The sequence below is a fragment of the Haematobia irritans genome, chromosome 5 (assembly GCF_050003625.1).
Source record: "Haematobia irritans isolate KBUSLIRL chromosome 5, ASM5000362v1, whole genome shotgun sequence".
Taxonomy (NCBI): domain Eukaryota; kingdom Metazoa; phylum Arthropoda; class Insecta; order Diptera; family Muscidae; genus Haematobia; species Haematobia irritans.
In genome coordinates, this window is record NC_134401.1 from 87,784,776 (window position 1) to 87,856,864 (window position 72,089).

General features: G+C 35.9%; 2 protein-coding genes across 2 annotated transcripts; one reads left to right on the forward strand and one right to left on the reverse strand.

Annotated features, from left to right (window-relative positions):
• Positions 1-21,735: 21,735 nt before the first annotated feature.
• On the reverse strand, positions 21,736-31,805 carry LOC142239907 (alkaline phosphatase-like). Its single transcript, XM_075311650.1, has 2 exons — positions 31,422-31,805; positions 21,736-22,947 (listed from the first exon to the last, which is right to left on the reverse strand). The coding sequence occupies exons 1-2, from the start codon at positions 31,803-31,805 to the stop codon at positions 21,736-21,738; spliced, it is 1,596 nt and encodes a 531-aa protein (XP_075167765.1).
• An 860-nt stretch (positions 31,806-32,665) lies between these two features.
• LOC142239910 (alkaline phosphatase-like) lies at positions 32,666-45,968 on the forward strand. The gene is made up of 5 exons (XM_075311651.1): positions 32,666-32,747; positions 32,814-32,892; positions 43,986-44,639; positions 44,706-45,720; positions 45,781-45,968. Exons 3-5 carry the CDS (start codon positions 44,253-44,255, stop codon positions 45,966-45,968), a joined length of 1,590 nt encoding a protein of 529 aa, XP_075167766.1. The 5' UTR covers positions 32,666-32,747; positions 32,814-32,892; positions 43,986-44,252.
• Positions 45,969-72,089: the final 26,121 nt, after the last annotated feature.

Here is a 72,089-nt window from a genome sequence, read left to right on the forward strand (position 1 = left end):
ATTTTATGGGGAAAATAATGTCGGAATACAAATCAAAAACTATCCTAAATGAAGTAGTTTTGATCCCCAATTTTGGTTAACTAAATACGTACGGTATTTAATTCCAAATGCCGTAACTAGAAAGACAGTGCAGATCTCGTGGTCTATAAGAAAATTAAGGAGAAAATGGTGAAAAACGCTCCACAAAGCCCCCAAGAACTCATAACACTATTTGCCAAATCAGAACATATGAGTGAATACTAAATGTGCGAAAGTGTGCCGGAAAAGATATTTTAGCAAACCACTATTATGGAAGCCGATTTGGCATACAGTCTCTTTGTGTTCCACCCCAGAGATGTTATTGTTTTATTGATGTCCCTTTTTCGGTCGTTCGATTTTATCTTATGGGTACAAGAAATTACTAATATTTAAGAAGGTTACAAACTGTGTATAAATGTGTTAATTTTTTAAATCAAGTTAATAAAACGAAAGATGCAAGAACTTGAGGACAAACTGAATGTGATGAATTTAACAAAGGATTCGCGTGCGCGAATTCTCGTCGTCTTCAAATACTAGCAACTTTCAGTTTATTATCTTGTTCTAAACATTAAAATTGGAAAGAGATGAAATGATCGACGTGCTGCTGATGGGTACTTGAAAAAAATCGCGCGCGCGATTTATTTCAAGTACCCATCAGCAGCACGTCGATCATCTCATCTGCCTCCAAATCGCGCGCGCGAATCCTTTTTTAAATTCATCACATTCAGTTCATCCTCACATTCTTGCAACTTTCGTTTTATTATCTTGTTCCAAACATTAAAATTGGAAAGAGATGAGATGATCGATGTGCTGCTGATGGGTACTTGAAATAAATCGCGCGCGCGATTTTTTTCACGTAACCATCAGCAGCAAATCGATCATCTCATCTTGTTCCAATTTTCAGTTTAAAATACATAATTTTCAATTCAGCATTTGTCTGGTTTGTTCAAAAGAAACAAATTATCAATTTCCGAATTTTCATGTTTCAATATATAAATTCAAATGTCTTGGAGCTTAAACCGACCTATTTCACGAGCGAAATAGGTCTTCGTAGTGCCACTTTAGCCTCTTTTCCATTTCAATCGCACTCTGAGAAGAAAAATAGTCAAAAATTATGTTCCTGTCAAAAACAATTAAAACAAACGATGAAGCCAAGATATGCTAGTTTTACATCTTCTTCCAGCATACACAATAAAAGCAGGATTCAATATTTGTCAATAAGAGGCATATCTATCTATTAAATATTTAAAAAAAAATTATGGATAGATGAAGTAATCATATATAGCTTTTGAATGATTTAAAAAAAATATATTTTGTTATTTTAAACTATTGTTTATATTCAATTATATTCAAACGGTCATAACACCCACATTTTTTTGTGGGGCTTATGACCGCGATGAGGGAGGACATAAAGCCCAAACTAAAATTGGGCGATGTGACCGCCCCAATGGAGGTCATAACGCCCAAACATCATTTTGGGCGAAATGTCCGTTGGGGGATATGTCCGGTCGCCTAAACCACATTTCCATATTTAACATAAGACCATTAAGGGATACATGTTCATGGGTGTTGTATCACAATTTGAACAGAAATGTCTGATATTAGAAGATATAGTTGGTTCTGAACCTACAGAGTTAGGTTAGGTTAGGTTAGGTTAAAGTGGCAGCCCGATTAAGATTCAGGCTCACTTAGACTATTCAGTCCATTGTGATACCACATTAACTAAAAGTACCTATTACATATGGGCACTTCTAGTTTTAACCGCTGAACCTTCTTGATTATTTTTCTTTGTTGAACCAACCAGATTGTTCCAAAAACATTAGCAGACTGCTTAAGTTAACGTTTTCCAGATCCGCCAGTAATCTGAAGCTATATGCTCCTAAAAGTTGCTTGCGCTTTACACAAAATGCAGGACACTCACACAAGAGGTGTTTAATTGATTCTTTTTCCTCCGCATCATGACAGCTCATACAATAGTCATTATACTTCGCGCCAATAATTTTTGCAAAATCGCCTATCAGGCAGCGACCCGTTATAGCAGATATCAGGAGTGATATCTGACGTCTCGAGAACATTAGCATATCTAGTGTGCGGTTTAAGTTGAAATGGGGCCATATTTGCTTGGTGTCGTTACAACCCTTGCAATTCTCCCATCGAACATTTGCCATCCTAACAGCCTTCTCACGCAGCATGAGCTTGCAGGTAGCTAGGGGCATACCAACAAATTCCAGTTCCCCTGGAATATGTAAGGTAGTCCCTAGCCTTGCCAACTCATCCGCTTCGCAGTTCCCCGGTATGTTCCTATGGCCAGGCACCCATATTAGGTGAATATTGTACTGCTCAGCCATCTCATTGAGAGATTTGCGGCAGTCGATGGCCGTTTTCGAGTTGAGGAACACAGAGTCCAAGGATTTTATTGCAGGTTGACTGTCTGAGTATATATTAATGCCAATATTTGTTGGAACATTACTTCTCAGCCAATTCGCCACCTCTCTTATTGCTAATATTTCAGCCTGAAAAACACTACAGTGATTAGGTAATCTTTTCGCTATTCGAATTTCCAGATCTTTAGAATATACTCCGAACCCCACTTGTCCATTCAATTTGGAGCCATCAGTATAGAAATCTATATATCTTTTATTCCCCGGGGTCTGTGTACACCACGCCTCACTGTTGGGAATTAGAGTTTCAAACTTTTTGTCGAAAAGTGGTTTTGCCAGGGTATAATCCACTACGTTAGGCACATCTGGCATTATTTTGAGGACCGAACTATGACCGTACATTTTTTCCGACCACAGCGATAGCTCGCGCAACCGCACAGCCGTTGTTGCAGCTGACTGTTTGGCCAAAATGTCTAAAGGCAATAGATGTAGCATGACATTAAGGGAGTCTGTTCCTGTCTTACTAAATGCGCCTGAGATACATAAGCTCGCCATACGCTGAACTTTATCTAAACAAGTCGGTTTCTGAAGTGCCGGCCACCAGACTACAACACCATATAGCATTATAGGTCTAACTACTGCAGTGTATAGCCAATGCACAATTTTTGGTTTTAGTCCCCACTTTTTCCCTATTGCCTTTTTGCACGAGTACAAAGCTACCGTGGCTTTTCTCGCCCTCTCTTCAATATTAAGCCTAAAATTCAGCTTCCTGTCCAAAATAACGCCAAGGTATTTTGCACACTCACCAAAGGGAATTTCAGTACCCCCTAAGGAAATGGGCCTAACCGTGGGAGTTTTACGATCTTTGCAGTACATGACTAGTTCTGTCTTTGCTGGATTTACACCAAGACCATTATCTTTCGCCCATTTCTCAGTCATCCGGAGAGCTCTCTGTATAATATCTCTGATTGTGGATGGGAATTTTCCCCTGACTGCTAGCGCCACATCATCTGCGTATGCCACCACTTTTATCCTTTCTTTTTCTAGGGAAACCAGAAGGTTGTTTATAGCAACATTCCAAAGAAGAGGTGATAGAACTCCTCCTTGGGGAGTGCCTCTGTTCACATACCTTTGTATGTTTGCTTGCCCTAGTGTGGCTGAAATACGTCTCTTTATTAGAAGTTCGTCTAACAGCCTAAGTATACCTGGATCAACATTCAGAGTTGTCAGTCCATTTAATATCGAGCTCGGATGGACATTATTGAACGCCCCTTCGATGTCTAGAAACGCCACGTTTGTGTATTCTTTGACAGATAGTGAGCTTTCAATAAAGCTGACTAGTTCATGCAATGCGGTCTCAGTAGACCTGCCCTTCGAGTATGCATGCTGTCGTTTCGAGAGCAAACTTGAATCCACGCTAGTTCTAAGATACATGTCTATCATCCTCTCCAGGGTCTTAAGTAGGAATGAGGATAAGCTGATTGGTCGGAAATCCTTCGCACTCGAGTGAGAGGCTTTTCCTGCTTTAGGTATGAAGACGACTTTTGTTTCCCTCCACTTTTCTGGAATATATGCTAAGTTTACACATCGTTTATATATCACCGTCAACCAGGGGATAACTCTTTCAGCCACTGCCTGTAACTCCGCCGGAGTAATTCCATCAGGTCCGGGGGATTTGAATGGTCCAAAGCTATTTAAAGCCCATTTTATTCTAGATTCCGACACAATTTCCTCGATAGGAAATGATCGCTGAGCCTCTGTTACACCGCCGGAACATGGTTCAACCGTCTGATTTCCAGGGAAGTGTGTGTCCAAAAGTACCACCAACGTCTCCTCACTGGACGTTGTCCAATTTCCCTCCGATGTTTTAATGAAACCTGGAGCGGTGTTAGTGGATGCTAGTACCTTCCGTAGTCTGGAAGCCTCTGACGTATTCTCAATACTGCTACAGTAATCATCTCAAGAGTTTTGTTGAGACCTTCTCAGTTCTCGTTTATATTCTCTCAGATTCATCTTGTAAGTGTCCCAATCCTCCGGAGCTCTTGTGGACTTTGCTTTGTTAAAGAGCTTCCTGCAGGATTTCCTCATATTACTTAACTCCGTAGTCCACCATGGCGGCCGATTTTTTCCCCTTGGCTTTCCTCTAGGGCAAGCAGCTTTCAGTGAAATGTTGAAGGCCTTAGTAATCCGCTCCACTGCGTGTTCGATATCTTGCACAGTGCTCATATTTGTCTCCGGCATTTCCGGTATCATCGAATTGAACGATTCCCTATACCTATTCCAATCAGCTTTCCTAACATTTGGCGGAAATATGGTCTTTGAAGTACGAACAGCCAATCTGAAACTGATGTAGCGATGATCTGAGAAGCTATGTTCCCTCAAAACTTGCCACTCAGATATCTTATCATTCAGTTCCGGAGAGGTCAACGTTACGTCCAAAACCTCTTGTCTGTTCCTGGTGACGAAGGTTGGTGCATCTCCCTTATTGCAAACTACCAGGTTAGTACGCAAAATAAACTCTATTAACGACTCTCCCCTTGCATTAGTATCACTACTTCCCCAAATACTATGATGTGCATTTGCATCGCATCCCATAATGAGTTTTGTCTTTGTTTTTAGTGACTCCTCAACTAAGGTCTTAACGGCACAGGGTGGCATCTCTCTATCATGTCCCATGTAGACCGAAGATACCCAATATTTGCTCGATTTACATCGGTACCGGTATTATGCAAAAGTTTGAAACCCGGAGTGCTTAATTCACAGATCTTGTTCTTATATATGTATGGTTCTTGAATAAGAACTATATCTATGTCTCCTTTCATCAGGAGAACTTTTAAGGCAGCACAAGCGGCCTTACAATGGTGAAGATTTATCTGGAGGAACCGTAGAACCATCCAAATTTTCAACCACCGTCACATCAGCCGCTTCAATTGAGTCATCAAGGGCTTCCTCTTCACAGATCTCGGTGACTCTCGCAACAATCCGCGGTTCAGCTTTGGTGAGGCTTGAGCCTGTAGAAACTTCCCGCATATGATTTTCGCCATAGTCTGCAGGTTTTATGTCTCCTTCGGCTTCGCTAGGAGATTTTTCCACTGCTGACTCTACCGGAGGCTTGTCCGTTTCGGAATCCTTTGGCTGATCGCTTTTGTATACCTTCATATGGATATCATGAAAGCCATAACTTACGCGTCCTTGGGTCTGGGCTAGATGTGGCAGCGACTCTATGTTTAATATAAACACCGCATGTGGTCTTGGTCCATCCACCTCATCCAAACGACCAACCTTCCAATCGGCGGTTGGAAGATCTGGGTTACATTCTTTTAGTCTCTCTAGTATTGACTCAGGATCAGGAGGGTTTGCCGGTATCCATGCATGTGCTCTAGGTTTAGCCGGTATGTCTTTTTTATCGACTAACTCCAAAGCGGCTCCTTCCCAAACTTCACCAATTAGCATCAATGCAGCTTTAAAGCAATCCATAGACCTCTGGTCTGCAAAAGCTATTAACTTATATCGTCCTTGATACCATCCAGCATCTTGCCGTCGAGGACTTGGTCCGGGAAACTTTTTTCGCACCTCTGAGTAGACACCAGACATCGCGTTCTCAATTTCCCCCCATTTTTGCCTTGGAATCATACCGTCCAATGCTCCTTTATTAATAATAGCCATCACAAGGCTGTCTTTTGCAACTGAGGCAAACGATCTTTGATCCCGTTTAGAGGATGGCAGCTCATCCGGTGATCGTTCCCTTTTTCCAGCTTCAAGAATTCCTTGAGCCCATTTTAAGGAATCGCTTTGCTTAGCCGACAACGTGCTTGGGTCGACTGATCCTAATTTCTTTAGGATAAACAAAGCATTTCTTCGTTCCTTGAATCTCTTTCGAGAGGGATTGCCTCCTTTTGATGTCGTCACCTTAGAAAAGGTTCGACTTGCCAAAGTGTCACCGCCAGTCGACCCGTCTACAGGTCGACTAATTGGGCCTGACTCTTGGTCGATGCCCAAATTTATAACTTCAGTCGTTACCCGTCCACTGGGCCCTGAAGTTAGCAACCCAGTGGATGACTTTGAATTTCGCTGCATGGTGGTTTATTATTTCCACCACACGTGAAATTCGTAATAAGTACTTATTACGATGAAATACTCCGCTATTAAAAAACACGTCCGTTCAGTTCGACGGTTGACGATTATTAAACAAGTAAGTAAAGTAGAAAGTCGGGCGGGGCCGACTATATCATACCCTAAACCACCATTACTGAATTAGTAATCATAAGCATTTTCCCTACAATATTTTTCGTTATATTTAAACAAATTTTACAAAATAAAAATGGTTGTAAGTACTTTATTATCTTAAAACTTGAAAATGCAACGTACGAGGGCTGTTCGGAAACTTCTTAGCCTAGAACAAAAAGCGCGGTATAAACAGAAAAAAGTTAAGTGTTTTGGAAACTTCCATCTCTGTTATGAACACATGTTAAATTTTGTTTTGATCTGGCAACTCCTTCATATAGAAACAGGTGTTCAAAAAAGACGCATCCGCAATTTTTTTTACAATGGGAAAAATTAGAAATGCGTGCTGGCATTAAATATTAACATAAAAAAGGTTTATCGGGACAAGAAATTCATAATTATATGGTGAATGTGTTAGGTGAAAGCGCTCCTTCATAGCAACAATAAAAAATTGAGTTGCTGAATTTAAACGTGGTCGTACAAGCATTGAACAACAGAAATTGTAGCCAAAGTGCATGATATGGTATTAAATGATCGACGAATAAAAGTGCGTGAAATTGCAAATATCATGGGCGTCTCAAATGATCGAGTCCATTTAATTTTGCATGAAGAAGTACAGATGAAAAAGCTTTCTGCAAGATGGGCGCCGCATTTGTTAACATTCGACCAAAAACGCATAAGAATGAATATTTCTCAAGCTTGTTTGGATCGTTTTAAGCGAAATAAAATTGATTGTCGTTTCATAACTATTGATGAGACATGGATCCACCACTATACTCCAGGGACAAAAGAGCAATCCAAACAATGGACTGAAGCTGGAGGAAGTGCCCCAAAGAAGGCAAAAACAATTCAATCGGCTGGTAAGGTTATGGCAACGGTTTTTTGGGACATCAAAGGAATTTTATTGATTGACTATCTGCAAAGGGTAAAACAATAAATTCAGAGTACTATTGCAACCTTTTGGACCAATTAAATGTACAAATACGAGAAAAACATCCTGGCTTACAACACAAAAAAAATATTTTTTCATCAAGACAACGCACCAGCGCACAAGAGTGTTTTAACAATGGCTAAAATCAACGAATTAAAGTACGAGTTGCTTGACCACCCACTTTATTCTCCTGATTTAGCTCCCAGTGACTTTTACTTGTTTCCAAATCTAAAAAAACCTTGCTTGCAAGCGTTTTACCTCAAATGAAGATGCAATTACAGTTGTAAACCACTATTTTGAAGACCTTGAGGAAAATTATTTTAATCACGGAATAGAATTGAAAAGCGTTGGACTAAGTGTATTGAAGTTTCAGGAGATTATATTGAAAAATAAAAATATTTTTGAAAAACTAACTATTCTCTTTCATTGATAGGCTAAGAAGTTTCCGAACGGCCCTCGTACTATGTTTCCTAAGAAAGTTTTTACTATTTTGAAATTTTTGGTTTTTATCCGATCAACAACTATTATTCACTTACATATGAGACAACGATCACACAAAACAATTCTTTTGCTATGGTCACACTGGGCAAATATTTGACATAAATCAAAAAACAATCTGTCGCCACAGCCAAACCATTTTTAGCTCATATTAGATATACTCGTATAACATCATGGTAGGAATATTTTCCAAAAACCGTATTGACATATATGGAAAAAGGTTCTGGAAAAATGTTTGACTCTCATTTTGGTCAAAAATTTGCCTAGTGTGACCATAGCCTTATTATAATGGATCATCACTGCTCTCGTCTGCTTTATCTATTGCACTGGTAGTCTAATGTTGTTGTTCGGATTATTCCTCGTCAGTTGGTCATCGTTGTTGCATATCATGTGCCTGTATGTGAAATTATTTCGTAAGGACTTATCTGCGTACATCACTGATTTGGAAAATATATCCACTACATATAGAATAGAGTGCATATCGGGACAACAACGCCGTTTGATCGATCACCCAATTTTATTTCTTGCCTATTTATAATTATGTTTTGATTCATAAATACATATGTTGACCGAATCCGCATTTTTATTTCTCGAGCATTTAGAAGATGATTTGCATAAGAAAAAAAAATCGATAACACTTTATACCAATAATAATTTTAATGATGGCTTGTATCGGATGCTATCGGGTGCTCAACCCGCCTCCTAGTTTTGTGTTTTGAAATCTTCTTATTTTTCTAATTTAATTTTTTATGGATTTTCTACAGCAGAGTTTATTCCTTTACTTTATTCAAAAAACTTGCTAAAAACTTTTTGGGGATTTTTGTGGGAAATTTTAAATTAAATTGGGGATTTTTGGGGATGAAAGCGTTCCAGTTTGGGGACAAGAACCCGGAAAATACTGGCAACACTGTGTGGGAGACACAACCAAAATGATTTATATTTCCAAGTTTCATTGCAGCTACAATGTTACCAGCATTATCCGATACGCTAATGTGAATGCGTCCCTCGAGCAGGGCTGTGGAGTCGAGTCAATTTTATACTAATTGAACTTGAAAAAGAAATTTAATTTGATTTTTTAAATAAACGATTTCACCGATTTACACGCGTTTTTCCTTGACCAAATTTTGACCGTATCACCCTTTATATTTGACCACCCTTTATATTTGACCAGCTCCGACACAGACTCCAGCATTCCTTATTAGCCTCGACTCCGACTCCGGAGTCGACTCCAGGTGATGTACCTAAATCTCATTTTAACAGTATTCCAATTGTAATTTTTTGGTGTAGTCTTCCAAAAATAGACCGATATAAGTATTCTATTTTTTCATATGTATTTATATGTCCTAAAGAACCCTAATTTTAAATTTAAATCATTTAAATCAGGGATGTAAAGAACTCACCCTTTTTAATGTCAGGCCAATAAATTAAAATACGACACAAGACTATATAGAGACCACATCAAAATATGGGTAGATAACAACAATCTGCAGAATATGTATTTATAAAAACAAAAAATTTCCAAAAATAATTAGGCTTCCAGGAGTTTAAGAAGTAAAATCCTGGTATTAATCTATATAGGCATTTTATAAAAAATAAATATATATAAAAAAGAAAACTACACAGAAATCAAAATGTCGGGCTAATCAGATAGAAAGCTTAGATGTTAAAAAATGTAATGTGTCGGATACACGCAAAAAAATAATTCTTTCCTCCCAAACGAAATTTTAGACAAACAAAGTTCGTTTCTCATTTGCTTTTCGATGTAAGGAAGTGTATTTGGGAGAAAAGTATATACTTTTTGTGATAAGCGTTTATTCTTTTCCAGGATGTAAAAACAATTTCATAAGGACAAACTCAAAAAAAACATTGTTTTCTTGCTAGTTGCATTTTCCCTCACATCTTTCTCACACCCACGATGTTTTTTAGTTCTTAACACCTTTTCCTGTAATACCAGCAATGTAGAAGAAATTATGCGATTTTATAAATTTTTAAAATTTTTTTACCTTTCGCCTGGACGGAGAATCGAACCGCGGACCATGCACTTTGTAAGCCAACACACTAACCACTGAGCTATGTACCTGTTATGGTCATCAATAGATAAATATCCATATAAGTTATATTTATATAGCATAGCTTGCGGCGCCCACGAACCGACTAAATAAAGTTTATTTAACAAAAACAAACATTTAGTTTGGCACCGTGGAGCAGTGGTTGTTACGTCCGACTTGCATGCCAAGGGTCGTGGGTTCGATCCCTGCTTCGACCAAAGTTTTTTTTTTGTTTTTTTTTTACATATATTCCAGATATGTTCGGAAGATTCCGAAAAAATGTTCAACATTTCATTGTAGTATATTAGATTTTGAACTGTAAAATGTGTCTTTTTTAAAGACCTATAGTCAGAAAAGGACAGTGTTTGATATAAACGAAATGGACTGTGTTGTTGTTTCAAAATTAACTTTTTTTATTGAAAAAAATAAAAATTTTGTAACAAACGAATTTTTTTGGTGATAAAAGTTTAAAATTTTCGACGCAATTCAAAAAACTCTAACAAAAGAAAAACGTTTTCGGTACACGTTTTCCAAACGTTTTTTTCTTTGCGTGTATAGAAAACAAACATAAACTGCCAAAATTTAGGACGGGCGGAATTTTAAATAGCCACTCCATACAACAGATGACAGGAATAGCTGGACAGTTACAAATATTGCTTCTATAGAAATAAAATGGTGAAACATCGAATTATAAATATAAAAATTTAATGTAAAGAATTTCGAGTGGCTTTGATGAAACATTCTCCCAAAAGACCTGCTCAGATGGCACGTAGGCAGAGGTTTAATTTAAAATTACAGCTTCCACGGATATCGGGTGTATATGGAGATTTCTCAAGTAATTATCTCCATATACAAAATCTGGGCCGACGGGAAATTTCCGCATTTATTTATGGATCTCAAATAACTCCAAATTCAAAATTTCTGACAAATCTTATGAAAATTTTAGACTGGGAAAAACTTCTTAAAACAAATCGGAAGACGGGTTTATATGTAGATGCTATATCCCAAAATTGTCCGGTATGACCCATCTTCGAACTCGACTTGCCTGCCAAAAAATTTAGAACGTTAGGTTCTACTGCTATATTGCCTTAAAATTTACCTTTATCAAGAGTACATATATGGTAAAAATCGATATTTTAATATGTTAAAAATGGACAATACAATTGATCAATTCAGCCCATATTCTAGTAAAACCTACTTTTTATATCATTCAAAGTATATTTATATTTCACCCATATAAATACACTTTGAATGGCCTGAAATCCATTACTTCGTTTTTCGTTGTTCGATTGAAAACCTAAATGGAATCTAATTTGTCTAAATAATTTTTTAGTTATAAAGATAGGAAGTGTTTTTCAAAGTTTGTTTCGCCGGAGTCGAGCAAAACTTCTACGACTCCGACTCCGGCTCCGACTCCAGCAAATTCTTCAGACTCCGACTCCGACTCCGGCACCGACTCCACAGCCCTGCCCTTGAGCACGAAATCTTTTATTATCTCAGATTGTTTTTCGAATATGCACACTGAAAAAACAGTGAACCCACCAGGAAGAAAACATTTAGTTAATTTTAGAAACTTTTTAATATTTTTAGAAAATTTTAACTAAACAGTATTACAAACGCTGACATTACACCGATATTACAAAAATAAGTAAATATTTTCGACAAATTCAAGAAAATTTATTAGACATAGTTAATTTTTCCACTTGTTTTTTTGTTTTGTAGTTTGAAAGAAAATATTGGAATTCAAAATTGCAAGAATGTCTTTAGTGACTTACAAATTTAAAGAACTAATGAACTATTTTGTGAGAAGTTAGAATTTAGTAAAAATCTGTACTTCATTTGTGTATAATTTGTTCCCCTTTTTCTAGTTCATTTAACTAACGTACGCAAAAAAATTATTAGAGTAAAGGAAACATTCTCAATATATAATAATTCCATGAACTAAAATAAAGTTAAATTGGCTTTAGTGAAATAGAGAGTTCACTTTTTTTTGAGTGTATGACGTTGGAAATAAACTACACTAATAGAAAAAGTTTCGTTATATTAACGAAATGTGTCGCTAAAAGTCAGCCAATGAAACAAATTCGCTAATACAACGAATTTTTTCGTTAATATAACGAATTTTCTGCCAATCAACGTAACGTTTCGTACTATTAACGAATATTTTCATTGTATTAATGAAAATGTTTCATTATATCAATGAACATTTTGCGTTGGCTGACTTTTAATAGAATTGTCTTTGTGTGTATATTATTATACCCTCCACCATAGGATGGGGGTATATTAACTTTGTCATTCCGTTTGTAACACATCGAAATATTGCTCTAAGACCCCATAAAGTATATATATTCTGGGTCGTGGTGAAATTCTGAGTCGATCTAAGCATGTCCGTCCGTCCGTCCGTCTGTCCGTCTGTCCGTCCGTCCGTCTGTCCGGCTGTCCGTCCGTCTGTGGAAATCACGCTAACTTCCGAACGAAACAAGCTATCGACTTGAAACTTGGCACAAGTAGTTGCTATTGATGTAGGTCGGATGGTATTGAAAATGGGCCATATCGGACCACGTTTACGTATAGCCCCCATATAAACCGATCCCCAAATTTGGCTTGGGGAGCCTCCCGGAGCAGCAAAATTCATCCGATCCGGTTGAAATTTGGTACGTGGTCTTAGTATACGGTCTCTAACAACCATGCAAAAATTGGTCAATATCGGTCCATAATTATATATAGCCCCCATATAAACCGATCCCCAGATTTGACCTCCGGAGCCTCTTGGAGGGGCAAAATTCATCCGATCCGATTGAAATTTGGTACCTGATGTTAGTATATGGTCTCTAACAACCATGCAAAAATTGGTCCATATCGGTCCATAATTATATATAGCCCCCATATAAACCGATCCCCAGATTTGACCTCCGGAGACTTTTGGAGGGGCAAAATTCATCCGATCCGGTTGAAATTTGGTACCTGATGTTAGTATACGGCCTCTAACAACCATGCAAAAATTGGTCCATATCGGTCCATAATTATATATAGCTCCCATATAAACCGATCCCCAGATTTGACCACCGGAGCCTCTTGGAGGAGCAAAATTCATCCGATCCGGTTGAAATTTAGTACGTGGTCTTAGTATACGGTTTTTAACAACCATGCAAAAATTGGTCCATATCGGTCCATAATTATATATAGCCCCCATATAAACCGATCCCCAGATTTGACCTCCGGAGCCTCTTGGAGGGGCAAAATTCATCCGATCCGGTTGAAATTTGGTACCTGATGTTAGTATATGGCCTCTAACAACCATGCAAAAATTGGTCCATATCGGTCCATAATTATATATAGCTCCCATATAAACCGATCCCCAGATTTGACCACCGGAGCCTCTTGGAGGAGCAAAATTCATCCGATCCGGTTGAAATTTAGTACGTGGTCTTAGTATACGGTTTTTAACAACCTTTCAAAAATTGGTCCATATCGGTCCATAATTATATATAGCCCCCATATAAACCGATCCCCAGATTTGACCTCCGGAGCCTCTTGGAGGGGCAAAATTCATCCGATCCGGTTGAAATTTGGTACCTGATGTTAGTTTACGGCCTCTAATAACCATGCAAAAATTGGTCCATATCTGTCCATAATTATATATAGCCCCCATATAAACCGATCCCCAGATTTGACCTCCGGAGCCTCTTGGAAGAGCAAAATTCATCCGATCCAGTTGAAATTTGGTACATGGTGTTAGTATATGGTCTCTAACAACCATGCAAAAATTGGTCCATATCGGTCCATAATTATATATAGTTCCCATATAAACCGTCCCCAGATTTGACGTCCGGAACCTCTTGGAGGAGCAAAAGTCATCCGATACGGTTGAAATTTGGTACATTTTGTCAATATATGGCCTCTAGCAGCCATGTAAAAATTGGTCCATATCGGTCTTTAGTTATATATAGCCGATGACTTATCACACAAAATTGGTCCATATCGCCAAAAATAATCTACCAAAACTTTATTTCCATAGAAAATTTTGTCAAATTTTATTACTATAGAAAGTTTTGTCAAAATTTCATTTCTATAGAAAGTTTTGTCAAAAGTTTATTTCTATACAAATGTTTATCAAAATTTTATTTCCATAGAAAATTTTGTCAAAATTTTATTTCTATAGAAAATTTTGTAATCTACCAAAACTTTATTTCCATAGAAAATTTTGTCAAATTTTATTACTATAGAAAGTTTTGTTAAAATTTCATTTCTATAGAAAGTTTTGTCAAAAGTTTATTTCTATAGAAATGTTTGTCAAAATTTTATTTCTATAGAAAATTTTATAAAAAATTTATTTCTGTAGAAAATTTTGTCAACATTTTATTTCTATACAAAATTTTGTCAAAATTTTATTTCTATACAAAATTTTGTCAACATTTTATTTCTATAGAAATTTTTGTCAAAATTGTATTGCTATAGAAAATTTTGTCAACATTTTACTTCCATAGAAAATTTTGTCAATATTTTATTTCTATAGAAAATTTTGTCAACATTTTATTTCTGTAGAACATTTTGTCAACATTTTACTTCCATAGAAAATTTTGTCAACATTTTATTTCTATAGAACATTTTGTCAAGTTTTTATTTCTATAGAAAATTTTGTCAAACTGAATTATATACGTACTTAATCGGCCTTTTTTTGTTTAATATATACCCCTTATGGACTAACTTACAATTTAGAAGACAGTGTTAAAAAGTTTTACGATACCTTGCCATCGGCAAGTGTTATCGCAACCCAAGTAATTCGATTGTGGATGACAGCCTTTAGTAGAAGTTCCTACGCAATCCATGGTGGAGGGTACATAAGATTCGGCCTGGCCGAACTTACGGCCGTATATACTTGTCATAGATTTTATTTTTATACCCTGCGCCACACTGTGGAACAGGGTATTATAAGTTAGTGCATATGTTTGCAACACCCAGAAGGAGACGAGATAGACACATGGTGTCTTTGGCAAAAATGCTCAGGGTGGACTCTTGAGTCGATATAGCCATGTCCGTCTGTACGTGAACACACTTTTTTTTTGAAATCGGTTCAGATTTAGATATAGCTCCCTTATATACCGTTCGTCCGATTTACACTCATATGATCACAGAGGCCAATTTTTTACTCCGATTTAGTTGAAATTTTGCACAGGGAGTAGAATTAGGATTGTGGCTATGCGTGCCAAATTTGGTTGAAATCGGTTCAGATTTAGATATATCTCCCATATATAGCTTTCGCCCGATTTACACTCATATGACCACAGAGGCCAATTTTTAACTCCGATTTAGTTGAAATTTTGCACAGGGAGTATAATGTAAACATAGGTTCCACAATGTTTTTATAGAGGGCTGATTTGCGTTTGCAAGCTCGGTAATTTTTTCTTTCCTTCGCTTTGAATAGCCAGATATTTTTGATAGTCATTCAAAGTAGTTCTTTCCAGGTGATTCCTCAAATTTGTCACTGTTTGTTATTTCGGTATTTTGCTTTCAAGTAATAATAAACTTTTGAAAATATTACATTTGGATTTGTCTTCACGTCTTTCAAAGAATTGCCAAATGGGATTAACGGAAGGCACACACTGGTAGAAAAAGTTTCGTTAATACGACGAATTTCTACGTTGTATTAACGAAATTCTTCATTAAAAGTCAGCCAACGTAGCATTTCGTTATAATAACGTAATTTTACATTATATTTGCGAAACCCTGTATGGAATACATTTCGTAGTATTAACGAATAATTACGTTGCTATTACGTAGCCTTTTTGTTGTATTAACGAGTATTATTCGTTGTATGAATGAAATTTATTCATTGTATGGATGCAGCTTATACGTTGTATGAATGAAAATCATTCATTGTATGAACCCAGTTTTTCATTGTATGAATGAAAGGCGAACGTTGTATAAATGAACACAAACGTTATATTAATGAAACCCAACCAATTAGTGCATTTGGGTGTAGTCATTGGTAGTGAATTTGTTTTTTTGTTAAGATCTTTGAAATATGAATAACATTTACTGATAAATTAAGTAATTTAATAATCATATATTGTGACTTTCACTTAAGAAAATAGCCTCTTATTTCTAAGATCAAAAAATGATAATAGTATCGCGGTGTCCAGTTATCCAATTTTTCAGCAACCAAGGTTCAATACGGTAATTGTTCCGCCTTCTTCATCTGAAAGTTCACTTCCCCGGGGCATTTTCACTAAAGATTAAAAATGTACACTAAATTTCTTGCGAATATACAAAAAACACCAATTTAACTCACCTCACCCATCTATGTTTATTATTCACAACGAAACTGTAATGAGCCTGTGCACTCTTCAGCGAAAAGAACGTAAATGTTGTTAATGTTTGCCCATCAGACAAGTTTTCTGTTGAACTTTTTTGTTTTTCAAGACGCACACGCAAACATGCGCTTATCAGTGCTGCCGCTACTACTTCAATCGAAGTATTTTGCTTCATTTTCACAAAATTTACTTCGTCACTCCTTCTCCCAAAAATCTGCTTCACTTTTTGTTCTGCTTCAATTTTTTAAATTTTTCCCCATATTACCCAATTGTTTTTATACCCTCCACCATAGGATGGGGGTATATTAACTTTGTCATTCCGTTTGTAACACATCGAAATATTGCTCTAAGACCCCATAAAGTATATATATTCTGGGTCGTGGTGAAATTCTGAGTCGATCTAAGCATGTCCGTCCGTCCGTCCGTCTGTCCGTCTGTCCGTCTGTCCGGCTGTCCGTCCGTCTGTGGAAATCACGCTAACTTCCGAACGAAACTAGCTATCGACTTGAAACTTGGCACAAGTAGTTGTTATCGATGTAGGTCGGATGGTATTGAAAATGGGCCATATCGGCCCACGTTTACGTATAGCCCCCATATAAACCAATCCCCAAATTTGGCTTGCGGAGCCTTCCGGAGCAGCAAAATTCATCCGATCCGGTTGAAATTTGGTACGTGGTCTAAGTATACGGTCTCTAACGACCATGCAAAAATTGGTCCATATCGGTCCATAATTATATATAGCCCCCATATAAACCGATCCCCAGATTTGACCTCCGGAGCCTCTTGGAGGGGCAAAATTCATCCGATCCGGTTGAAATTTGGTACCTGATGTTAGTATACGGTCTCTAATAACCATGCAAAAATTGGTCCATATCGGTCCATAAATATATATAGCTCCCATATAAACCGATCCCCAGATTTGACCTCCGGAGCCTCTTGGAGGAGCAAACTTCATCCTACCCGATTGAAATTTGGAACGTGGTGTTAGTATATGGTCTCTAACAACCATGCAAAAACTGGTCCATATCGGTCCATAATTGTATATAGCTCCCATATAAACCGATCCCCAGATTTGACCTCCGGAGCCTCTTGGAGGGGCAAAATTCATCCGATCCGTTTGAAATTGGGTACCTGATGTTAGTATACGGTCTCTAACAAGCATGCAAGAATTGGTCCATATCGGTCCATAATTATATATAGCTCCCATATAAACCGATCCCCAGATTTGAACTCTGGAGCCTCTTGGATGAGCAAAATTCATCCGATCCAATTGAAATTTAGTACGTGGTCTTAGTATATGGTCTCGAACAACCATGCAAAAATTGGTCCATATCGGTCCATAATTATATATAGCTCCCATATAAACCGATCCCCAGATTTGACCTCCGGAGCCTCTTGGAGGAGCAAAAGTCATCCGATGCGGTTGAAATTTGGTACATTTCGTTAGTATATGGCCTCTAACAGCCATGTAAAAATTGTCAAATTTTATTACTATAGAAAGTTTTGTCAAAATTTCATTTCTATAGAAAGTTTTGTAAAAAGTTTATTTCTATAGCAATGTTTGTCAACATTTTATTTATATAGAAAATTTTGTCAAAATTTTATTTCTATAGAAAATTTTGTAAAAAATTTATTTCTGTAGAAAATTTTGTCAACATTTTATTTCTATAGACAATTTTGTCAACATTTTATTTCTATAGAACATTTTGTCAACATTTTATTTCTATAGAAAATTTTGTCAACATTTTATTTCTATAGAAAATTTTGTCCAAATTTTATTGCTATAGAAAATTTTGTAAACATTTTACTTCCATAGAAAATTTTGTCAACATTTTATTTCTATAGAAAATTTTGTCAAGTTTTTATTTCTATAGAAAATTTTGTCAAAATTTTATTTCTATAGAAAATTTTGTCAAAATTTTATTTCTATAGAAAATTTTGTCAAACTGAATTATATACGTATTTAATCGGCCTTTTTTTTGTTTAATATATACCCCTTATGGACTAACTTACAGTTTAGAAGACAGTGTTAAAAAGTTTTACGATACCTCGCCATCGGCAAGTGTTATCGCAACCCAAGTAATTCGATTGTGGATGACAGCCTTTAGTAGAAGTTCCTACGCAATCCATGGTGGAGGGTACATAAGATTCGGCCTGGCCGAACTTACGGCCGTATATACTTGTTCCTATTCCTTTAATTACGATGAACATAGTAGTTTTAATCATTGAACATATGCAAACCCTATTTTTCATCGCTGGAATGGCAACCCTTTATTTTTGCTTTGTACAAGTGTCAATGCGTGAACTGTCAATAATTTCCATGAAAAATATAAATATATTATTAACAAGTAAGGAAAGTCTAAAGTCGGGCGGGGCCGACTATATTATACCCTGCACCACTTTGTAGATCTAAATTTCGATACCATATCATATCCGTCAAATGTGTTGGGTGCTATATATATATATATATATATATATATATATATATATATATATATATATATATATATATATATATATATATATATATATATATATATATATATATATATATATATATATATATATATATATATATATATATATATATATATATATATATATATATATATATATATATATATATATATATATATTTGTCCCAAATACATACATTTAAATATCACTCGATCTGGAAGAATATGATAGACTTCTACAAAATCTTTAGACTCAACATTTAAGTCGGCTAATGCACTAGGGTGGAACACAATGTTAGTAAAAAAATATGGGAAACATTTAAATTTGAAGCAATTTTAATGAAACTTCGCAAAAGTTTATTTATGATTTATCGCTCGATATATATGTATTAGAAGTTTAGGAAAATTAGAGTCATTTTTACAACTTTTTGACTAAGCAGTGGCTATTTTACAAGGAAAATGTTGGTATTTTGACCATTTTTGTCGAAATCAGAAAAACATATATATGGGAGCTATATCTAAATCTGAACCGATTTCAACCAAATTTGGCACGCATAGTTATAATGCTAATTCTACTCCCTGTGCAAAATTTCAACTAAATCGGACCAAAAAATTGGCTTCTGTGGTCGTATGAGTGTAAATCGGGCGAAAGCTATATATGGGAGATATATCCAAATCTGAACCGATTTCAACCAAATTTGGCACGCATAGCTACAATGCTAATTCTACTCCCTGTGCAAAATTTCAACTAAATCGGAGCAAAAAATTGGCCTTTGTGGTCATATGAGTGTAAATCGGGCGATAGCTATATATGGGAGCTATATCTAAATCTGAACCGATTTCAATAAAATTTGGCACACTTGACTATTGTACTAATTGTTCTTCTTGTGCAAAATTTTAAGCAAATTAGGGTAAAACTCTGGCTTCTGGGGCCATATAAGTCCATATCGGGCGAAATATATATATGGGAGCTACATCTAAATCTGTACCGATTTCTTCCAAAATCAATAGGAATCTATTCTGAGCCAAAACACATACTTGTGCCAAATTTGAAGTTGATTGGACTAAAACTGCGACCTAGACTTTGATTACAAAAATGTGTTCACGGACAGACGGACAAACGGACATCGCTATATCGACTCAAGAGCCCACCCTGAGCATTTTTGCCAAAGACACCATGTGTCTATCTCGTCTCCTTCTGGGTGTTGCAAACATATGCACTAACTTATAATACCCTGTTCCACAGTGTGGAGCAGGGTATAATTATAAATTCTTTAATATCTTTAGCAAAGGAATACGCTCACCGACGCTATTGTTTTGCTTTCAAAAATGTATGTTACTTCAATTTTATTCAATCTACTCCACTTTTTTCCAAAATCTACTTCACTCAATTTTTTACTAGCGGCAGCACTGGTGCTTATTGCCATGCTTAGACGTGTATGTACAAATTACATAGACGCTACAGACGTATTAGAGAGAGTATGGAGAGACCTTTTAGGGAGAAAGAGTAAGGAGAGGCAGAAATACTCAAACCCCCATTCGTATTATTAATGAACGTATTTCATTAATATGACGAAATTAACAATTTAAAATTTATTTTTTAACGATCCATATCATTATATTAACGATCGCTTTCGTTTTATAAATGAAATTTTCAATTCCAGTTTCGCAGTATATAAAACGACTGTTTTAAGGGCTAAAAGTTTCCAAAAGTTACCCTCTATGTGCAAATGATTATAATAATATCATCTTGGAAAAAAAATTTTATATTAATTCTTGAAAAAATTACAAAGTCAATATTCGTAATATTAACGAAACGTGTTTCATTAATATAACGAAAAACCAAAACACAAAATTGTCTTTTAACGATTGATTTCGTTGTATTAACGATCACTTTCGTTCTTATAACGAACAATTTCGTAATATTAACGAAAAATAATCAACGAAGCCCGTTCGTTAATAGTACGAAACATTTTTCTACCAGAGCAGTTAACAAATTTACTTTAAATCACACAAGCTAACACAAGCGGTTTTGCTTCAGACCACATTGGTCATTTCGAAAATTACAGTTATTATTCCATTCTATTTACAAACACAATCGAAATGAATGCGACGACAGATGTACACACAAAGAAAATTTCATTAAAATTGAGCCAACGAAAATTTTTCATTGATACAACGAAACATTTTCATTAAGATAATGAAAATGTTCGTTAATAGTACGAAACGTTTCGTTGACTAATAGAAAATTCGTTATAATAACGAAAAATTTCGTCATATCAATGAATTTGTTTCATTGGCTCAATTTTAATGACATGTTTCATTAATATAACGAAACTTTTTCTACCAGTGTATAATGGAGAGTTTATATTTACAGTTAATATGTTTAGATAAACCGTACAACCTGCCACTAAATGAAGATTTGTCGACAAGCTTAATACTACGTTCACACTTAGCACGAAATCTTGCTTTTACGATGTTTGCAAATCGCGAGATTTCAAATGTTAAATGTTTAAAAATCAATAAAATAATATTATTAAAAAAGCTTCGGCTTCGGTTAATGCAGTTCTTAACTCGATTATATGTAAAAACATTTGATTAATACCCACAAAGAAAATTTCATTAAAATTGAGCCAACGAAAAGTTTTCATTGATATAACGAAACATTTTCATTACTACAATGAAAATATTTCTTAAAAGTACGGAAACTTACGTTGATTAACAGAAAATTCGTTATAATAACGAAACATTTTCTTGTATTAACGAATTTGTTTCATTGGGTCACTTTTAATGACACATTTCGTTAATATAACGAAACTTTTTCTATTAGTGTAAATATTTGAAATTGAAAAAAATTGAATATCTTTAGTGTTTACTATTGCACATTGTTGGTCCATCACCAATACATGAGGCGTAGGCCATCAGATGAGGCAGAGTGTTCTGTTGCAATACACCACGGAATAAATGTTCATAGGGTCCCGAAGCATATACTCCCACATCATCACCAGCATGATTTCCTATTTGAGAATGAATGTAGCTGGGGTGAATATTCATGGGATTTTCTTTATCCATCATTCCAGTTAGATCCAATCGATTTCCATTGGCATCCAAATATTGTTCGGGACCAACGGCATAATTTAATGTGGCATATGGTAAACCATTTGCATCGCCCAGAGATTTATCCAATCCCAATATATCATTACCCCGACCTGGAAAGCCGGCTATGCTTAAGGGATGGGCATGATCCGAGGAGACCACTATCAGTGTATCATTGGGATTTGTCATACTGCGAGCTTTCTGAATTGCCTTTTCGAATTCTAAAGTCTCATCTGTACTTTTCCCGGGAATGTTCAAATGATTACCCATGTCTATAAGGCCTCCCTCGATTAGGATAACATAGCCATTTCTATGTTTGCTCAGTAGTTTAAGAGCAACTTCGGTCATCTCCTCCAGACTGGGTTGTTGCGATCTATTGGCAACGGCATGGTAATCCATTAATCCTGATGCAAAAATACCCATAATATGGTCAACTTTTTGTACATCAACTTGCAGTAGACCAGAACGATCAACGACCATAACTCCCTTTGGATGTATAGATTTCCATTTGGACAGCAGGTTTCTTCCATCGGCACGTTCACCCATTTCACCGTGGGCATCTCGAACAGTATTGGGCAAAAGCTTTCCCATTCCTCCGCCCATTATAACGTTGAATTTTTTTCCTGGATTCTGGGTTATCAGTTGTTGGCTGATGTCTATGCAATCGGAAGGATTGATGCCCTTAGACAATTTAGCTATATCTGCATCACTCTCCCAAAAGCGATTTGCCACATGAGCATAACCTCCCGCGGGTGTGGCATGTGTCAACGTGGTGGTGGTAATGAAACCCGTAGATTTTCCGGCCTTTTGAGCCCAATCCATTATGGATGAAACATGATTCGCTTTCTTCATGCTCTGAGTGCAATTGTCAAAGTTGACTTTGGCGCTAACTCCCAGGGTGACAATGTTTGCCTTAACACCACACATAAATGCGGTTGAGGTGCATGCCGAATCCGGTACTTGGGCATTTGCACAATATGTCTGTGGGAAGAATAAAATATTTAATTGTTATTATTGGGTCTGGATGATAAGAAAGCAGTAAAGTTAGATGGAGGCGAATGTAGTATAATACCCTACGTACACTGAAAAAAATATTGGCCTGAAGCCAAAGATTTCTTGTCTTTAATTTACGAATGCGGCTTTTGCTTAGCATAGAATACGCATTTCAGTGATATAAAGTTTTTTTCTTTTGTCCAAAAGTCGATTAATTCTTCTCTGAAATTATTTTGTCTGCATAATTTAGTAATTTGACGTAAAACTGGGTATCTCTAGGTCAACGTGTCTTTAAGAATTCTGAAAACTACTTCTTTAAATTTGTTATCTTTTTGCATCCTTTTAATTTCCTTTGCCCGAATATTTTGACTTACTCCTCGTACGTTCCGATTTCATTTAACGAACCAAGAAAAAAATTGCACCTATAATGCCAAAACGATAAACAAAACATTTGTCCACACATACATAAAATGGTGCTCTCAAGGCGAAAAAACATCCCAGCGGGAAATGGAAGCGACGTGGAATCGATGATGGAAGTGCTGTTCGGGCAGCTATAAGGCCTGGACGCTGAATTACGTGTTCATTTCAAAATAACGTAGGATTGGATTGGAAACCAAGGCCTTGCCTCTCGCTTCTAGTCGTATACCTTCTAGATGAGGTGACGTCGATGCCATGTTATCAGGCCTTCAAACTAAGTACAAAAATCACGCCTTCCAAAGAAGGCCCTCAATAAGGCCTGGACAGGAAGGCATAAAAGGAAGGGTATAACAAAATATTTTGAGGGCAAGGTTGACAATGAAGTGAACATTTGCCCTAACACCTTTTAAGTTAGAATTTAATATGACTTACTTTTCCTACACAGTTTACCTTATTTTTATACCCTCCACCATAGGATGGGGGGATATTAACTTTGTCATTCCGTTTGTAACACATCAAAATAATGCTCTGAGATCCCATAAAGCATACATATTCTGGGTCGTGGTAAAATTCTGAGTCGATCTGAGCATGTCCGTCAGTCCGTCCGTCTGTTGAAATCACGCTAACTTCCGAACGAAACAAGCTATCGACTTGAAACTTGGCACAAGTAGTTGTTATTGATATAGGTCGGTTGGTATTGCAAATGGGCCATATCGGTCCACTTTTACGTATAGCTCCCATATAAACCGTCCACCAAATTTGGCTTGCAAATCCTCTAAGAGAAGCAAATTTCATCCGATCTGTCTGAAATTTGGTACATGGTGTAAGTATATGGTCTCTAACAAGCACGCAAAAATTGGTCCACATCGGTCCATAATTATATATAGCCCCCATATAAACCGATCCCCCGATTTGGCTTGCGGAGCCTCTATGAGAAGCAAATTTCATCCGATCCGGCTGAAATTTGGTACATGGTGTAAGTATATGGTCTCTAACAACTATACAAAAATTGGTCAACATCGGTCCATAATTATATATAGCCCCCATATAAACCGATCCCCCGATTTGGCTTGCAGAGCCTCTAAGAGAAGCAAATTTCATTTGATCCGTCTCAAATTTGGTGGATGGTGTTAGTATATGGTCTCTAATACCATGCAAAAATTGGTCCACATCGGTCCATAATTTTATATAGCCCCCATATAAACCGATCACCAGATTTGACCTCCGGAACCTCGTGGAAGACCAAAATTCATCTGATTCAGTTCAAATTTGGTACGTGGTGTTAATATATGGCCTCAAACACCCATAAAAAAATTGGCCGAAATTGGTCCATAATTATATATAGGCCCCATATAAATCGATCCCCAGATTTGACCTCCGGAGCCCCTTTGAAAAGCAAAATTCATCCGATTCGGTTGAAATTTGGTACGTGATGTTAGTATATTGTATCCAATAACCATGCAGGAATTGGTTCATATCAGTCCATAATTATATATAGCTCCCATATAAATCGATTCCCAGATTTGACCTCCGGTGCCTTATGGAGAAGCAAAATTCATCCGATCTGGTTGAAATTTGATACGTGGTGGTAGTATATGATATTTAACAACCATGCCAGAAGGGGTCCATATCAGTCCATAATCATATATAGCCCCCATATCTGGGAGGAGCACATTTCATCCGTGTGAAGAGCCACCGTGGTGCAATGGTTAGCATGCCCGCTTTGCATACACAAGGTCGTGGGTTCGATTCCTGCTACGACCGAACACCAAAAAGTTTTTCAGCGGTGGATTATCCTACCTCAGTAATGCTGGTGACATTTCAAAGCTTCTCTAAGTGGTTTCACTGGAATGTGGAACGCCGTTCGGACTCGGCTATAAAAAGGAGGTCCCTTGTCATTGAGCATAACATGGAATCGGGCAGCACTCAGTGATAAGAGAGAAGTTCACCACTGTGGTATCACAATGGACTGAATAGTCTAAGTGAGCCTGATTCATCGGGCTGCCACATAACCTAACCTAACCTAACATCCGTGTCAGTTGAAATTTGGTACATTGTGCTAGTATATGGCCGTTACTTGTTGTGATTCTAATATTTACCGCATGTGTATTTTTATTTTTCTGCTCCGTCGGGATTTGAACCGTGGTCCTCGTGATTGGTAGTCCTACACTCATCCACTGGCCTACGACACATTTATGTGATGTGGGCGCCAAAACGTAAAGTTAAGCTACACGTGAGGTCATTCTGTGTTCCCTTCTATGCGAAGTGAAGGTATAATGGGTATCGGATCTTTTATATGTTACAGAGAATGTCTTCTAGAAGGCCAAAGTTAGGAGTAACTAGACATAGGCAAATTAATAGCTTGTCAGCCAACAAAGAATGAGTATGAGATCCTTTTTATACCTAACATCACAGAATGTTATTGGGGGTATAATAAGTTTGTCATTCCGTGCGTAGCACAACAAATATCTATTTCCGACTATATACACTGTATGTATCCTTGATTAGGGGAAAATGAAAAGATGATACTACTACACCGAAAAGAATACGTAGTTAACCGAACGCTAAATATAACTTCTTTTTATTGCACACAAATTATTTGTTAACTAAAAAAAAAAAACAAATTTATTTTTTTTTCCGAAATTTTCGTTTTTTGTAGGTGTCTCAAACATTATATGAACTAAACGTGAGTATATAGTTCAATGACCGTACACATAAATTCCATATGAACTAAAGCAAAAGAAAATTTTAGTACTATTCCAAAAAATAGAATGAAATTCCAATGATTTTGTCCTTTATTTTTAGTTCATTTTTATACCGTTCACACTACTGTTGTACAGGGTATAATAAGTTTGTGCATTCGTATGTAACGCCAAGAGGAAAAGTCTGGGAAAAGTCGTTTAGTATACCGATCGTCTTAGAGTTAAATTTAAATTTCGATTTAGCGATGTCCGTCTGTCTGTCTGTTCATGTATTTTTGTGCACAAAGTACAGGTCGCAGTTTAAGTACGATCGTCCTCAAATTTTGCATAGGGTCGTTTTTTGGAACAAGGGCAATCGCTATTGATTTCGGTTCAGATTTCGATATAAAGGGTGATTCTTTTGAGGTTAGGATTTTCATGCATTAGTATTTGACAGATCACGTGGGATTTCAGACATGGTGTCAAAGAGAAAGATGCTCAGTATGCTTTGACATTTCATCATGAATAGACTTACTAACGAGCAACGCTTGCAAATCATTGAATTTTATTACCAAAATCAGTGGCAGAAAACCCGCTTTTTTATCGACAAATTTTGTTCAGCAATGAGGCTCATTTCTGGTTGAATGGCTACGTAAATAAGCAAAATTGCCGCATTTGGAGTGAAGAGCAACCAGAAGCCGTTCAAGAACTGCCCATGCATCCCGAAAAATGCACTGTTTGGTGTGGTTTGTACGCTGGTGGAATCATTGGACCGTATTTTTTCAAAGATGCTGTTGGACGCAACGTTACGGTGAATGGCGATCGCTATCGTTCGATGCTAACAAACTTTTTGTTGCCAAAAATGGAAGAACTGAACTTGGTTGACATGTGGTTTCAACAAGATGGCGCTACATGCCACACAGCTCGCGATTCTATGGCCATTTTGAGGGAAAACTTCGGAGAACAATTCATCTCAAGAAATGGACCGGTAAGTTGGCCACCAAGATCATGCGATTTGACGCCTTTAGACTATTTTTTGTGGGGCTACGTCAAGTCTAAAGTCTACAGAAATAAGCCAGCAACTATTCCAGCTTTGGAAGACAACATTTCCGAAGAAATTCGGGCTATTCCGGCCGAAATGCTCGAAAAAGTTGCCCAAAATTGGACTTTCCGAATGGACCACCTAAGACGCAGCCGCGGTCAACATTTAAATGAAATTATCTTCAAAAAGTAAATGTCATGGACCAATCTAACGTTTCAAATAAAGAACCGATGAGATTTTGCAAATTTTATGCGTTTTTTTTAAAAAAAAAGTTATCAAGCTCTTAACAAATCACCCTTTAGCTGTCATATATATTTATCACCGATCTGGTCATAATTGGCGTGTTTATCAACCGATGTTCTTCAAATTCCGTACATCCGAATATTTTATGAGTTCCGAAAAACTTGCAAAATATCAGCCAAATCGCTGCATTTTTAGATATAGCTCTCATATCTTTCGTCCGATTTAGACTCATATGGCAACAGAGGCCAAAGTTAACTACCGATTTTCGTGAAATTTTGCACAGAGAGTAGAATTGGCATTCTACCAATGCTTGGTAAATTTGATTGAAATCGGTTCAGATTTAGACATAGCTCCCATATATATCTTTCGTCCGATTTGCACTTATATGGCCTTAAAAGCCAGAGTTTTGCACTGACTTGCTTCAAATTTTGCACGAGAGGTACGTTTGACGGTGTCGTTATGTGTGCCAAATTTGGTTAAAATCGGTTTATATTTAGATATAGCTCCCATATAAATCTTTCGTCCGATTTGGATTTATATGGCCTCAAAAGCCAGAGTGTTGCCCTGACTTGCTTCAAATTTTGCACAAGGAGTACGTTTAATAGCATCGGTAAGTGTGCCAAATTTGGTTGAAATGGGTTTAGATTTAGATATAGCTCCCATATATATCTTTCGCCCGATTTACACTTGTATTACCACGAGGGGCCAAAGTTATACTCCCATTTACGTGAAATTTTGCAGAGATTGCAGAATTGTTATTCTAACTATGTATGTCAAATTTAGCCTTAGATTATATACGAGTATATATACGTACACCAGAATTGTGGAAATATGGTAGACTGTTTCATATTTTAGATCCATTTTCAATGGGATTTTCTTCAAATTGCCTGGATAGTTTCCACAGAGAATATATTTAATATGATATTTAAGTGTGTCAAGTTTGATCTAATTTGGTTCAGATTTATTTATTTTTCCGGTTTATACAAATATGGCCAAAATTCCAAGACTTTACACAAAATTCTGTGATGATTTCCCCATATCTTAGTCATATCCTACACACTGTAATGCCAGAATTTCCACAGAACGGCTGAGTTTTAAATAAGGCTCCAAATCGCACGACTTGACCAAATAAAATATCACAACCCACACTTGATCACACACGAAAAGAAAAAAAATGTTTGGAAAACGTGTACAGAAAACGTTTTTCTTTTGTTAGAGGTTTTTGAATTGCTTCGAAAATTATACACTTTTATAACCAAAAAAAAAAATTCGTTTGTTACAAAATTTTTATTTTTTCAATAAAAAAAACTAGTTTTGGACCAACAACACAGTCCATTTCGTTTATATCAAACACTGTTCTTTTCTGACTTTAGGTCTTTAATAAGACACATTTTACAGTTCACAGTAAAAATTGAATATAAAATAATAATATAAATTTAATATAGTAGAATGTAATGTTGAACATTTTTTCGGAATCTTCCGACCATAAAAAAACTTTGGTGGAAGCAGGGATCGAACCCACGACCCTTGGCATGCAAGTCGGACGTAGCAACCACTGCTCCACGGTGCCCAACTAAATGTATTTTTCTGTTAAATAAAGATTGTTTAATCGGCTCGTGGGCGCCGCATGCTATGCTATATAAATATAACTTATATGGGTAATTGTGTATTGATGACAATAACGGCTACATAGCTCAGTGGATAGTGTGTTGGCTTACAAATTGCATGGTCCGCGGTTCGATTCTCCGTCCAGTCGAAAGGTAAAAAAAAAAATTTTTTAATTTATGAAATCGTGTAATTTTTTCTACATTGTTTGGTATTACAGAAAAAGGTGCTCAGAACTAAAAAACTTCGTGGAAGTGAGAAAGATGTGAGGGAAAATGCAATTAGCCAGATTTTTTTTTTTGAGTTTGTCTTTTTGAAATTGTTTATACTTTTTGTTATATAGTATATACTTTTTGTTATAAACGTTTATTCTTTTCCAGGATGTAAAAGAATAAACGTTTATAACAAAAAGTATATACTTTTCGTCCTAATACACTTCCTTTCAGCGAAAAGCAAATGAGAAACGAACTTTGTTTGTCTAAAATTTCGTTTGGGAGGAAAGAATAATTTTTGTGCGTGCATATCTTGGCGAGATCTAACCAATATCCTTGTAAAATTGCCACTTTTGTACAATTGCATTAAAATTTCTCTCGCTTCATATGTCTCATATTTGTTTACTAACAGTGTGTTTCATCCTAGGGCGTTATCCGATTCAAATTTTAATTCTAGACTTTTGTAGAAGTAAAAAAAAATTGTCTCCATTAAAATTATTTGTATCTGGAAACGCAAACCTTTATATAGCTCCCAGCAAATTTGAAGTAATTGAGATGGTAACACAAATGTTTGTCTACATAGCGGAGGAGGGTACAATATAGTCGGCTCCGCTCGACTTTAGACTTTACTTATTTTTTTTTTTCACCAAAAGTCCGATTAAATTTCACGAATTCAAGATTGAATTAAAACTGTCCCTCTTAATCATGGATGCATAAAATTGTTTTTTTTTATTAAGTAAAAAATGAGTCGATGTGTTTTAAAACTATCATAAATATAACAAACTGAATTTTAGTTCTTATAACAACAACGTAGGTCCTTCTTTTTCCAATTCCCATAGAAGGCACAGAATAATGTTTGTGGACATTTTTTAGAAAGGAAGTGCAAGGCATTTTAGCATGCATGATTGGAGAATGCATATTGGAAGGAGTTAAGGATCCAAAAATCATGGGTTAAGAAGGCATGATTTTTGCGGTACTTCGAAATTTTCCCGCTGGGATGCAGCTTTGTTTTCAAATGTTTATTTTCATGGTTCCTAATGTCTATTCTCTTTACTCCGAATACTCATTCTAATATTCAAATTATATAATATTTAGACTTAAGCATATCAAATTTTTTAGCTTTATCATAAAACAGTTTTCCGAAACAATATACAAGCGGTTTCACAGAAATTGCTCTCTTTTGATTCTCTCGCTGTGTTATGTTGATATCTTTCGTCAACCCTCCCGGTTTCCATTTCTATTTTGTAACAAAAATAGTTTTTTGTTACAAAATTGTTATTTTTGTAATAAAAAAATAATAGTTTATCCAAAAGCTCAGTCCATTTCGTTTATATCAAGCACTGTTTCTGACTGTAAATCTTTAATGACCCACATTTCGAAGTTTCATTACAAATATTTAATATAGTATAAACATAAGTGTGCAAATTAAAAAAAAAAATGGTGTTCGGTCGGAGCAGGGATTGAACCCACGACCCTTTGCATGCAAGGCAGACATGCTAATCACTGCTCCACGTGGCCAACAAATATATGTTTCTGTTAAATAATGTTATGTTTGCATGGGCTCGTGAGCGCTGCAAACTATGCTATATAAATGTAACTTATAACGATAATTGTCTACTGGTGACTATAACAGCTACGTAGTCCAGTAGATAGTGTGTTGGGTTACAAACTGTATACTCCTCGGTTCGATTCTCCGTCCAGGCGAAAGGTAAAATGTAAAAAAAATTATAAAATTGAATAACTTCTTCAACATTATTTGTATTACAGAAAAAGGTGCCAAGAACTAAAAAATTTCGCGGAAGTGAAAATTATGTGAATGAGCACAATCTTCTTTGGGGAAAATTCTTCCAAGCATATAATATTTTTGGGCTCAAAATGCTTCCAAACTTATAATATGTTCACATAAAACAAATATATTAATGTTTCGGCAGTATCCAATAATATATGTGCTTCCTGCAAAATATGTTTGGAACATATGTTAGAGAAGCGATATTTTTTGAGGGTGCATGTACCCCTTAATTTTATTAAATACGGTTTGTCTCCTAAAATTATTATAATAATATCCCACAAAAATTCTTATGATTACTAATTCAGAAGGATTGTTTAGGGTATGATATTGTCGGCCCCGCCCGACTTTCTACTTTACTCATTTGTTTATGTTGTTTCTACTCTAAAGAAAATGGATTTTTCTAAAATTTGGAAAGCTCAAAAATGTGTCATTTGAAATTATCTAAAGGTCCCACATATAGGAAACAAACTCACCTTGCTCAATGCCATGTAGGGAAATTTTTCAAAAGCCAATTGTTCCTCTTCACCTGGTTTTCCTTTTAGTTGCCCTTTGCGTATACGCGTCGCATCCATAGTGGTGATTGACATACCGTCGCCCAGAAAGAATATCACATTCTTTGCTCTGTTGGTATTCAATGGCAATTGTACACGTTGTCTCAATTCCTCATGAGCCAAATTCAACCAGTACTCAGGTTGCTCTTCACCTTCTGGAGTTTGTTTACCCACCGCCAACATTTCAATTAATACGGCATTTCTCTGCTGATTGAATCTTTTGCCACCCTTCGTTGAGTGAATATCTTGGTTTTGATGGCTTGGAGATAAAGCCATAAAACAGATGAGAATTCCCAATGTCTTCATGACGAGTATTATTAAGATAGACTGTTATCGCTTTGGCAATGTTTGTCACTGCACTAATTATGTTTCTTGGGTATCTGGAATCTTTTATACTACACGGTCATAACAACATAGTCTACTGCCAAGAGATAACCCAAAGGTTTGATATTTTCATTTGACTTAGCAGCGATTTGTTTTAAGACTTTTATGGTTCGAATTTTTTAGACTTTTATGGTTCGAATTTTTGCCACAGAGGTTAATATTCTTGGTAGGATTTATTATTTACAAAGCGAAATTCAATAAAATGCAGCCAAAAATTATGTTGTATTGCCCTACGGAATTACCAAAATTAAGCATTTGGGGCGTACTATTAAAATTAGTTTGAGTGATATCATACGATGTGGTTGATGCTTCCCATTTTTATACTACACGTCCCACATCGCTGCGCATTGCGAAGCATATTTTTGCGCTAACTTAATCAACCATATCCTTTACGGAATACTTCGAGCGAGGAGATAATATGATAATCCTTGTGAAAAAAATCGACACGAAAGGAGGAGGACAAGAGTCAAGGGAAGTCTCTTTATTAGCACTAAAACTGAAGTACTCCTATTTCACACCATGTGTGTGTATCTCTTATCTCAATCTTAACAGATCCCTGTAGGAATTTATTGAACTCACTCAAAATCAAACTAACTTTTTACTAACTAATCAGTGGTGACTTCTAGCTAACTCAATATTTATGCAGCCTTGAGTCAATTGAATTTTGTTCAAACTCACTTCTTCTCGATCAGTAATGAGTTACCTTTCTGTTCACTCAAAGTTGACGCCTATGTAAGCAAAATGAAGTAATAGAAAAAATCAAATAAATAAATAAACAATATATTCACTGCTATAAATGTCATTTGGATTTTTAAATAAATATTGTGATTTCAGAGGACTTTTGCATTTTTCCGATTGATTACAGTAAGTAGCATTTAAATGCATAACTAATATGCAATTTAATAATTGAAATTTGTATTTTTTATGTAGAACCCATCATAGTGGTATCATTGACGGTATAAATGGAAACTCCAAATATATTTTTCAATGGGCTGTTTGCTGTTTAAAGGTATGTACTATGTTCAGTTTCCGCAACGAAACTCCGTACAAAACCTAAAGGTTGGTACTATATGTTCGGTTTTCAAGTTTAAAACCACTTTATTTTCGCGATTTCCTTAAATAATAAAAATTTTAAATGAAAGCAAACATATTCCTGTTCTAGAGGAACAAGAAAATAATTTATTTAATTTATCTGCTTTATATTGAAATGTTTTAATAAAGTACCCGCCAAAAGCGAACATAATGGGTATAGTAGTAAAACAATTGATCATTTTCTTTTTATATATTATTATTGTTATTATACCCTCCACCATAGGATGGGGGTATATTAACTTTGTCATTCCGTTTGTAACACATCGAAATATTGCTCTAACACCCCATACAGTATATATATTCTTGGTCGTGGTGAAATTCTGAGTCGATCTAAGCATGTCCGTCCGTCCGTCTGTTGAAATCACGCTAACTTCCGAAAGAAACAAGCTATCGACTTGAAACTTGGCACAAGTAGTTGTTATTGATGTAGGTCGAATGGTATTGCAAATGGGCCATATCGGTCCACTTTTACGTATAGCCCCCATATAAAGGGACCGTCAGATTTGGCTTGTGGAGCCTCTAACAGAAGCATATTTCATCCGATCCGGCTGAAATCTGGTACATGGTGTTGGTATATGGTCTCTAACAACCATGCAAAAATTGGTCCACATCGGTCCATAATTATATATAGCCCCCATATAAACCGATCACCAGATTTGACCTCCGAGCCTCTTGGTAGACCAAAATTCATCTGATTCAGTTGAAATTTGGTACGTGGTGTTAATATAGCCTCAAACACCCATGCAAAAATTAGTCGAAATCGGTCAATAATTATATATAGGCTCCATATAAACCGATCCCCAGATTTGACCTCCGGAGCCCCTTGGAAGAGCAAAATTCATACGATTCGGTTGAAATTTGGTACGTGATGTTAGTATATGCTATCCAACAACCATGCAGGAATTGGTTCATATCAGTCCATAATTATATATAGCCCCCATATAAACCGATCCCCAGATTTGACCTCTGGTGCCTTTTGGAGAAGCAAAATTCATCCGATCTGGTTGAAATTTGGTACGTGTTGGTAGCATATGATATTTAACAACCATGCCAAAAGTGGACCATATCAGTCCATAATCATATATAGCCCCCATATAAACCGATCCCGAGATTTGGAGCCTCTTGGAGGAGCAAATTTCATTCGAGTCAGTTGAACTTTAGTACGTTGTGCTAGTATATGGCCGTTAACAACCATGCCTAACTAGGTCCATATCGGTCTATAGTAATTTATATCCCTCAGATAAATCGATCCCCAATCACACAAAAATTATTTGTAGACTTACCTATACATAACTTTTTTGTCTAATATATACCACGTATGGACTAACTCACAATTTAGAAAACGATGTTAAGAAGTTTTAAGATACCACAACCCAAGTAATTCGATTGTGGATGACAGTCTTTCGTAGAAGTTTCTACGCAATCCATGGTGGAGGGTACATAAGATTCGGCTTGGCCGAACTTACGGCCGTATATACTTGTTTTTTAGATGCAATTCTTTGTAATAGATATCCAGAGAAATGCTTTCAAGGCTTTTGGAGTTCCCTGATGAAGCCCACTTCCAGTCAGCGAGCTACAACACAATCTCAAAGGAAAGAAATTCGAAAGAAATTAAGACAACATTCAAGCCTAATATTACCAGAACTTATATTTGCGTTATATTATATCTTACATTTTATTCCTTGTAATACAGTTACAAAGACTGAATAAGCTTTTATTTACTTCCGAATAAAATGAATGGAAAATAATAAATAAAAAATATTTTTATTAACCAGATAGCTCACCATAAACTAATCAGTTAGAAGCTAACTTATATTGTCCTTACGTATTATCAGCCCAAAGCTAACTAATATTGAGCTAACTTTTGGTTAGCTCAAACTTATGCAGAGTTGAGTGAGAACTGACTCGTTCCAATGACAACACCTGTTAAAACTGATTAGGATTTTACATGGGAAATGAGTGATCTTTTGAGTCACCTGCGACTCAGTTTTGATTGACCATTCGTTTGCTTAAAGTCACACCGAAAAAAAAGTTTACTATATTTATGAAAAATGAACTAACCCATTGTAAGAATGACCATGATTTGGCGCCAAAGATTTTTTTCATCTAGATAAGTTCATGATTTTCTTATAAATTAGTTCATGTATTGCATCGTATTTTAGTTCATTATTACTATGCTGTGGGAACCATATACTTTAACTCATTCAAAATATTCCTGCTATCCGGAAAAATGAACAATTTTTTGGGAAACCTGTATTAAGAAATTGGTTTGAGGTAAACTGTTTGTCAGTATAATTTTCAAAAAAGTAGAGAAATTGAGGAATTAAAGGTACAACAAGCCATTATACAACTAAGAAATTTTTCGTGCAAAACAAGTCAATTTTCTATAACCACCAGTATTTTATTTCAAAAAATTATTATTATGGCTTATGATATACAATAAAGTAAATAAAGGAAATAAGTAATTGCTTCTTCAAAAGAGTAATATTCTATGTTATTAGGACTAAACAAATTAATTTAAATTTCCATATTTTCTATCCATATGAAATATATATGTAGCATAAGTTGCTATATTCATTTAATTGTTGTCCAATTTCATCGATTTTGTCTAACTTTTGTTGGGCGGATTTGTCTTATAAGCATCTGAAATTGCAAAGTTATACAAAATATAAGAAAAATATTATCAAATTCTACCGTACATACACGCACAGACATGGTTGCCGCATCCATTTAATGCTTATCTACAGCATGTAATTGCCGCGAAAACCATGTATTTTGTTTTCGTAAAAATAGTTTTCGAGCGGAGATAAGCATTTGAATGGTTCTCAAATATCGCAAACATGTTCTATCATTTAAATGATAGAATTTGAGACCATTAAATGGTCGGAAAAATCATGTATCTGACCATTCAATTTTTTTACTTTTTTTTACAGGGAAAAAAGTATTTTTATAGGTTAAGTATAGACATATCTAGAGCCATTACATGACCATAAAGACCATTTACATTTTTTCGTGACCATTTAATTTTTGAATTTTTTGCAGCGAAAAGAATTTTATAAAAACATTGAGCAGATACACACGATTTTCATTTTGCGCGTCAGTTGTGTGTTGATTGTTTCTTGGAATGGACGGAGAATACGGATTTACTGTTTTGTGTTAATTTATTTATTCAGAAGTGGCACGTGGTTTTATGTGAAGACAAAAAAGGGAAGTGTAATTGAAAAAAATGTACCTGTTTTTTGTCCTGCATTTTGCTATATGGTATCATTTATTTTTATTTGCAGTTACATGATGTCTGCGTTTGTACATTTGACGGGCACGAAGTAAATATGGAATGATCACTTATTGTTGAAATTGAAATAAAATACGAGTGTGTAAAAATATATGATGTTTGCTTGAACGGCATTATAAATACAAATAAACAATGAATTAGTTTATAAATCAATAAAAACAAAAAAAATAAGTTAATTTTGTGTTTTCTTTTCCCAAGTGGCGTCCTTTTTTCGACGATGAAAACAGTTTTTTCATAAAGATCAAAACATTTAGGTCTTTTAACTAGAAGAAAAACATTTTGAATGAATACCATACCATTCTAAACCGTGACCATTGCTTTTCATTCAAACAAAATTTTATAATATAATAACATAATATAATAACATTTTAGATGACGACAATTATATTTTTCTTAGAACCATGTTCACTGAGCCAACATGGTTGCTCTTCAAATATGATTGTGACAATCATGTTTCTTCTCTGATTAATTTTTGATTTTTAACTTACCGTTTTCAAGAGTATTTCCTAGAGCCAATAAGGATTTCAGCTTAGTTAGCATTAAACAGTCAGAATATTCAAAAAAAAAAAATTCCTTTACAAGGCCTGTCTACCTGCAAGTGAAAATAATTATTTTTAATATATTGAAATTTTGGTTTTATTACAAACGGGCAAAATATCGTTTATAGAAAAACTTACCACATTGAAAAATCCATCCACTACACGCTCACAGAAAATCGCTTCTGTAACATATACTCCCAAACATATTTTGCTTCAAGCATATACATTTTTGGGTATTGCCCAAACATTTATATGTTTGATATCTTCCAATATATAATATGTTTGAAAGCGTATTGGTCTAAACAATATATGTTTGGGTAGTCTAAGTTCCAAACATTTTGTATTTTTGCATCCAAATTCAATAATGTTGTCTTCCAAAAAACAATATGTTATTATGTGTTTGGAAGCATTTTGCACCCAAAAATATTATATGCTTAAAAAAATTCTCCCAAACAATATTGTGCTCAAAATTTTATTTATTTATTTATATATTTACAATCATAATGAATTATGAAAATAAACAGGTAATATAGGTGCTAACAACATAGGTTTTCGACCTGAATGCTCAAAATTTTGTTTCTGCCCAATTGTATATTCCCCCACATCTTTCTCACTTCCACGAGATTTTTTAGTTCGTAGCACCTTTTTCTGTAATACAAACATTTTAGAAGAAATTATTCAATTGTAAGATTTTTTTTTATTTTAATTTTACCTTTTGCCGTACGGGGATTCGAACAGCGGACCACACAGTTTGTAAGGAGCAAAGAAGTAGCTGATCAATTGCCCAAGGAAAAATAAAATGTTAATTTTGTAATAACAATCAACAACCACCAACTTAATTCAATATCGCTCCCTGTTAAATAGCGCTCCAAGCTACTAAACACATATATGTTTATAGGCTATTTCTAAATTAATATATGTTTGCATCCAAGCATATTATATTTACAAACATTTTATGTCCCAAACATAATATGTTCTAACATATTAACATATATGTCCCAAACATGTTATGCTAGTTTATGAACATTATATGCTTGCACTCAAAAATATTGTGTTTAAAAATTTGTGTTCCAAACATATAATGTTTATAGCCAAACATATGAAAAACAGTCTTTTTCATCCGTGTAGGTACATTATTGGAATCATATCCATGGACTAATGCGACGTTATTGAGATTATTCTCAGAATATATTTGAAATAAAAAATATTATACAATTAGACATAATTTCCACTTGTCAGTATAGACTTTTGTATTTAAGGTGGATATTAAGTTCGAGTTTAGCGGCTAAAATCGCAATTTTCATGATAAGTTTTCTTTAATAATCCACACCCAGAAAAAAGGGGCTCTAATGCCAACTGAACTTTATTTTAGTTCATGAAGATTAGTTGATTTTAGTTTAATTTTGCACAATATGAGTAAATATTCCTTTTTGCTAACTTTAATGACGTGAACTAAAAATAAGAAAAACGGCCGTAAGTTCGGCCAGGCCGAAGCTTATGTACCCTCCATCATGGATTGCGTAGAAACTTCATCTAAACACTGCCATCCACAATCGAATTACTTAAGTTGCGGTAACGCTTGCCGATGGCAAGGTATCTTAAAACCTCCTAACACCATCTTCTAAATTGTATGTAAGTCCATATGTGGTATATATTAAATCAAAAAAGATCGATCCAATACGCATATAATTCAGTTTGACAAAGTAGACATAAAATTTTGACAAAATTTTCTATAGAAATAAACTTTTGACAAAATTTTCTATAGAAATAAAATCTTGGTAGGTTATTTTTGGCTCGAGTGGCAACCATGATTATGAACCGAATAAAATTTGAACAAAATTTTCTATAGAAATAAAATTTTGATAAAATTTTCTATAGAAATAAAATTTTGACAATGATGGAAATTTTATTATGAACCGAATAAAATTTTAACAAAATTTTCTCTAGAAATAAAATTTTGACATAATTTTCTATAGAAATAAAATTTTGGTAGATTATTTTTGGCTCTAGTGGCAACCATGATTATGAACCGATATGGACCAATTTTTGTGTGATTGGACCAATTTTGGTATGGTTGTTAGCGACCATATACTAACACCACGTGCCTAATTTAAACCAGATCGGATGAATTTTGCTCCTCCAAGAGGCTCCGTAGGTCAAATCTGGAGAATGTTTTATATGGGGACTATATATAATTATGGACCGATATGGACCAATTCTGGCACGGTTGTTAAATATCATATACTAACACCATGTTCCAAATTACAACCGGATTGGATGAAATTTGCTTCTCTTGGAGACTTCGCAAGCCAAATCTGTGGATCGGTTTATATGGGGGCTATATATAATTATGAACGGATGTGGACCAATTTTTGCATGATTGTTAGAGATCATATACCAACACCATGTACCAAATTTCAGCCGGATCGGATGAAATATGCTTCTCTTAGAGGCTCCACAAGCCAAATCTAGGGATCGGTTTATATGGGGGCTATATATAATTAAGGACCGATATGGACCAATTTGTCCATGGTTGTTAGAGACCATATACCAACATCATGTACCAAATTTCAGCCGGATCGGATGAAATTTTCTTCTCTTTGAGGCTCCGCAAGCCAAATCTGGGGATCGGTTTATATGGGGGCTATATATAATTATGGACCGATGTGGACCAATTTTTGCATGATTGTTAGAGATCATATACCAACACCACACGCAAAAAAATAATTCTTTCCTCCCAAACGAAATTTTAGACAAACAAAGTTCGTTTCTCATTTGCTTTTCGCTGTAAGGAAGTGTATTTGGAAGAAAAGTATATACTTTTTGTGATAAACGTTTATTCTTTTCCAGGATGTAAAAACAATTTCATAAATTTCATAAAAACATTATTTTCTTGCTAATTGCATTGTCCCTCACATCTTTCTCACATCCACGAGGATTTTTAGTTCTTAACACCTTTTTCTGTAATACCAACAATGTAGAAGAAATTATACGATTTTATAAATTTTTAAAATTTTTTTTACCTTTCGCCTGGACGGAGAATCGAACCGCGGACCATGCACATTGTAAGCCAACACACTAACCACTGAGCTATGTACCTGTTATGGTCATCAATAGATAAATATCCATATAAGTTATATTTATATAGCATAGCTTGCGGCGCCCACGAACCGAATAAACAAAGTTTATTTACCGGAAAAAACATTTAGTTTGGCACCGTGGAGCAGTGGTAGCTACGTCCGACTCTCATGCCAAGGGTCGTGGGTTCGATCCCTGCTTCGGCCAAAGTTTTTTTTTTTTGCTTTTGTTTTTTTTTTTTACATATATTCCAGATATATTCGGAAGATTCCGAAAAAATGTTCAACATTACATTGTACTATATTAAATTTTGAACTGTAAAATGTGTCTTATTAAAGACCTAAAGTCAGAAAAGAACAGTGTTTGATATAAACGAAATGGACTGTGTTGTTATTTCAAAAATAACTTTTTTTATTGAAAAAATAAAAATTTTGTAACAAACGAATTTTTTTGGTGATAAAAGTTTAAAATTTTCGAAGCAATTCAAAAAACTCTAACAAAAGAAAAACGTTTTCGGTACACGTTTTCCAAACGTTTTTTTTCTTTGCGTGCATGTACCAAATTTCAGCCGGATCGGATGAAATATGCTTCTCTTAGAGGCTCCACAAGCCAAATCTAGGGATCGGTTTATATGGGGGCTATATATAATTAAGGACCGATATGGACCAATTTGTCCATGGTTGTTAGAGACCATATACCAACATCATGTACCAAATTTCAGCCGGATCGGATGAAATTTTCTTCTCTTTGAGGCTCCGCAAGCCAAATCTGGGGATCGGTTTATATGGGGGCTATATATAATTATGGACCGATGTGAACCAATTTTTGCACGGTTGTTAGAGACCATATACCAACACCATGTACCAAATTTCAGCCGGATCGGATGAAATATGCTTCTGTTAGAGGCTCCACAAGCCAAATCTGAGGGTCCCTTTATATGGGGGCTATACGTAAAAGTGGACCGATATGGCCCATTTTCAATACCGTCTGACCTACATCGATAACAACTACTTGTGCTAAGTTTCAAGTCGATAGCTTGTTTCGTTCGGAAGTTAGCGTGATTTCAACAGACGGACGGACGGACGGACGGACATGCTTAGATCGACTCAGAATTTCACCACGACCCAGAATATATATACTTTATGGGGTCTTAGAGCAATATTTCGATGTGTTACAAACGGAATGACAAAGTTAATATACCCCCATCCTATGATGGAGGGTATAAAAATTAATTATTTTTAAAAAGATTTCTTCAGTTTGACAAAAAGTATTAACTTATTTATAACATGTTGCAATTAGAAAACTATTTTAGTTAAAATTTTCTAAAATAAACATAAATTTCTTCCACGGTGGGTTCACTTTTTTTTGGGTGTATTATAAAAAAATAATCTTTATAAAAAACTTGGTTTGGGCTATTCTCCATCAAGTTATATTTAAATTTGTATCGAAGACGTATAATTTTATACTTTTCTTAGTGTTTTATTTTTAATTTTAGCGGCTAAACTCGAACTTAGTACTCAACTGTAGGAATTGCTGTAACATAAAAAATATAGATTCAAGAAACTGGTTGCATTTCCAATCTGTGATCCAGATGTAGAATAAATATAGATCATCCTATTACCACTCATGTTGTATATTTTTTATGTAAATCAATTCAAAATCCGAACTAATTTTAAACTATTAACAGAAATGTACAGTTTATTAATCTGTTATTTGTTTTTTTTTTTTATCAATAAAAAGCGTTTTTGATTTCTCTAACATCACATCATTCACTTCTCAGTTTCTAAAATATTTCGAAATAAATGAAAGGGTGGTTAAAATTTCAAGGGCCGATGTTGATTTTGAATAAAACACAAACTATTTAGGAAATTATTTTAATTTTATTTTATTATGATATATTGGTATTACTCAATTATGTATGGAACAAAATATCAAATGGTCGCCGCGACCTCGGTGGCACACCTTCATCCGATGGTCCAAATTTTCGATGACGCTGAGGCATAATGGAGGTTCTATGACGTAATGTGCCGAATTATCTCATCCTTTAGCTCTTGAATTGTTGCTGGCTTATCGACGTACAACATTTCTTTCAAATGACCCCAAAGAAAAAAAGTCAGCGGTGTCAAATCATATGATCTTGGCGGCCAATTGACATCACCATTACGTCAGATAACACGGCCATTGAATTTGTTGCGCAAAAGAGCCATTGTTTCGTTAGCTGTGTGGCAAGTGGCACCGTCCTGCTGAAACCACATATCGTCCACATCCATATCTTCCAATTCGGGCCATAAAAAGTTCGTTATCATCTTACGATAGCGAACACCATTCACAGTAACTGCCTGATCGGCCTCATTTTGGAAAAAATACGGTCCGATGATGCCGCCAGCCCATAAATCGCACCAAACAGTCACTCTATGTGGGTGCATTGGTTTTTCGACAATCACTCCTGGATTTTCATTCGCCCAAATGCGGCAATTCTGTTCATTGACGAATCCACTGAGGTAAAAATGTGCCTCATCACTGAAGATGATTTTCTTCGAAAATTGATCATCCAATGTTGCCATTTCTTGCAACCATTTAACACGTTGTTGGATTGTGTATCTCTCCATGGTTCAAATTGAGTAAGTCTGAAATAGAGAAATGTCAAATAAAATTCGGAAAAAAAACTTGGCGCTTAGGTGTGGTTCACATTCAACATCGGCCCTTACAATTTAACCACCCTTTACTTTATGGGGTCTTAGAGCAATATTTCGATGTGTTACAAACGGAATGACAAAGTTAATATACCCCCCATCTTATGGTGGATGGTATAAAAATCATTGAGAATGTTCAATAATTAAGAAGAAGTGCTGAAATGGAAAGTATATTGAAATTGTTTTACAGAAATGTAATTTAATATTATTCCATTTAAAAAACAAGTATATACGGCCGTAAGTTCGGCCAGGCCGAATCTTATGTACCCTTCACCATGGATTGCGCAGAAACTTCTACGAAAGACTGTCATCCACAAATTTCAACTCACTCGGATGAAATTGGCTCCTCCAAGAGGCTCCAAAACCAAATCTCGGGATCGGTTTATATGGGGGCTATAAATGATTATGGACTGATATGGACCACTTTTGGCATGGCTGTTAAATATCATATACTACCACCACGTACCAAATTTCAACCAAATCGGATGAATTTTGCTTCTCCAAAAGGCACCGGAGGTCAAATCTGGCGATCGGTTTATATGGGAGCTATATGTAATTATGGACTGATATGAACCAATTCCTGCATGGTTGTTGGATAGCATATACTAACATTACGTACCAAATTTCAACCGAATGGGAAGAATTTTGCTCTTCCAAGATGCTCCGGAGGTCAAATCTGGGGATCGGTTTATATGGAGGCCATATATTAACATCACGTACCAACTTTCAACTGAATCAAATGAATTTTGGTCTTGCAAGAGGCTCCGGAGGTCAAATCTGGTGATCGGTTTATATGGGGGCTATATATAATTATGGACCGATATGGACCAATTTTTGGATGGTCATTAGAGACCATATACTAACACCATGTACCAAATTTCAGCCGGGTCGGATGAAATTTGCTTCTCTTAAGGCTACGCAAGCCAAATCGGGGGATCGGTTTATATGGGGGCTATATATAATTATGGACCGATGTGGACCAATTTTTGCATGGTTGTTAGAAACTATATACTAACACAATGTTCCAGAAAAAAATCTTAAGGGCTAAATCATGGTCAATATTACTACAGTTTAGTTCATTTTGCAATGGAAAAGGGTTCACTGTTTTTTCAGTGATAGCCGATTAACCGATGTACATCAAAATTTATATCAAATACTCGAGTAAATTGTAGTTATCCTTGCTGTGTATATATGATTTTTCAAACTTTTCGAAGAACCCCTGTACATATGTCGTCTTTTTGGAAACAACCTCTTGCGGCTTCTTCATTATTATTTTCTTTATTCTTCACGTACTTAATGATTTTATTGTTTTATTGGGGAAGTAATTTAGTTACAGTATTTTTTAAAACATATAACAAAAGAACAACGTTTGCTACAATACATTTTATGTTTTTTTTTTTGCATGCAGACGAATGCATATAATTGGGGGTGATATTCACTGATAACAAAATTGCATATTGCACACCTGATGAAAACACTTAACCATTTACCGGATTTACGATTTTTAAGATAAGCATTCCATATAATGGCAACATTAAACATTGCATATTTTAAAAGAATTTAAAGCAACAGACAAAGAAACATCGCCATAAATTCTGTTACAGAATCCCCAAATGTAACCATTCTCATTTCAAGCGGAGAAGCGATTTGAGGTAGCCTTTGAGCAGCATCAACTATGAAGTCAATTTTCATTATCTTCATTCTGGTAGAGGCAGTCTGGAGTGTGTCCCTTAAGGATGGGGACTTTCATCCCTTACATAAATTAACTGGTTCAAAAGATTCCTCAAGTACTCGTATATTTGAAAATGTAGGCAATGGGAAAATTACACCCGAACATGAAAAAGATCCTGAATTTTGGCGTAAATTGGCTCGCAGTGAATTGACTAACCGCTTGCAGAAATTCAACAACAAAAAGGCAAAAAATGTGATTTTCTTTTTGGGTGATGGTATGTCTTTGAATACATTGACCGCTTCACGTATACTTAAAGGTCAATTGAAGGGTAATCCAGGCGAGGAGGATCAACTGAGTTTTGAGAAATTTCCGCACACAGCATTGAGTAAGGTGAGTAAGAGTGCGAATGAATGAAGCCTGAAACGTCTTACTTAGTTTTTTTTTTTTTGGCTGCAGACCTATTGTTCAAATGCCCAAGTTCCAGATTCGGGTTGTACTGCCACCGCTTACTTGTGTGGTATTAAAACAAATATCATTACTATAGGGGTTTCACCCAAAGTCCAGTATAGCAATTGTAGCATGAGCATGGACCCTCAGTATCAACTCTCATCCATAGCCGATTGGGCCCAAGAAGCAGGGAAATCAACCGGTTTCATAACGACGACGACTCTAACACATGCCAGCCCCTCTGGCTTATATGCTAAAGTGGCCAATCGTTTTTGGGAATGTGATGCTGATATTCCTCAGCAGGTATACGAACAAGGTCCCTGTATGGATATAGCCCAGCAATTGATTAACCGATCACCTGGACGAATTTTTGATATTATAATGGGAGGTGGTATGGGTAAATTTTTACCCAACTCTGTTGTGGATGCCCATGGGCAACCTGGTGAACGTTTGGATGGTAAAAATCTATTGGAATTATGGAAAAGTCAAAATCCCAAAGGAACCTTGTTAACCAATCGCCAGCAATTATTAAATGTGAATGTTAATAAAGTCAGCAAGATCATGGGTATTTTCCATTCTGATTTAATGGACTTTCATATGGATGCTGATCCCGTTAAACAGCCTACACTCTCGGAAATGACCGAAGTTGCTTTGAAATTAGTCAAACGCAATAAAAAAGGTTATGTCTTATTCATTGAGGGAGGATTGATTGATTACGGCAATCATTATAATAAGGCCGCCAAGAGTTTGGATGAGACATTGGAATTGGATAAAGCAGTTGAACTTGCAGTGAATATGACAAGTGAAGATGACACCTTAATTGTGGTCTCAGCCGATCACAGTCATCCCTTAACCATAACAGGATATCCTGGTCGAGGTACCAATATTTTGGGTTTAAATGAGCATGATGTAGATGACAATGGTGTGAAATATTCCACTCTGAACTATGCTGTGGGTCCCCAGCAATATTCAGATGCAAATGGTCAACGCATTGATTTGGAGCCTATTAAATCTCAAGATCCAGGTAAGAATTCGTAATTTGCAAAATAATTCCCTCGCTGTACGAATTTTTATTCCATTTTAGATTTCACCCATCCTAGCCAAATTCCAAATTCACAGGGAACCCATGCTGGCGATGATGTGGGAGTATATGCTCGCGGACCGCACTCACATTTGTTTCGCGGTGTTATGCAGCAACATACTATACCACATTTAATGGCGTATGCTGCATGCATTGGCAAGGGTCCAACTCTCTGTAATTCACAGATCTAAACGGAGGAACGCAATAAAAAAACAAGTATATAAAGCAGTAAATTCGGCCGGGCCGAATTTTAAATACCCACCACCATGAATCAAATATGATAGTTTACTTTGAAAACTCTTCGTCGTAGTGGGTTACTTGACAATATATAGAATTGTAGCGGGTTTGATGACAAATCTTCTCCCAAGCAAGTCAGTTCCCGAAGACAAACTTTAAAGATTCTACCTATGAAGATCAGATCAGATTCTGGATTTATGAGAACCAATTTTGTTTGAGTTTTAGAGAAATTATAAACATATCGTGTATATGATGAAATTACGCCTTGAGATAAAATCTTAAATATGTAGATTTTTTTCCGCCATTATTTAAATACGATGAGTAAAATCTGGATATTTTACTTTCAGTTTGAAGCAATTTTCATGATCAGTGCGCCTGCTATACCCTGAGAGAAGTGTTTTCTTTTTTGAGAAACGTAATTTTAGACAAGCAAAGTTTTCTTTTGACCCAAGTTTTAGAGACAATCGTTGAATAAACGAAAATACTTTATAAGAAAATGAAATTTCGTTTGTCTAAAATTTCATTATAGATTACTAATTTCCAGCAAATCGGATAAAAACTACGGATTCTAGAAGCCCAAGAAATAATGCCGGGAGATCGGTGTATATGGGGGCTACACCAAAACATGGACCGATAGGCACCATTTGCTACTCACATATTTGTGATCTTAAAATACCTCCAGATTTTCAATTTCAAACAAATCGACTAGAAAATATAGTCTCTAGACGCCCAAGAAGTAAAAATCGAGAGATCAGTCTATATGGGGGCTATACCAAAAAATGGGCACCATTTTCGGCACACGTTTTCGGTACACCTTTTTATGGTCACAAAAAGACCTCTAGATTTTCAATTTCAGGAAAATCGGATAGAAAATATAGTTTCTAGAAGCCCAAGAAGCAAAATCGGGAGATCAGTCTCTATGGGGGCTATATCAAAACATGGACCGATGAGCACCATTTTCGGCACACCTTTTTATGGTCCTCAAATACATCTAGATTTCCAATTTCAGGCAAATCGGATGGTAAATATAGTTTCTAGAAGCCCTAGAAGCAAAATCGGGATATCGGTCTATATGGGGGCTATGCCAAAACATGGACCTATGGGCACCATTTTCGGCAAACCTTTTTATGGTCCCAAAATACCTCTAGATTTGCAATTTCATACAAATCGGACAGAAAATACTGTTTCTAGACGCGTAAGAAGCAAAATCGGGAGATCGGTCTATATGGGGGCTATACCAAAACATGGACCGATTCGGACCATTTTCGACACACCTCCTTATGGTCCTAAAATACCTCTAGATTTTCAATTTCAGACAAATCGGATAGAAAATACTGTTTCTAGGGGCCTAAGAAGCAAAATCGGGAGATCGGTCTATATGGGGGCTATACCAAAACATGGATCGATACGGACCATTTTCGAAACATCTCCTTATGGTCCTAAAATACCTCTAGATTTTCAATTTCAGACAAATCGGATAGAAAATACTGTTTCTAGACGCCTAAGAAGCAAAATCGGGAGATCGGTCTATATGGGGGCTATACCAAAACATGGACCGATACGGACCATTTTCGACACACCTCTTTATGGTCCCAAAATACCTCTGGATTTCCAATTTCAGGCAAATCTGATAAAAACTACGGTTTTTATAGGCCCAAGACCCCAAATCGGGATGTCGGTTTATATGGGGACTATATCAAAACTTGGACCGATATAGCCCATCTTCGAACTTGACCTGCCTGCAAACAAAAAACTAATCTGTGCCAAATTTCGGGACGATAGCGCCATTATTGAAGGCTGTAGCGTGATTACAACAGACAGACAGACAGACAGACAGACAGACAGACAGACGGACAGACGGACATGCTTATATCGTCTTAGAATTTCTCCCTGATCAAGAATATATATACTTTATATAGTCGGAAATCGATATTTCGATGTGTTACAAACGGAATGACAAACTTATTATACCCCCGTCACCATTTTATGGTGGTGGGTATAAAAAAACACTTCTTCCTTTCCCACTAATATTTCAAGTGTTTGTCAATAAAATATTTTGTTTCTATTTTAATGAACTTTACATTTTTATACCCTGCGCCGGAATAGAACCCTATTGATTTTGGAAAAAATCGGTTCAGATTTCGATATAGCTCCCATATATATCTTTCGCCCAGAAACCAGTGTTTTACTCTGATGTGCTTGAAATTTTGCACAAGGAGAACTATTAGTACCGTAGTCAAGTGTACGAAATTTGATTGAAATCGGTTCAGATTTAGACATAGCTATCATATATATCTTTCGCCCGATATGTACATATATGGCCCCGAAGCCAAAGATTTTCCCAATTTGGTTTAAAATTTTCATAAGGACAACAATTAGTAGTCAATTATGACAAATTTTATTGAAATCGGTTCAGATTTAGATATAGCTCCATATATATCTTTCGCCCGATTTTGCGTAATATGACCACAGAGGTCAAAATTGCAATCCGAGTTACGTGAAATTTTGCATAGGGAGTAGAAGTAACATAGTAGCTATGCATGCATTTAGATATAGCTTTCATATATATGTTTTTCCGATTTGGGCAAAAATGGCAAAAATACCCACTTTTTCCATATAAAATCGGCACTGCTAAGTATAAAACTTGTAAACATGACTCCAATTTTTCTATAATTCTAATACACATCTATCGACCGATAAACCATAAATACACTTTTGCGAAGTTGCCTCAATATTAGTACAGATTTAAATGTTTCCCATATTTTTACGAACATTGTGTTACACCCCTGGGCATTAGCCGACTAAATTTTTAGGTCTATAGATTTCGTAGAAGTCTAACAAATTTTTGTCCAGATCGGGTCAGAGTTAAATATATGTATATGGGAACATAAAACTTTATAGATTGCACCCAACACATTTGACGGATTTGATATGGTATAGAAAATAGTAATCTACAAATCTGGGTATATTATAGTCGGCCCCGCCCGACTTTAGACTTTCCTTAATTGTTAATTATGAGTTATTTTCTTGTTGATAAAAAAGCATTGTGAAACATTAAATATTAAAACAAGTATCAACGGCCGTAAGTTCGACCAGGCCTAAGCTTATGTACCCTCCACCATGGATTGCGTAGAAACTTCTACTGAAGCCGATGGCAAGGTATCTTAAAACTTCCTAACACCGTAATATATACCACATACGTGGTATATATTAACCCTCCGTCATACACATGTTTCGATAGTCACATTCGTAACACATGGGGCCTGGCCAGACCCACTATGTACTTTAATGTATTTATATGGAAAATATGCTATTTTGTTGATATTATTACATTATTACTGTCGTATTTTCCGTCCTGATTTTTTCACACATCGATAGGTAATAAAATTTTAGGAGGGTACCAAAAGTTTCAAGTCACTAGCTATATTATAAATGTATTTTAATTACAATTAGAATCGAAAAAGGTCTGGCCAGACTCATGTGTCTGTGCGAGGGTTTAACTAAAAAAGGCCGATTAAATACGTATATAATTAAGTTTAAAGGTCTTAGAAATAAAATTTTGACAAAATAAAATTTTGACAACATTTTCTATTGAAGTAAAATTTTGACAAAATTTTCTATAGAAATAAAATTTGGAAAAAATTTTCTATAGAAATAAAATTTTGACAAAATTTTTTATAGAAATAAAATTTTGTCAAAATTTTCTATAGAAATAAAATTTTGACAAAATTTTCTATAGATATAAAATTTTGACAAAATTTTCTATAGAAATGACATTTTGACAATGTTTTCTATAAAAATAAAATTTTTGTAGATTATTTTTGGCTCGAGTGGCAACCATGATTATGAACCGATATGGACCAATTTTTGTGTGATTGGGGATCGGTTTATATGGGGGCTATACGTAAAAGTGGACCGATATGGACCAATTTTTGCAAGGTTGTTAGAGACCATATACTAACACCATGTACCAAATTTCAGCCTGATCGAATGAAATTTGCTTCTTTTAGAGCAATCGCAAGCCATCGAATGAAATTTGCTTCTTTTAGATCGAATGAAATTTGCTTCTTTTAGAGCAATCGCAAGCCAAATTTGGGGGTCCGTTGATATGGGGGCTATACGTAAAAGTGGACCGATATGGACCAATTCTTGCATGGTTGTTAGAGACCATATACAAACACCATGTACCACATTTCAGCCGGATAGGATGAAATTTGCTTCTTTTAGAGCAATCGCAAGCAAAATTTGCAATATCAACCGACCTACATAAATAACAACTACTTGTGCCAAGTTTCAAGTCGATAGCTTGTTTCGTTCAGAAGTTAGCGTGATTTCAACAGACGGATCGACTCAGAACTTCACCACGACCCAGGATATATATACTTTATGGGGTCTTAGAGCAATATTTCGATGTGTTACAAACGGAATGACAAAGTTAATATACCCCCATCCTATGGTGGAGGGTATAAAAAATTAAATACGTATATAATTAAGTTTAAAGTTTCTATAGAAATAAAATTTTGTCAAAATTTTCTATAGAAATAAAATTTTCTATAGAAATAAAATTTTCTATAGAAATAAAATTTTGACAAAATTTTCTATAGAAATAACATTTTGACAATGTTTTCTATAAAAATAAAATTTTGGTAAATTATTTTTGGCTCGGGTGCCAACCATGATTATGAACCGATATGGACCAATTTTTGTGTGATTGGGGATCGGCTATATATAACTATAGACCGATATGGACCAATTTTGGCATGGTTATTAGCGGCCTTATACTAACACCATGTTGCAAATTTCAACCGGATCGGATGAATTTTGCTCCTCCAAGAGGCTCCGGAGATGAAATCTGGGGAACGGTTTATATGGGGACTATATATAATTATGGACCGATGTGGACCAATTTTTGCATGGTCATTAGAGAACATATACCAACACCATGTACCAAATTTCAGCTGGATTGGATGAAATTTGCTTCTCTTAGAGGCTCCGCAAGCCAAATCGGGGGATAGGTTTATATGGGGGCTATATATAATTGTGGACCGATGTCGACCAATTTTTGCATGGTTATTAGAGACCATATACTAACACCATGTACTAAATTTCAGCCGGATCGGATGAAATTTGCTTCTCTTAGAGAAATCGCAAGCCAAATTTGGGGTTCCGTTTATATGGGGGCTATACGTAAATGTGGACCGATATGGCCCATTTGCAATACCATCCGACCTACATCAATAACAACTACTTGTGCCAAGTTTCAAGTCGATAGCTTGTTTCGTTCGGAAGTTAGCGTGATTTCAACAGACGGACGGACATGCTCAGATCGACGCAGAATTTCACCACGACCCAGGATATATATAATTTATGGGGTCATAGAGCAATATTTCGATGTGTTACAAACGGAATGACAAAGTTAATATACCCCCATCCTTGGTGGAGGGTATAAAAAAGAAATTTTTATATGAAAAACTTCTTTTGCCCATATCTCCTAAACTAAGCGTCCTAGAGCGAAAAGGACTTTAATTCGTGACGACCCACGAAATATTGAAAAATTCATCCAAAACCTAAAAAAACTGAAATTTTTATATGAAAAACTTCGTTTGCTTATATCTCCTTAAATATGCGTCCTAAAGCAAAAATGACTTTAAATCGTAACGACCCCTAAAAAATTGAAAAATCCACCCTAAACCTAAAAAATTTTAATTTTTATATGAAAAATTTCATTTGGGTATAACTCCTAAACTAAACTTCCTAGAGCGAAAATGACTTTAATTCGTGACCACCCCAAAAAATTGAAAAATCCACCCAGAACCTAAAAATATTTTAATTTTTATATGAAAAACTTCTTTTTTCCATATCTCTCCGTTCTAGAGCGAAATGGATTTAATAGGTAACCACTCTCAAAAAATTTAGATTTCAAATCAAGGAGTTATTTCATCATTTTCTTGTACGCTTACAAGAGATGTTAATGATTCTTCTAAAACTCAAACAAAAACGGTTCTTATAAATCCAGAATCTGATATCTCCTGCATTGGTAAAATCATTAAATTTATATTCGGGAAATGTATTAGTTGAACTGATCTGCTTGTCATCAAACCCCCCTGAAATTTTCAAAGGAAACTGGAATATTTGATTCATGGTGGTGGGTAGTTAAGATTCGGCCGGGCGGAGTACCCACACCCTCAAAAAAAATCGCTTCTGTAACATATACTCCCAAACATATTTTGCTTCAAGCATATAAATTTTTGGGTATTGCCCAAACATTTATATGTTTGATTTCATCCAATATATAATATGTTTGAAAGCATATTGGTCTAAACAATATAATATGTTTGGGTAGTCTAAGTTCCAAACATTTTGTATTTTTCCATCCAAATTCAATAATGTTGTCTTCCAAAAAACTATATGTTCTTATGTGAACATATAATATGTTTGGAAACATTTTGAACCCAAAAATATTATATGCTTAGAAGAATTTTCTCCCAAAGAAGATTGTACTCAAATTTTTTTTTCTGCCTAATTGTATATTCCCTCACATTTTTCTCACTTCCACGAGTTTTTAGCACCTTTTTCTGTAATACAAACATTTTAGAAGAAATTATTATATTTTATATTTTTTTTAATTTTACCTGTTGCCGGACGGGGATTCGAACAGCGGACCACACAGTTTGTAAGCCAGCACACTAACCACTGGCCTACGTAGCTGTTATGGTCATCAAAAGTTAATTATCGTTATAAGTTATATTTATATAGCATAGCTTGCGGCGCCCACGAGCCGATGCAAACATAACATTGTTTAACAACATAACATTGTTAAACATACATTTGTTGGCAGCGTGGAGCAGTGGTTGGTCGTCCGCCTTTCGTGACAAGGGACCTGGGTTCGATACCTGCTTCGACCAACACCATTTTTTTTAAATTTTTCTTTTTCTTTATATATATTTTTTAACACATATTCCAGATACGTTCGGAAGTTCCCGAAAAAGTGTTCAGCATTACATACTATTATATTAAATTTTTACTACGAAATTGTAAAGTGTGTTTTATAAAAGACTTAAAGTCAGAAAAGAAAAGTGCTTGATATAAACGAAATGGACTGAGTTCAAATCAAATATTATTTTTTTATTGCAACAATAAAAATTGTGTAACAAATAAAGGTTTTTGTATACAAGTTTAAAATTTTCGAAGAAATTCAAAAACTCTTACAAAAGAAGAACGTGAAGTCGAGTATATATAAATATTTTTCCATCAAATCCTAAGGTTAACGATAACCATTCAAAAGCACATAAATTTATTTTGCTGTGAACAATTGTTTGCTAGCATGTAACACCATTAATTTAGAAATAAAAATAAATATGAATATTTATTAACGAATAATTTTGTACTTAATTTAATTCTTAAGGCCGGTATAAATTGGCATTATCACGTTAAAATGGCCATGTTTACCCTTTTACTTTTCTTTAATAATTTATTTTAGAAAATAAACTTATTCAATTGTTGCTTTGGATCTTTCCCCACCATGTTATAATACAATTTACCGGAAAAAGTTGAAATGTTATTCTGGTTTTGCCGCTAAAATGAGAAATAATTTTAGCGGCAAAACTCGAACTCAATGCCCGCTTTTATTTTCGAAAAAATCCGTCAACTCCTCTTGGACTACTCATTAATAAAGAGGAACTAATCTTTGTTTTTATAGATCTTCAAAGGTCGATAATTTCAATGAAGTCGTGTTGTTGTTATAATTAAGTGATTTGGCTTAAAAATGGGTATCATAACACGAAAGAACAAATTTTGGACTAAGGTCAACTTGACTTTAATAATCCAGAAAAATTCTTTAAAATTAATGAAACTGTCTTTAAATTTGTTGCATTTTTGCATCTTGACTACAAGGCAAAAATCATTAAAAAATGGGACATGTTTTTAGACATTTTTAGACATTTTTTACTTGAAACATAGCATAATTTCTACTGGAAGTCTTGTTTTTAATGGACATTTTATAGGATATGAAAAAAAGCTGAAAAAAAAATGTGCTTCGTAGAGTCAAGTACACGGATGAAAAAGACTGTTTTTCATATGTTTGGCTATAAACATTATATGTTTGGAACACAAATTTTTAAACACAATATTTTTGAGTGCAAACATATAATGTTCATAAACTAGCATAACATGTTTGGGACATATATGTTAATATGTTAGAACATATTATGTTTGGGACATAAAATGTTTGTAAATATAATATGCTTGGATGCAAACATATATTAATTTAGAAATAGCCTATAAACATATATGTGTTTAGTAGCTTGGAGCGCTATTTAACAGGGAGCGATATTGAATTAAGTTGGTGGTTGTTGCTTGTTATTACAAAATTAACATTTTATTTTTCCTTGGGCAATTGATCAGCTACTTCTTTGATCCTTACAAACAGTGTGGTCCGCTGTTCGAATCCCCGTCCGGCAAAAGGTAAAATTAAAATAAAACAAGTATATACGGCCGTAAGTTCGGCCAGGCCGAATCTTATGTACCCTCCACCATGGATTGCGTAGGAACTTCTACTAAAGGCTGTCATCCACAATCGAATTACTTGGGTTGCGATAACACTTGCCGATGGCAAGGTATTGTAAAACTTTTTAACACTGTCTTCTAAATTGTAAGTTAGTCCATAAGGGGTATATATTAAACAAAAAAAGGCCGATTAAGTACGTATATAATTCAGTTTGACAAAATTTTCTATAGAAATAAAAACTTGACAAAATGTTCTATAGAAATAAAATGTTGACAAATTTTTCTATGGAAGTAAAATGTTGACAAAATGTTCTACAGAAATAAAATGTTGACAAAATTTTCTATAGAAATAAAATATTGACAAAATTTTCTATGGAAGTAAAATGTTGACAAAATTTTCTATAGCAATACAATTTTGACAAAAATTTCTATAGAAATAAAATGTTGACAAAATTTTGTATAGAAATAAAATTTTGACAAAATTTTGTATAGAAATAAAATGTTGACAAAATTTTCTACAGAAATAAATTTTTTATAAAATTTTCTATAGAAATAAAATTTTGACAAACATTTCTATAGAAATAAACTTTTGACAAAACTTTCTATAGAATTGAAATTTTAACAAAACTTTCTATAGTAATAAAATTTGACAAAATTTTCTATGGAAATAAAGTTTTGGTAGATTACAAAATTTTCTATAGAAATAAAATTTTGACAAAATTTTCTATGGAAATAAAATTTTGATAAACATTTGTATAGAAATAAACTTTTGACAAAACTTTCTATAGAAATGAAATTTTGACAAAACTTTCTATAGTAATAAAATTTGACAAAATTTTCAATGGAAATAAAGTTTTGGTAGATTATTTTTGGCGATATGGACCAATTTTGTGTGATAAGTCATCGGCTATATATAACTAAAGACCGATATGGACCAATTTTTACATGGCTGCTAGAGGCCATATATTGACAAAATGTACCAAATTTCAACCGTATCGGATGACTTTTGCTCCTCCAAGAGGTTCCGGACGTCAAATCTGGGGACGGTTTATATGGGAACTATATATAATTATGGACCGATATGGACCAATTTTTGCATGGTTGTTAGAGACCATATACTAACACCATGTACCAAATTTCAACTGGATCGGATGAATTTTGCTCTTCCAAGAGGCTCCGGAGGTCAAATCTGGGGATCGGTTTATATGGGGGCTATATATAATTATGGACAGATATGGACCAATTTTTGCATGGTTATTAGAGGCCGTAAACTAACATCAGGTACCAAATTTCAACCGGATCGGATGAATTTTGCCCCTCCAAGAGGCTCCGGAGGTCAAATCTGGGGATCGGTTTATATGGGGGCTATATATAATTATGGACCGATATGGACCAATTTTTGCATGGTTGTTAAAAACCGTATACTAAGACCACGTACTAAATTTCAACCGGATCGGATGAATTTTGCTCCTCCAAGAGGCTCCGGTGGTCAAATCTGGGGATCGGTTTATATGGGAGCTATATATAATTATGGACCGATATGGACCAATTTTTGCATGGTTGTTAGAGGCCGTATACTAACATCAGGTACCAAATTTCAACCGGATCGGATGAATTTTGCCCCTCCAAGAGGCTCCGGAGGTCAAATCTGGGGATCGGTTTATATGGGGGCTATATATAATTATGGACCGATATGGACCAATTTTTGCATGGTTGTTAAAAACCGTATACTAAGACCACGTACTAAATTTCAACCGGATCGGATGAATTTTGCTCCTCCAAGAGGCTCCGGTGGTCAAATCTGGGGATCGGTTTATATGGGAGCTATATATAATTATGGACCGATATGGACCAATTTTTGCATGGTTGTTAGAGGCCGTATACTAACATCAGGTACCAAATTTCAACCGGATCGGATGAATTTTGCCCCTCCAAAAGTCTCCGGAGGTCAAATCTGGGGATCGGTTTATATGGGAGCTATATATAATTATGGACCGATATGGACCAATTTTTGCATGGTTGTTAGAGGCCGTATACTAACATCAGGTACCAAATTTCAACCGGATCGGATGAATTTTGCCCCTCCAAGAGGCTCCGGTGGTCAAATCTGGGGATCGGTTTATATGGGGGCTATATATAATTATGGACCGATATGGACCAATTTTTGCATGGTTGTTAGAGACCGTATACTAAGACCACGTACCAAATTTCAACCGGATCGGATGAATTTTGCTGCTCCGGGAGGCTCCCCAAGCCAAATTTGGGGATCGGTTTATATGGGGGCTATACGTAAACGTGGTCCGATATGGCCCATTTTCAATACCATCCGACCTACATCAATAGCAACTACTTGTGCCAAGTTTCAAGTCGATAGCTTGTTTCGTTCGGAAGTTAGCGTGATTTCCACAGACGGACGGACAGCCGGACAGACGGACGGACGGACAGACGGACGGACGGACGGACATGCTTAGATCGACTCAGAATTTCACCACGACCCAGAATATATATACTTTATGGGGTCTTAGAGCAATATTTCGATGTGTTACAAACGGAATGACAAAGTTAATATACCCCCATCCTATGGTGGAGGGTATAAAAAATCATACAATTGAATAATTTCTTCTACAATGTTTGTATTACAGAAAAAGGTGCTACGAACTAAAAAATCTCGTGGAAGTGAGAAAGATGTGGGGGAATATACAATTGGGCAGAAACAAAATTTTGAGCATTCAGGTCGAAAACCTATGTTGTTAGCACCTATATTACCTGTTTATCTTCATAATTCATTATGATTGTAAATATATAAATAAATAAATAAAATTTTGAGAATTTTTTTTAAGCATATAATAATTTTGGGTGCAAAATGCTTCCAAACATATTATATGTTCATATAATAACATATTGTTTTTTGGAAGACAACATTATTGAATTTGGATGCAAAAATACAAAATGTTTGGAACTTAGACTACCCAAACATATATTGTTTAGACCAATATGCTTTCAAACATTTTATATATTGGAAGAGATCAAACATATAAATGTTTGGGCAATACCCAAAAATATATATGCTTGAAGCAAAATATGTTTGGGAGTATATGTTACAGAAGCGATTTTTTGTGAGCGTGTACACAAAACCCCATTTAAAAGAGAATTGTGTCTTGAAAGCATCCTTACTTGTATTCTCCGCTTCTTTGGTTCGGAATCTACGTTCCGATTTGTTTTGACGAAACAAAAAAATTGTGCCCGTAATGCGAAAATGATAAACAAAACTCATGCTCTTTTTGTCAAATATATTTTATCTTGGTTCCGAATGAATTTTCTCTCCGAATACTCATTTTAGTATTTTACTTAAGCATATAAAATTTTTGGCGAAGTCTATATCACAACATATATATGTGTACTCATAATATGTAAATTTATACTTGTTTATATTCACACATAGTATTTTTCCTATATTTAATGAAATTTTCTTTGTGTATACATACTTGTAATGCGCCAATTGGTTACTTTCATTATTTTACTTCCAGCATACACTTTGTCTCTCTTTGTAAACACAAATATGTTTATGGGCTATTTCTAAATTAATATCTGTTTGCATCCAAGCATATTATATTTACAAACATTTTATGTCCCAAACATAATATGTTCTAACATATTAACATATATGTCCCAAACATATTATGCTAGTTTATGAACATTATATGTTTGCACTCAAAAATATTGTGTTTAAAAATTTGAGTTCCAAACATATAATGTTTATACCCAAACATATGAAAAACAGTCTTTTTCGTCCGTGCATATATCCTACACTAAGCGTCTTAGAGCGAAAATGATTTTAATTCGTGACCATACCAAAAAAATTTTGAAAATCCACCCAGATCCTCAACAAAATTGAAATTGTTATATGAAAAACTTCTTTTGGCCATATATCCTAAACTTAGTCTTTTAGAGCGAAAAGGAATTTAACCCCCCAATCCTATTCAACCGTCGAACGGAACGGACGTGTTTTTCAATAGCGGATAAACTCATCGTAATAGGTACCTACTACGAATTTCAAGTGTGGTGGGATATTAAGCCACCATGCAGCGAAATTCCAAGTCATCCACTGGGTTGCTAACTTCAGGGCCCAGTGGACGGGTATCGACTGGAGATATAAATCTGGGCAATGACCAAGAGTTAGGCCCAATTAGTCGACCTGTAGACGGGTCGACAGGTGGCGACACTCTGACAAGTCGAACTTTTTCTAAGGTAACGACATCAAAAGGAGGTAATCCCTCACGAAAGAGATTCAAGGAACGCAGAAATGCTTTGTTTATCCTAAAGAAGTTAGGATCAGTCGACCCAAGCACGCCGTCGGCTAAACAAAGCGATTCCTTAAAATGGGCTCAAGGAATTCTTGAGACTGGAAAAAGGGAATGATCGCCGGATGAGCTGCCATCCTCCAAAAGGGATCAAAGATCGTTTGCCTCAGTTGCTAAAGATAGCCTTGTGATGGCTATCATTAATAAAGGAGCATTGGACGGTATGGTTCCAAAGCAAAAATGGGGGGAAATTGAGAATGCTCTGTCTGTCGTCTACTCACAGGTGCTGGAAAAGTTTCCCGGCCCAGATCCTCGACACCAAGAGGCTGGTTGGTATCAAGGACGATTTAAGCTAGTCGCATTTGAGGACCAGAGGTCTATAGAATGTTTTAAAGCTGCTCTGATACTAATTGGTGAAGTTTGGGAAGGAGCTGCTCTAGAGTTAGTCGAGAAGAAAGACATACCGGCTAGACCTAGAGCACATGCCTGGATACCTGCAAACCCTTCTGACCCTGAATCTATTTTAACTAGACTGAAACGATGCAATCCAGATCTTCCAACAGCTGATTGGAAGGTTGGCCGTTTGGTTTAAGTGGATGGACCAAGACGGCATGCAGTGTTTATATTGAACACTCTGTCTTTGCCACATCTGGCAAAGTCCCAGGGCCGTGTATGTTATGGCTTTCATTATATCCAAATGAAGGTGTATAAAAACGATCAGCTAAAGGATTCAGAAATGGACAAGCCTCTGTCTGAATCAGAAGTAAGCGGATCCTCTTGCGAAGTCGAGGGAGATACCAAAGTTGAAGACATGGATAGATACCGTATGCGTGAGGAGGCTTCTATTGCCGCAGAACTCACCAAAGTCGAACCTATGGTTATTGCGAGAGTCACCGATATCTCTGAAGAGGACATTCTTGATGACTCGATTGAAGCGGCTGATGTGACGGTTGTTGAAAATCTCGATGGTCCTACGGATCCTCCAGATAAATCTTCATCATTGTAAGGCTGCATGTGCTGCCTTAAAAGTTCTCCTGATGAAAGGGGACATAGACATAGTTCTTATTCAAGAACCATATGTTTATAGAAACAAAATATGTGAATTAAGTACTCCGGGGTTCAAACTATTGCAGCATACTGGTAATGATGTAATTCGAGTCTGTATAATTGCTAAAAACGAGCTTAACTTGTTTCTGCTTCCTTCAATGTGCAATGCAGACACTGTCGTTGCCAATTTAGAAATAGCCAAATGCAAATATTGGGTATCTTCGGTCTATATGGGACATGACAGGGAGATGCCTCCATGTGCCGTTAAGACCTTAGTTGAGGAGTCACTGAAAACAAAGACGAAACTCATAATGGGATGCGATGCGAATGCGCATCATAGTATATGGGGAAGTAGTGATACTAATGCAAGGGGAGAGTCGCTAATAGAGTTTATTTTGCGTACTAATCTGGTAGTTTGCAACAAGGGAGATGCCCCAACCTTTGTCACTAAAAACAGGCATGAGGTTTTGGACATCAACTTGGCCTCGCAAGAACTGAATGAAATGATATCTGAGTGGCATGTTTTCAGTGAACACAGCTTCTCAGATCATCGCTACATCAGTTTCAAATTTGATGGTCATATCACCAAGACCACATTTTCGCCAAATGTTAGGAAAGCTGACTGGAATAGGTATAGGGAATCGTTCAATATGATGATACCGGAAATAACAGAGACAAATATGAGAAATGTGCAAGATATCGAACACGCAGTGGAGCGGATTACTAAGGCCTTCAACATTTCACTGAAAGCTGCATGCCCTAGAGGAAAGCGAAGGGGGAAACATCGACCACCATGGTGGTCTACGGAATTAAGTAATATGAGGAAATCCTGCAGGAAGCTCTTTAACAAGGCAAAGTCCACCAGAGCCCCTGAGGACTGGGACGCTTACAAGAGGAATCTGAGAGGATACAAGCGAGAACTGAGAAAGGCTCAGCATAACTCTTGGAATGACTACTGCAGCAGTATTGAGAATACGTCCGAGGCTTCCAGACTACGGAAGGTTCTAGCATCCACCAACTCCGCTCCAGGTTTCATTAAAACATCGGAGGGAAATTGGACAACGTCCAGTGAGGAGACGCTGGAGGTACTATTGGACACACATTTTCCTGGAAATCAGACGGTTGAACCATGTACTGGCGGTGCCACAGTTGCTCAGCGGTCGTTTCCTGTCGAGGAAATTGTATCGGAAACTAGAATAAGATGGGCGCTAAATAGCTTTGGACCATTCAAATCCCCTGGACCTGATGGAATTACTCCGGCGGAGTTACAAGCTGTAACTGACAAAATTATCCCCTGGTTGTCAGTGATATATAAAGGATGTATCAACTTATCATATATCCCAGGAAAGTGGAGGGAAACAAAAGTCGTTTTCATACCTAAAGCCCTCGAGTGAGAGGCTTCACTCGAGGGCGAAGGATTTCCGACCAATCAGCTTATCCTCATTCCTACTTAAGACTCTGGAGAGGATGATAGATATTTATCTTAGAACTAGCATCGATTCAAGGTTGTTCTCGAAAGGACAGCATGCATACTCGAAGGGCAGGTCTACTGAGACCGCACTACATGAACTAGTCAGCTTTATTGAAAGCTCACTATCTGTCAAAGAATACACAATCGTGGCATTTCTAGACATCGAAGGGGCGTTCAATAATGTCCATCCGAGCTCGATATTAAATGGACTGACAACTCTGAATGTTGATCCATGTATACTCAGGCTGTTAGACGAACTGCTAATGAAGAGACGTATTTCAGCCACACTAGGACAAGCAAACATACAAAGGTATGTGAACAGAGGCACTCCCCAAGGAGGAGTTCTATCACCTCTTCTTTGGAATGTTGCTATAAATAGCCTTCTCGTTACTCTAGAAAAAGAAAGGATAAAAGTGGTGGCATACGCAGATGATGTGGCTCTGGCAGTCAGGGGAAAATTCCCATCCACAATCAGAGATATTATTCAGAGGGCCCTCCGAATGACTGAGAAATGGGCGAAAGACAATGGTCTTGGGGTAAATCCTGCAAAGACAGAATTAGTCATGTACTGCAACGATCGCAAAACTCCCATGGTTAGGCCTATTTCCTTAGGGGGTATTGAAATTCCCTTTGGTGAATGTGCAAAATACCTTGGCGTTATTTTGGACAGGAAGCTGAACTTTAAGCTTAATATTGAAGAAAGGGCGAGAAAGGCAACTGTAGCTTTGTACTCGTGCAAAAAGGCAATAGGAAAAAAGTGGGGACTGAAACCAAAAATTGTGCATTGGCTATACACGGCAGTGGTTAGACCTATAATGCTATATGGTGTTGTAGTCTGGTGGCCGGCACTTCAGAAACCGACTTGTTTAGATAAAGTTCAGCGTATGGCGTGTTTGTGTATTTCAGGCGCATTCAGCAAGACAGGAACAAATTCCCTTAATGTCGTGCTGCATCTATTGCCTTTAGACATTTTGGCCAAACAGTCAGCTGCAACAACGGCTGTGCGGTTGCGCGAACTATCGCTGTGGTCGGAAAAAGGTTACGGTCACAGTTCTGTCCTCAAAATAATGCCAGATGTGCCTAACGTAGTGGATTACACTTTGGCAAGTCCACTTTTCGACAAAAAGTTTGAGACTCTAATCCCCAACAGTGAGGCGTGGTGCACACAGACCCCGGGGAATAAAGAATATATAGATTTCTACACTGATGGCTCCAAAATGGATGGACAAGTGGGGTTCGGAGTATATTCTAATGATCTGGAACTTCGAATAGCGAAAAGATTACCTAATCACTGTAGTGTTTTTCAGGCTGAAATATTAGCAATAAGAGAGGTGGCGAATTGGCTGAGAAGTAATGTTCCAAAAAATGTGGGCATTAATATATACTCAGACAGTCAACCTGCAATAAAATCCTTGGACTCTGTGTTCCTCAACTTGAAAACGGCCATCGACTGCCGCAAATCTCTCAATGAGATGGCTGAGCAGTACAATATTCACCTAATATGGGTGCCTGGCCATAGGAACATACCGGGGAACTGCGAAGCGGATGAGTTGGCAAGGCTAGGGACTACCTTACATATTCCAGGGGAACTAGAATTTGTTGGTATGCCCCTAGCTACCTGCAAGCTCATGCTGCGTGAGAAGGCTGTTATGATGGCAAATGTTCGATGGGAGAATTGCAAGGGTTGTAACGACACCAAGCAAATATGGCCCCATTTCAACTTAAACCGCACACTAGATATGCTAATGTTCTCGAGACGTCAGATATCACTCCTGATATCTGCTATAACGGGTCGCTGCCTGATAGGCGATTTTGCAAAAACTATTGGCGCGAAGTATAATGACTATTGTATGAGCTGTCATGATGCGGAGGAAAAAGAATCAATTAAACACCTCTTGTGTGAGTGTCCTGCATTTTGTGTAAAGCGCAAGCAACTTTTAGGAGCATATAGCTTCAGATTACTGGCGGATCTGGAAAACGTTAACTTAAGCAGTCTGCTACTGTTTTTGGAACAATCTGGTTGGTTCAACAAAGAAAAATAATCAAGAAGGTTCAGCGGTTAAAACTAGAAGTGCCCATATGTAATAGGTACTTTTAGTTAATGTGGTATCACAATGGACTGAATAGTCTAAGTGAGCCTGAATCTTAATCGGGCTGCCACTTTAACCTAACCTAACCCCCCAATGCCCCTATTTTTTGCCAGCTGATTAAATATTCAATGTTAACGACACAAAACAAGAAAATTAAACCAGAAACAAGTATATACGGCCGTAAGTTCGGCCAGGCCGAAGCTTATGTACCCTCCACCATGGATTGCGTAGAAACTTCTACTGAAGACTGTCATCTACAATCGAATTACTTGGGTTGCGGTAACACATGCCGATGGCAAGGTATCTTAAAATTTCCTAACACCGTAATATATACCACGTAGTCCATACGTGGTATATATTTAACTAAAAAAAGGCCGATTAAATACGCATATAATTAAGTTTAAAGTTTCTATAGAAATAAAATTTTGACAACATTTTCTATAAAAGTAAAATTTGGATAAAGTTTTATATAGAAATAAAATTTTGACAAAATTTTCTATAGAAGTAAAATTTTTACAAAATTTTCTATAGAAATAAAATTTTGACAATGTTTTCTATAAAAATAAAATTTTTGTAGATTATTTTTGGATCGAGCAGCCACCATGATTATGAACCGATAAGGAACAATTTTTGTGTGATTGGGGATCGCCTATATATAACTGTAGACCAATTTTGGCATGGTTATTAGCGGCCTTATACTAACACCACGTTGCAAATTTCAACCGGATCGGATGAATTTTGCTCCTCTAAGAGGCTCCGGAGGTCAAATCTGGGGATCGGCTTATATGGGGGCTATATATAATTATGGACCGATATGGACCAATTTTGACATGGTTGTTAGAGACAATATACTAACACCACGGACCAAATTTCAATCGGATCGGATGATTTTTGCTCCTCTAAGAGGCTCCGGAGTTCAAATCTAGGGATCGGTTTATATGGGGGCTATATATAATTATGGGCCGATGTGGACCAATTTTTGCATGGTCATTAGAGAATATATACCAACACCATGTACCAAATTTCAGCCAGATCGAATAAAATGTGCTTCTCTTAGAGGCTCCGCAAGCCAAATAGGGGGATCGGTTTATATGGGGGCTATATATAATTATGGACCGATGTTGGCCAATTTTTGAATGGTTGTTAGAGACCATATACTAATACCATGTACCAAATTTCAGCGGTATCGGATGAAATTTGCAGCTCTTAGAGCAATCGCAAGCCAAATTTGGGGTTCTGTTTATACGGGGGCTATACGTAAAAGTGGACCCATATGGACCAATTTTTGCATGGTTGTACCAAATTTCAGCCGGATCGGAAGAAATTTGCTTGCGATTGGCTTGCGATTGCTCTAAGAATCGCAAGCCAAATTTGGGGATCCGTTTATATGGGGGCTATACGTAAAAGTGGACCGATATGGGCCATTTGCACTACCATCCGACCTACATCAATAACAACTATTTGTGCCAAGTTTCAAGTCGATAGCTTGTTTCGTTCGGAAGTTAGCGTGATTTCAACAGACGGACGGACGGACGGACGGACATGCTCAGATCGACTCAGAATTTCACCACGACCCAGAATATATATACTTTATGGGGCCTTAGACAATATTTCGATGTGTTCCTATGGTGGAGGGTATAAAAATTAGAACAAAATTACCGTAGTTTTATTTCTTCTCAATTTACTTTTTGTTATGTTCTGATGACTAACACTACGAACAAAGAAAGGCGTAATAAAGCTACAAAACTCAAAAAAGTGAATATTTCTCAACAAATTTAAGAAAATTTAGGAATGCCAAACCAAACTGAATTCGTAAGGATTGATGTATAAGTTTTATTTTACTTCGCTTTTTAACATTCTACACCCAGAAAAGGAACATGATCACCCAAAACATGTTTAAAAAGAAAATGTTAATTTTGGAACGAACATGAAACATGTTTACCACAACCATGTTATTTTCTCCAAAATTATGTATCTGATTTCAGCGAGAAAATAACAAATTTGTTTCATATTCACTGCCCAAAAATAACATTTTGCTATTGAAACATGTTTGGAGTGATCATGCTCCTTCTCTGGGTAAATAACAAATTTAACAATGATTAATGGTGGAAATATCCCCAGAAAAAATTCCCAAATCACGAATTTGCTCCTGTTCTGCTTTATGAATTCGCAAAACGCAAAATTTTCCTCAGTCGTTAGTTTCCGAACAACAATGATATATAATACGAAACATACTGTTCTTATGGATAAGGAAATTTTTACATACTGTTCTTATGGATAAGGAAATTAAATGGAAGAAATTTCTGTGGAAAATATGAAATGGTTCAGAATTTATTGACAGTTAAAAATTTTGCGTTGTGCGAATTCGTAAACCAGAAAATGGTGGTTTATCCCCAGACCCCAAAAGACAAATTCAAATCGAAGTGTACAGTACATGGTTTCTACATATGCTTACAATCGTGGTGGCTAAAATGTGCATATAAAAATTTGTACTCTTTTGTGGTGAAATAGCAAAGTTTCAAACCTTATTGAATGAAAATTGCTGTGGATAAAGTTGTTTTGCTGGATACCCACAGATGGCAGTAAATTTGTTACCTTGTGCGTATTACAAATATCCGAATCAGCTTCTCAGTTGATCTTTAGAGATCACGAAATAATGTCGGTAATGAAATCAAATTTTAGAATCACTTTAGATTTGTTCGAATTGTCATGTGTTATGGCATCAGTGTTGCCTGGTTGGGGGTTTTCGCCCAAATTTAGGGGGTTTTATCATGTTTAGGGGTAACATTTATTTGGAGCGATTTTTGGGGGTAAAAAATATCTTAGACCTTATATATAGTGGAGCAATTCTCAATCAAATTCTGGCATGAATTATGAGACAAAAGATCCTAAATATAAGCTAATATGCAATAGCATTATTTTCGTTATATTTTTTCAAACGCTTCTGTTGTAAGGGCATTTTTAATATTTGACACAATTAAAAACAAATTAAACGAGTATATACGGTCGTAAGTTCGGCCAGGCCAATCTTATGTACCCTCCACCAGTGCTGCCGCTACTACTTCAATCGAAGTATTTTGCTTAATATTCACAAAATTTACTTCGTCACTCCTTCTTCCAAAAATCTGCTTCACTTTTCTCTGCTTCAAATTTTTAAATTTTTCCCCATATTACCTAAATGTTTTTCCTATTCCTTTAATTACGATGAACATAGCGGTTTTAATCATTGAATTATTAACCGATGTGGACCAATTTTTGCATTGTTGTTAGAGACCATATACTTACGCCATGTACCAAATTTCAGCCGGATCGGATGAAATTTGGTTCGCTTAGAGGCTCCGCAAGCCAAATCGGGGGATCGGTTTATATGGAGGCTATATATAACTATGGACCGATGTGGACCAATTTTTGCATGGTTGTTAGATACCATATACTAACACCATGCACCAAATTTCAGCCGGATCGAATGAAATTTGGTTTTCTTAGAGGCTCCGCAAACCAAATCGGGGGATCGGTTTATATGGGGGCTATATGTAATTATGGACCGATATGGACCAATTTCTGCATGGTTGTTGGAGACCATATACTAACACCATGTACCAAATTTCAGCCGGATCGGATCTTTTAACAAGAATAAAACCAAATATTCTTGTTAAAAAAAAGTTAAAGAATCCTTACCAATTCACTATTAAATTACAGGCAAAGGAGTACTAAAAATTTTTCCAAATTTTTAAGGGGTTATTCTGAAATTAAATATTTGTTTTTACATTAAAAATATTACATTGGTTTCCAAAAAAATTTATTAAAGAAATACTAAAATAAAGTATTAAAAACCTGTAATTTTGATGATAAAAATGTCATAAAAACGTAAATATTCTAGTCGACAAAAAGGCAATTTTTAAAAGAAAACTTACCAATTCTCTATTTCTTAAATTTGTTCGAATCCATCTGGAGTTGCTCTGAAATTAAATATTGTTTTTACAACAAAGAAAAACATTGAACTGGTTTCCAAAAAATTAATTAATAAATAATAATATACATAAAAAATATTATTTTTAAAAGAAAGTCATATTAAAAAAATACTTACCAATTTATGAATAAACTATACGCTGAGATATAACAAAAATTTTCCAAATTCATCTGGAATTGAATATTATTTTTTTACATAGAATAATAAAAATTTCAATACACTTTCAACATATTTTCCTAAATATTCTTAATAACTTTTTTCTAAACTACCGATAAAATATTAATAACTTTCATTTAAAAGGTTTAATAAACAAACACCAATATATGTCTCAAAAATCCAAAATATTCCATGTCTTTATATTCCCTTGTTGCATACCAGCTAAAAAGATGCAACAGCCCACGCCAACGCCAACTATACAACTGAAGCATGCCAAACAAAACCAAGCAAAGCCAAAACATTCCTACAACAAAAACACATGTGCCTTTATTGAATACAACACCTCATCCAGCCAAATAAACCATCCGCGAATAACAAACACACACACACACAAACCACTAAATGGACAAAAATAAAAACAACCCCACGCTCATGTATACACAACAAAACTCAAGTAACATCATCTTTACATTAATCACATTCCACTATGCCGATAAAGATCTCTGTACTATGCATTAGTTCATAGCATCTGCTGACAATTTACTCTAAGAATAATATTCGTAAAGGCACACCAGTTTATGAACGATGAAACGTTTAACTTATAATTTGCAAAATTTTCATGAAATGTTATCTACCATTTTTGACGAAAATGTCTATAAATTTAATTACATGTGAACTAAAAATATTTCATTGGGTAATTTTTTACAAACAATTATTAACTATAGGAATTGTCAGTAAGAAATTGCTATCCACTTTCAAGTTCATTTTTCGTAAAAAAATATTTTCTCATACAAAAAATCTTATAGTAAATTGCACTTATTATTTAGAAAATACTTTACATTTCACAAGTAGTTTTATAGCATGACAAACGAATTTTTAACTACCAGTTAAGAAATTTTTTAAGGAAATTTCCATCGTATTTTGTAGGCCATGAACTAAACGATTGCTACTTAGAATTTGTAAAATTTCCTTTCGAGTAGTTAATTTTCGTTGAAGATACGAAAAATGAACTAAAATTCTGGAAAATTCTTGTAATAAATTATTGTAAAAATCTTCTTAAATTTACGAGACACTTTTTTTCTGTGTATAAGGGGGCTATATATAATTATGGACCGATGTGGACCAATTTTTGCATGGTTGTTAGTGATCATATGCTGAAACCATGTACCAAATTTCAGCTGGATCGGATGAAATTTGCTTCTCTTAGAGTCCCCGCCAAGCCAAATTTGGGGGTCCGTTTATATGGGGGCTATAACAACTACTTGTGCCAAGTTCCAAGTCGATAGCTTCTTTCGTTCGGAAGTTAGCGTGATTTCAACAGACGGACGGACATGCTCAGAATTTCACCACGACCCAGAATATATATACTTTATGGGGTCTTAGAGCAATATTTCGATGTGTTACAAACGGAATGACAAAGTTAATATACCCCCATCCTATGGTGGAGGGTATAATAAAATGAATTCTTTTGTTTTGTTTTCAAAAATATATGCTACTTCAATTTTATTCAATCTACTCCACTTTTTTCCAAAATCTACTTCACTCAATTTTTCACTAGCGGCAGCACTGCCCTCCACCATGGATTGCATAGAAACTTGTACTAAAGACTGTCATCCACAATCGAATTACTTGGGTTGCGGTAACACTTGCCGATGGCAAGGTATCTTAAAACTTCTTAACACCGTCTTCTACATTGTAAGTTAGTCCATACGGGGTATATATTAAACAAAAAATGCCGATTAAATACGTAAATATAGAAAATTTTGTCAAACTAAAAAATTTTCTATAGAAACATTTTGACAAAATTTTCTATAGAAATAAAATTTTGACAAATTTTCAATAGATATAAAATTTTGGTAGATTATTTTTGGGGATTGGCTATATACAACTATAGACCGATATGGACCAATTTTGACATGGTTGTTAGCGGCCATATACTAGCGCAATGTACCAAATTTCACCACATACCAAATTTCAACCGGGTCGGATGAATTTTGCTCCTCCAATAGCTCCGGAGGTGAAATCTAGGGATCGGTTTAAATTGGGGTTATATATAATTTAGACCAGTATGGACCAATTTTTGCATGGTTGTTAGAGACCATATAACAGGTTGGCTGATAAGTCCCCGGTCTAACAAAGAAAAACACATTTTTTTTTGTCAAAATTCGTTTTTATTATTCAACATAGTTCCCTTCAAGAGCGATACAACGATTATAACGACCTTCCAATTTTTTGCTACCATTTTGGTAGTACTTCTTCGGTTTTGCCTCAAAATAGGCCTCAGTTTCGGCGATCACCTCTTCATTGCAGCCAAATTTGTTCCCTGCGAGCGTCTTTTTGAGGTCTGAGAACAAGAAAAAGTCGCTGGGGGCCATCTGGATCTGGAGAATACGGTGGGTGGGGAAGCAAGTCGAAGTCCAATTTATAAATTTTTGCCATCGTTCTCAATGACTTGTGGCACGGTGCGTTGTCTTGGTGGAACAACACTTTTTTCTTTTTCATATGGGGCCGTTTTGCCGCGATTTCGAACTTCAAACGCTCCAATAACGCCATATAATAGCCACTGTTGATGGTTTTTCCCTTCTCAAGATAATCGATAAAAATTATTCCATGCGCATCCCAAAAAACAGAGGCCATTACTTTGCCAGCGGACTTTTGAGTCTTTCCACGCTTCGGAGACGGTTCACCGGTCGCTGTCCACTCAGCCGACTGTCGATTGGACTCAGGAGTTTAGTGATGGAGCCATGTTTCATCCATTGTCACATATCGACGGGAAAACTCGGGTGTATTACGAGTTAACAGCTGCAAGCACCGCTCAGAATCATCAACACGTTGTTGTTTTTGGTCAAATGTGAGCTCGCGCGGTACCCATTTTGCACAGAGCTTCCGCATATCCAAATATTGATGAATGATATGACCAACACGTTCCTCTGATATCTTTAAGGCCTCTGCTATCTCGATCAACTTCATTTTACGGTCATCCAAAATCATTTTGTGGATTTTTTTTTTGTTTTCCTCGGTAACCACCTCTTTCGGGCGTCCACTGCGTTCACCGTCCTCCGTGCTCATTTCACCCCGCTTGAATTTTGCATACCAATCAATTATTGTTGATTTCCCTGGGGCGGAATCCGGAAACTCATTATCAAGCCAAGTTTTTGCTTCCACCGTATTTTTCCCTTCAGAAAACAGTATTTTATCAAAACACGAAATTCCTTTTTTCCATTTTTTTCACAATAACAAAAGTTGGTTCATAAAAGACGCTCTCACAAACTAATTGACTTACAGACGTCAAATTTTGACACGAATCATTTGAAGGTTGGTACTATATAAAATAATATGTGTCAGACCGGGAACTTATCAGCCAACATGTTACTAACACCACGTACCAAATTTCAACAGGATCGGGTGAATTTTTCTCTTCCAAGGTTCTCCGGAGGTCAAATCTGGGGATCAGTTTATATGGGGGTTATATATAATTATGGACGGATGTGAACCAATGGTTGTTAGAGACCATATACTAAAACCATGTACCAAATTTCAGCCGGATCGAATCGGTTTATATGGGGCTATATATATCGGTTTGGCTATATGGGGCTATATATAATTTGCATGGTTGTGAGAAACCATATACTAACACCACGTACCAAATTTCAACCGGATCGGGTGAACTTTTCTCTTCCAAGGGGCTCCGGAGGTCAAATCGGGGGATCGATTTATATGGGGGCTATATATAATTATGGACCGATGTGGACCAATTTTGCATAGTTGTTAGATACCATATACTTACATCATGTACCAAATTTCAGCCGGATCGGATGAAGTTTGCTTCTCTTAGAGGCTCCGCAAGCCAAATCGGGTGATCAGTTTATATGCACGGATGAAAAATACTGTTTTTCATATGTTTGGCTATAAGCATTATATGTTTGGGACACAAATTTTTAAACACAATATTTTTGAGTGCAAGCATATAATGTTCATAAACTAGCATAACATATTTGGGACATATATGTTAATATGTTAGAACATATTATGTTTGGGACATAAAATGTTTGTAAATATAATATGCTTGGATGCAAACATATATTAATTTAGAAATAGCCTATAAACTATTTAACAGGGAGCGATATTGAACTAAGTTGGTGGTTGTTGCTTGTTATTACAAAATTAACATTTTATTTTTCCTTGGGCAAGTAATCAGCTACTTCTTTGATCCTTACAAACTGTGTGGTCCGCTGTTCGAATCCCCGTCCGGCAAAAGGTAAAATTAAAATAAAAAAAAATCATAAAATTGAATAATTTCTTCTACAATGTTTGTTATTACAGAAAAAGGTGCTAAGAACTAAAAAATCTCGTGGAAGTGAGAAAGATGTGGGGGAATATACAATTAGGCAGAAACAAAATTTTGAGCATTCAGGTCGAAAACCTATGTTGTTAGCACCTATATTACCTGTTTATTTTCATAATTCATTATGATTGTAAATATATAAATAAATAAATAAAATTTTGAGCACAATATTGTTTGGGAGAATTTTTTT

What these genes read in the sequence shown, in the direction of transcription:
- LOC142239907 (XM_075311650.1), bottom strand. Translation starts at nt 31,805, where the DNA reads ATGAAGACATTGGGAATTCTCATCTGTTTTATGGCTTTATCTCCAAGC. An exon ending in CCTACATGGCATTGAGCAAG is followed by an intron (nt 22,948 to 31,421) that starts GTGAGTTTGTTT and finishes TTCTTCCCACAG; the next exon opens with ACATATTGTGCAAATGCCCA.
- LOC142239910 (XM_075311651.1), top strand. Translation starts at nt 44,253, where the DNA reads ATGAAGTCAATTTTCATTATCTTCATTCTGGTAGAGGCAGTCTGGAGT. An exon ending in CGCACACAGCATTGAGTAAG is followed by an intron (nt 44,640 to 44,705) that starts GTGAGTAAGAGT and finishes TTTTGGCTGCAG; the next exon opens with ACCTATTGTTCAAATGCCCA. An exon ending in TATTAAATCTCAAGATCCAG is followed by an intron (nt 45,721 to 45,780) that starts GTAAGAATTCGT and finishes ATTCCATTTTAG; the next exon opens with ATTTCACCCATCCTAGCCAA.